Raw genomic sequence first — 72,089 nt, 5'->3', positions numbered from 1 at the left:
TGGTAGCTTAAAAGGTACCTTACAAATGATGCTGAGAGCACATTCATAATCTTGTCATGCATCCCCATAAACCAAAACGATTAAAATTAAATTTACTTGTTTGAAAAAAATATGGACAAACTTAATATAATCACATAATGCAATGAAACTGAAATATAATGATTATCTTTGAGCATTTTACCGTTATTCATGTTTGTTGCAACATCACCAACATATGCAAAGAACACATTATCACCATCCAATCAATGCTAGACATTGCATCAGTTTTTCTCGATAGAGAAAGTTTAGAACTTTTTTCATGGTGCCAGGTGTGAATATTAAGAGTATAATTGATGGAAATTTAGATCTTTTATGTTTTAGTTAGTCAGAACAGCATCAAATAGCTAGATTAAGTAATGCTAGTTAAAAAATTAAACTTGAATAATGTTGGAAAAAGTTTGGATAGTTTTATTGTACTAAGTCAAGTAAGTTATAAAATAAAAATTCTATAATTATAAAACAAAATTATAAAAATATAAAACAGCTTATTACAGCACTAAGGCAGCAGATAACGCTGATAGTAGACTATGGAAGATCTTCCTTGGCCTTTTCATATACTGACGGGGTTGTGGTGGTTACTCAGCATGATTTCAGTTATGTTTAATCTGGTGTTCTAAATGGTACACTGAGCTCTGAGGAAAGTAAATTTAAGAGTGAGAGAGAGAGTGAGTTGCCATGTCTAATCTGTAAGAGTCTTATTTTATCATCATGACATCATGATTTCAGTTTACAGCTGTAATGTTGTAGCTATCAGAGCTACATAGGATTGTCTAGCTTGAGCATTTGGTTATGAAAACCAGGAAGTGTCAGAAAGAGCCCTAAGGAGAGAAGTCCAGTGAGGCACCATAGCAAAACTATATAAGTGTCTGTTGATGTTTCTTAGCAGTTACAGAAAAGAACATTTTTTGCTATGAAGCAGTCATTCAGCTCAACATACAGTAGCTTGAGAATTCCATTTCACCTAGAGTTCCAAAAAATATTAGGCAAGACTTAAAGGAATACCCCACCCAAAAAATTATATTACCCCATGTAGTTTGTAGTAATGACTGAGAATGACAAGTCATCCAATTATATACTCACAAAAGGTTTCCTGATTGCAGTCTAGTTTATTTTCCAGAGGTATTTACAGCATTTCCTAATATTTTAGTAAAAAATTCTTGTGTTATGCATGTTGTGAGCAAATAACTAGATGACATAAGTTATCCAACATGAGTAATGTGACATTTTTTAATGTTTTTAAGTGTTTTTTTAGATTTTATGGAAATTGCGAGCAGTTTAATGTCTTAATACTTCCTGAAATCAAGGTGTAGAATAAATTAAAAACGGCAATTAAAAGATAAGTCAAGGAATCATTAAGCGTATAAAATTTAATTCAATTTTGTATTCATTGAAGTAGTCCCCAGCCAACCTGTGGTAACCCTTTTGACCCAGAATGCCAGTCACTCTGTGCCAAGTCACCAACTCTGCCTGCAGCAAAATAATTCCAGACAATCACACTTCCTTCACCATGTTTGATAGTTGGTGTCACACACTGAAGAACTATCCATTCACCAACTTAATGGTGTACAAACAATGCATGTTGAACTGAAGATTTCAAATTTTGATTAATTGGTCCATAAGACTTTCTTCCAGTCTAAAATAGTCCACAGCTGGTATTTCAAGGCCCTAATTTGTACTTTAAGGAATGTCTTTCTTACTGCCTCTTGCCCATGTCGAGCCTGCAGCACAGTCTCCTTTTCACAATAGAAACTAAGACTAACTTTATACAACCACTGTTAAGCTGTGGTTGAAGCCGTTGTGCTGTAAGGCACCTATTGTGCAAGCTGGCTCAGAAACTTGTCTTCTGATTGGGTTGTGACTTTGGGTCTGTCAGATGTTTTCCTGCTGTATTAGAGTTTCTTCCAGTTTCCAATTACTTTTGGATTGTGTAGGATACCATACTCTCTGGCACTTTCTCTAAATGAAAAACCTACACTTCTAAGGGAAATAATGCTCTATCTCATTTAATTTGTTTCTTGTCCAAGTAGTACTTCAGAGGGTGTAGTAAAAGAGTGTTCCAACTCCGCTTTTAGACAAGCAGTGGGTTTTTAAGTAATCAACAGAAGTTGGGACACCTCTGCAAATTGTTTGCTTCAATTTGCAAAGCTACTCTAATTGCTGTATATCATTTGTAGGTTAACCTATTAGTTGTTGCCTGAAGAAGACCCATTTGTAATATTGTGAAATGTCCTTTTTTCAGTTTTTCCTAATGTAAACTTCAAATTTAAACCTCTGGCAGTTTACTGCATACCTTTTCACAATTGCAATTTAGCTGATTAAATCTGAAGAAAAACTGGAAAAAACTGAGGTGTTCTAAAACTTATGATTGGTAGTGTATAAAAAAATATTTTTAATGGAGTATTCCTTTAAAATATTCCATAAACATTACATTACTTTTTCACAATCAAGTTCAAATTTGATCTTAGTGTGCTTATATAAGAACATGTTTTGAAACACATAATTGCTTTAGCTTCCTTGGTCTTTCCTCAAGTTCAACTTAACTCTCATTCTCTAAACAAGTCAGGTGGTTCTTCAATGAGTTTTTTGCAGCAATTTTAGAGTTCAAAGCTTCACAGAATATTCAAGTAAATCTATTTCAATTACATGGGATCCATCTATTCAATAATGAATCTACTTAATCCAATTCATGGTCACAGGATGGTGAACCAAGTCTCTACAGCATCTGGCACAAAACAAGAAATAACCATAAATGGAGCACCATTTCATTGTAAAGCACACCCATGCACACATACTCACTTCCAATATGCAAGATACCTTTATTGCCACTGTGCAATACGATTAAATATTGTTTGGAGCAAGCCTATACTTGCTTAGATAAAATTATATAAGAGTAGACAATAAACTAAACATTAAACTATGAGAAGCACACTTACTATTAACAGTTCCAAAAATACACAGAGTAAAAGTCAAGGTAAACATGTAAGCATAAATAGATAAATAATAAATGAAGTCATAGTGAAGATTACAGTCAATGTAATGGTCATGAGTTCTTCATAGGACAAGTATAAGTGGGTGATTATATGTGGTTAATGCAGATGTTCAGTTCAATCAGTGGTGGTTTCTGCTACAGAAAGGGGCAGTGATTGCTGTGCATTTAATAGGCTGATTGTTTTTGGTAAAAGCTGTTCTTCAGCCTGGTAATGCAGGCATGTAGGGCTCTGAAGCGCCTGCCAGAGGGCAGAGGAGTAAAAATGCTAAGGCCAGAGTGGGCTGGATCTTTACAGATGTTCTTTGCTTTTCTGCTGCAGTGGGTAGTGAAGATATCTTCCAGTGATGATAGCTGTGTGCCCGTAATTTTCTGAGCCATTTCGATGATATGCTGGAGGGTCTTCCTGTTCTCAGAGATGCAGCCAGAGTACCACTGTGTAATGCAGTATGTGATTCCAAGTGAATACTTAAATGTGCTAAATTAGCTCAACACACACGTTTTTGCAATATAGGTGGAAAAGTGGAGTACCTGTGGAGAATTCACAGAGACTCAAAGATAATGTACAAAATCTTCACAGATGGTTAACAAGCTTGAAGTGGATGAGATTATCAACAATATATTTGACATAGTACCTATGCTTCAATGTCAGAAAATGATTTATTCTCTACTGAAATTAAAAGTTAGTGACTTTGTCTTTTATGCAGCCTGAATACAGAGAGTGTCTTCATAACTTCAGAAGACATGTCTTGAATTACCATGATTCTTTCTAATTTTCGCAAATAGCCTATCTTATAATTAATCATTTGAAAAAAGCTCACTAACTTAGAAAAAAAGCCAATTCGAAACCTTTGCATGCAAAAAGAGGTACTGCAGCTTACTGGACCAAATTAACTCTCTTCATCTATTTCCTATTAATTAATCCATATTCCAGCTAAAAGGCTAATTTAAAAATGTCTCATTTAAATCTGGGTTTCAAACTTTTTAATCATGGCTCTTGTTTTTATCATATTTTCAGGATCCCCAAACCTTTTCATGCTTCATTATCTAACAAGAAGATTAAAGAATCACAGCTGGATTTAGTTTCGGACATTAGTAATTCAGTGTATATCACGAAGAGAGCAGAACAGAGGATGACATTGCACGACATTATAAAAAATGTGGCTGCAAACCAAAAAGTACAAGACATTTGATTAACTTCAGAACAGCAATCAAAACCTTTTATTAAAATAAAACAAAACCTAGACATATAAAATCTGCTTTGCTATAGTATTGTGCTGTGGTGCTGTGTGTTTCTTTGTAACATGTTCCTCAAATTAGAAAAGTGCAACACTAATGTTAATCTATATGAGTATTTTTATCATTTGAAAATTACAGTTTTTTTCTTTATGTCTCATTGAAATTATGTCCTATGGATTGTCCTACTGTAAATAATTTCAAATATAAAGTAGTGGTTTTCAAAATCAAATTAATGTGTACAAACAAGATCACTCTAATACTTCACAAGATGGTGCTGGAAGGAAGATTTTATACTCACAGTCACAGCTAATCTCCAAAGGTACATAAAATTTGCTACACAGGTATTAATTTCTGACATTTCCCCTCTGGGGAGTGTATGGACATATCAGGGACAGAGCAAGTAACAAGCAGTATACTATACTACTTTTGACAGAGAAACAACAGCATTCAGTTTGTGAACTCCATGCTTGGATTTCAATTAGGAAATCTATCTATTATATCTATTACATTTTACATTTTCTTTAATTAAGCATTTCTCTCACTATTTATTTTTTTCATAGCCTCCAGTTACCCAGGATGGGGCCATATTGTTTATAAGTTATTTCCCGGAATTTGGATTTGCAATCATAGTCTTTCACCACTATTGTAACTTGGCCCTACTTCTTTACCATATTTGCAGCTTTATATGTCAGGTTTTGACATCTAAATTTTGGTCTTATTCCCAGTCTTCCTATTGGAAGCTTTGGTTGGGGCCATAATCCCACAGCTGACTCAAATCTCATAACCAGTTGGGATCACAGTTCGCAAGGTATCCCAAACCAACTAAAGAATCCTGAAATTTGAGCTTCAGCAACAGTCTCGTTTTCTTGATTAGGCAGTGCAAAGGCCTCTGGCCACTTGGTAATATTGTCTACCGTGACTAAAACAAACCAATTCTCCATCTTAAAGCAGGAAAATGACCCAAGAATGTGAATTGCCACTCGTTCCATTGGGGCCCCACCTGATACTGCTGTAGACCTTCCCTGCGGTTCTTTGCTGGCTGTGCATAAATCACAGCTGTGGCAGTAGTCCCCTGAATCACACCTGTACTTTCCCCAATTAAATTCCTGCCTCACCCACCTTAAGGTCTTGGTGACTCCAAAATGACCAACACTGAGCACTCCATGCATGTTCCTCAGGATCTCTTCACGCATCTGTTGTGGTACATCAACCTGCCACCTTCCTTATCTAGTCGTGGGGTCCCACTGTCACTTCAATACCCCCTCTTCCACAATCAAGCTGTCACACTACAATCAAAGACCCTTAACTGCAGGTGACTCAAGTGCCACTTCCTCCCAGCAGTGATAACACTGTTCCCCTTTCCAGTGGAGGACCTTCTTGACCTTGGGGTCTCATTCCTGACTGACTTGCTACTCTTGAGCACAACCTTGCGCCGAAAGAGCTTGAATATGAACCTTATCAGGATCCTCACTGCTTTGATCTTGACGCTCCCGTCACTCATAATATGCATACCCCCGGTCTGTACAGGGTTGTTGAAACAGAGCATCTACGTTTTTGTGTTGTTCTCCAGGTCAGTGCTCTACATGGAAGTTGTAGACCTGAAGCTCCTCCTACCAGTGAGAAATCTGACCCTCTAGTTTTCGAAAAGACTGCAACCATTGGAGAGCAACATGATCACTGCGGGCCACCAAAGAAAGGATACACAGGTAGTGCTTGAAGTGTCGAACAGAATCCACCAGGGCGAGGAGCTCCCTCTGAGTCACGCAATAATTCCTCTCAGCTTTTCTGAGAGCACGGCTATAGTAATCCACCACACACTCTCCCTCTGGGCGTCACTGTGACAGCACAGTCCCTAAGCCCATGTCACTGGCATTGGTGTCAAGGAGGAATGGCAGGTCAGTATTGAGTGGAGCCAGGATCAGTGCACTTTTCAAAGGGCTTATTTCAATTTACAGAAGGCGGCTTGTTGGTCTTCAATGTACTGGAATGCTTCATCTGAGCTCAATAAACGGCGCAAAGGTGCAGCAATAGTTACATGTGTCAACATAAACCCCTAAATCATTTTCAGGAGTTGTTTCCTTTAGGACAGTGTATCTTATCGTGTATTTATAATTAATGTTCCTTTTGTCCGGGCCTAGCACTTTGCACTTTCAACGTTAGTGAGTCTGTAGAACTCACTATTATCACCATCTGCTGATAATTACCAACTTTATCAGTGTTCATGCTTTTACTTGAAAGTTTTGCTTCTTCTTGGTACACAATAACTCCATTTCCAGAAGTAATCATAGTTCACTCTCTTAACTAAATGGACAAAGTAAGTGCTGCTTTATAGCACAAACTATAAATATCCCCAAAAAAGTATGACCAGATTCCAATTAGACTTTTACTTATGGAATCAAGTGTACTGTAATGTGCAAAAGCTTGCTTGGCATATGGCTGATTATACAAAAGTATGTCTATGTTCCATAGCACTGTTATTTTAATATATTTTCTTATGTTATGTCCTGTATGTATGAAACATATCTATATACCGTTGTTCTTAATTACCTACCCCTGGCCTCTCCACATACACCACAGGCGCAATCCCACAATGAATTTGGTTTTGCTAAGAACTAGTTTGTTGTGCTCTAAGAAATCTGACATTAACATGGGAATCACTCAATTTTTATTTCAAAAACCACTTAATAATCACCATAATAGCATGGGAAATATTCAGTTCAAACTTTCATTAAAGCCATTTATTACTTTTGGAATCATGGTGGAAGGAATCAAATCCAGATTAGCCCTAGTCAATTGCACACTTTACAGTTGCAAATTCACCTAATGTACAGTGCATGTGTTGGGGGCGTGACACTCAGAACACCCAGAGAGTAAACTACACTGACACACAGAGAATGTGCAAGCCAAACAGAGTGAGACCTGGGTGGGATTTGAATCCAGAAGGACACTAGTGTTACAAGAAAGTTGTAACCACTTTGCCGAAATGCCATCAGTTCATACTTTAGTATTGCAAAATACCTTATGATGAATCAGAGCTTCTAAAATTACAAGTGTTATTATTCAATATTCTACAATACATAATATGTCTGATTATATAGTGATTTGAATAACATAGAAACAAACAAATACACTGCCAAAAATATTAGCCACACAACCACTGCTTTATTATGCTAAATGATGTTTAATTTTAGTACCTAAAAAAAGTCCTGTGAACTATAATGTGGAGAATAAGGCCCATTGTATGTTGAGGTACAAATCTAATAACTTGTGCTATCTTAACAGTCCGGATTTCTAAAAAGATAACTGAGCCACCCAGATTTAAGGAAGATTTTCATCAAAGAACTCATCACAAACACTGGATAACTGGACTTGACAGGTACAATTCCCACCTACGCAGAGAACCTGAAAAAGATCAGTTTGATTCAGAGACTCAAATTAAGTTTGTGTTTGATGCCAGATGTGTTCAGAAACAAGCAAGGTAATTATCCTTATCTAGACAAACATGTCACTAAGCCGGTAGGCAATATAGAGGAGGCAAAATGATTCTCTTTCATTTTTAGAAGAGAAAGTTTGAACTCTTCATTGTGTTCAGAATTTTTGCAGTTGGACATAAGCACTAATTAGTGTTTTGTATTCGTAAACAAACTAATTATAATAATAATCTAAATAGTCCATGTTATAGAATGCAAAAATCTTTTTAATTATGGTAATTTGTAATGTTAAACAGAATCAATTGGCTTAATATGACATATAATGTTGTCACTTTTCACACTCTGTTGTTTAGGACAACTCTAAAATACACAGTTTTAGCCAGCTATTTTAATACAGTATGTTGTTTTAGTAAAATGGAGGTTCAAGGAGATGCACACCCTTGTCATCATTCAGAAAAGGTTAAATATAGCCAATATTTTCATTGTTTAAGCTTCTTAAATTCTTTCTCCAACCTCAACATCTCTGATAACACCTGCCTAATGGACTCTTGAATGGGGAGTCTTGCTCCAAATCTGGATTTATCCTCCCTATCACGAAGGCATCTTTGGAACCAGAAGTAAAAATTGCGTCAAATTTCAGGTTGTAAGTAATTATTGAAATGTTACAGAAATGAAAGCTGATAATGTGTAGCTCACTGCATACATAGAGGGAAGCAAAGAGCATAAAACAAATAAAACAAGAAAACAAAATCTGCCAATTTGGAGCATCCTTGAAAATGAAGGCTTTCACTCAGCTACAGTAGGTAACTTGTCTACTAATGTGGATAGTTAGGATAATCTGATTTATTTTTGGTGACCTCTTTTTATTATTTTCTTTGGAGATTATGTGACTAATCCCAGATGTTTCGGGAATTTAATTCATTCAAATTATCAATTAACCTGGAACTCCTAGCACTTTTACACCCTAACCTCAAGCTAGATGGACTATATTATGGAGTATACTTCTGCCTGTCTTCTTCTAAAACCTCTCTGTCCTGTGTCTTGTGCTGATCTTACGCACCTTCTTTTTCTTTTTGGGTTCCACCAGCGAAAAACCTCTGTTTATGTCTCTTCTCAACTCTTGTTGCTTCCTTCATCCCCCTTTATTATCAATTTGTCTCTTCAGTCTAGTTCAATGCCTGATGCCATTCTGCTTTTAAGAGTTATCCTAGTATTTAAAAAAACTAAACTATAAACACAGTACTCCTACTGCTTTTGTTCAAATTTTGATCAACCTCCTTATTAATGCTGATGATGTTTCTACCTATGGTGTGTTACTACTTGATTTCACCTCTGTGTTTGTTATTGCTAAACACATCATCCTACAGAATCATCCATAGAATTATCTATCTATCTATCTATCTATCTATCTATCTATCTATCTATCTATCTATCTATCTATGTGTTCATTAAATAATTTCTGTTGGCTTTATAAATCCATTTACAATGAAAGGATTATATGTCATTCAGACATACAATGCTGCATCCTATTAAAATCAAATTCAGAATCCCCTTCCTTATCCATAATGTACATCATTCAGAATTGTGCTGGACTTACAGCCACTAACTACCTGAATGTGTAATCTTTTTTTTTTTTTTCCTCTGTAGTCAGACCTCTACAGCGGTGAATCCACCTCCCAGCAACCTCTCTACTGCGGTATCCCTCATGGTTCGTTTTAAATATCTACATGATGTCACATGGGAAGCTTGATTTGCCAGCATGACCTCTTGGTTCACCCATGTTGATGATGCAGAGCTCTACTTGATAATCTCCTGGGTGAACAGCTGTTGTGGTAAAGCTGGCTGACTCAGTAACTTCAGTGCCAGGATGCCTGTAAACTCAGAGTCCTGGGTTCTGTGAAGAGTTTTGAAATATATTGTTTTACAATAATCATCACTTTACAAGACACAATATTTCATGCAGAATATTATATAAGAAAGACATAAAAGCTTCATTCTGCTGCGGGACTTTTATTGTAAGGTTTTGGGATACTATGCCATGATGGCGTGTGTGTGGACAGTAAAACCTTGCAAAAAACATGAATATGTCAATCATATAGTAGATGTCACTAGAAAGCCTGTTGGTAAGTTGTTGTTTGGGGATACCAATTCTGCATATTAATTGATCTAAATTGGATAAAAGTCAATGTTAATACTACTGCAGCAGCTCTCCTGTCCATGTAACCCTGTATATTAATAAAGTGCTTTCTCAATTAAACTGCTAAATAGTTTCTTCCACAGTTCAAATCTAAGCCTAGGTACTGTGTCTGTGTGGAGTTTCCGTGTACTCCCATGTTGGCATGGATTTTTCTCTGGACAATATGGTTTTTCTTCCACAGCACAGAGTGATGGGTAACTTCATGACATTAATCTATCCTACTATGAGTGAGTGAATGTGTGTGCAAGAGTTTGCCCTGTCCTGAACTAACACACTGTTCAAAGTTGTTCTTATGGTGAACCCAGTGCTATCAGGAGTGGATTAATCATTACAGTAAAGAGGAGAATGAATGGATAGATGGACTTTCATTCAGGCACTTTGTGGTCTTCATGTACTTGGAAATACAACCTTCCCAATAAGAAATTTCATCTGAATGCCCTTCCAAGTGGTAAGTCTATGTGATAGAATTTGGGGATAACATTGTTAAGTGAGATCTGAAGCAACATTAACTACTCATGTCATTCCATAACATAAACTAAAAAATAATAATAATAATCCATTCGGCCAGAAATGTCATTTATTAATTGTATTGTAGCCACAAATGTACAGGAATGACCTTAGAACATGTGACATCTAAAATGGCAACTTCAAAAAATTACCATAGGACCTAGATGCAGTATTAACCTGGTGTCTTAAACTTAAGAGGATCCAATATAAGCAAATAAATGTTATATACCTTCTCAACATAGTTTTGCAAATCTGTTCATTTCTGCATACAATATAAATCAGATTCTGTTGGTGATGGCACAGATCTGAAATCATAATACCAATCTATACTTTTTCTTCAGAAATTAATGAAACCACTTATTACAAAATAATCAATTAATTTATAATTATGAATTATTGTCAAATTATTTTTTTATGAATGTCAAGATCAAAGGATTTTTTAAGTGAGCAGGAACAGTCAAGAATGTCATTCCAGTACTCCTAACATTTTATTGTAAGCATTCCCTCACTTCTCCTACAGTCCCTTTACATCTTGATGGTGTGCCAAGTGCTGGTCATTCATCTTGCAGTTTGAAGATTAGCAACTCTTCTATTTCTGTTTGTTAAATCCATGGAGGATATGTAAGGAAAGTCAAGTACTAGGACTGTGCAATGTGTTAAAAGTTCACATCATCATTTCAAAATATTGCCGATATATGACACAATTGCCTGTGTGTTATTGGAGAGATGCTTGGTTATTATTAATGAATAGCTACTCCATTGTCTCACTATAAAACTGCATGTGCAATTTTTATTTCTTGTACATAAAACAAGTATCTTAAAGTTGCAGAGCTCAATTATTACCACTGTAGTGAAGTAAGGAAATATTATTAAATTGGTATGTTGTTTAAGGATCCTTTACTTTGCTGATTCTGCATTTGTGTCTCCATGCATCAATGAAACTTTTAGCAAAACATGGAAGAATTACTTGTGAAGAAACACTGAACCTCACCAGTTTGGTAATACCTTGATTTTAATCTAAAGATCAACCCAAAGAATACATACGAAGCAATTTATAAACTATGTACAAAGGCTGTTAGTGCAAAGGGTCGCAGACAACAGCCAGTTGCCTGTGTATCATCAGTTTGAATATGAAGAGTTATTCCACTCAGAAAACATTGCTACTCCAAGCAACAGAGACCAGTAGTCAATGGAAGCTGCTTTTGGTAAAATATAAGTAAGAGTGGGAAAGCTGAAAGCTTTTTTCATACTGTAGAGAAGAACATTTTCAAAGTGATGCTTTATAACATGGGAGTCTGATTGTTCAGTTTAAGGTATAGGAAGTATTGATTGTTCACTGTATGGAACTTTTTAGTGCAAAATGTACGTATGTACCAGTGTCTATTGATTGCTTCTGCATATGGAAAGAAAGTTTTCATGGTTGAAAAAAATAAGCAATCTTTTATCACACCTTTTCTCTGTTCATTATGGAATTGACACAGAAAATTCTGGAAGTAACTCAAAGACAACATTGCACCTGAGCAGGATGATCATCAGAAATACTGGACAAAAGAGTAGCGTTAATATTTTAAAAGAAATATAACTGGCTATTACTCCACTATGGTAAACAGAAATGCAGCATATGTAAGTCACTGAATTGGCTCATCAATGACCTAAAAGTCAAATGAATGGAGTGAGTGTACTCTTTAATGTAGTGATGCAGACAGAGCTAGTCTAGTCCCCAGAGGGGACTGGGCGGTCTAATGGTCTGAAATCCCTACAGATTATATTTTTTTCTCCAGCCGTCTGGAGTTTTTTTTTTGTTTATCTGTCCACCCTGGCCATTGGACCTTATTCTTATTCTATGTTAATTAATGTTGACTTATTTTATTTTCTTACTGTGTCTTTTACTTTTCTATTCTTCATTATGTAAAGCACTTTGAGCTACTTTTTGTATGAAACTGTGCTATATAAATAAATGTTGTTGTTGTTGTAGTCAGCAAACCTCAATAAGAAATAATCTAAATATTCACAAAGCATTAAAAGCAAACCAAAGAAAATTAAAATTTTCCCAATTTCTTTTTTACCCACTTCAAACTTTGGTCACAATATCCCAACCAGATGATTTAATGAAAGTCATAAGTGTCTAACCTATAATTAAACAACATATTAATTTATTTAAGATTTCCTAAACACATTTTTGAGGAACATTTTAATTATTTTTGTCAGTGCTGTAAGTCAATAGGCCACTTGCCGATGTTCAATAGTCAACATCAAATATATAAAGCCATCAATCTCTACAATCAATGTTTATGTGTGTGAAAGAAAATAGCTTTAAAAAGCCTAGACATTGACTACTCTGCACTAAAGGCACTGAAATGGACTTTATTTTTATATATGATATTTAAAAAATTACCATTCCAAAAAAAGAACTGTAAAACTAGAAAGAATTGTGAATTGGTCGGGGTGTTTAATGCTATATGAACAGGTACATCAGTGTTGTCAATATCTGAATTTGTGGATCAATATGCGGGCAACAATATAGAGTTCCATGCCTGCTCAGTCGAGGCCTGGATTAACAATGGCCGCCATCAGTATTATTAGCCAACAGGGTGCGGGTGGAAATTGGTCTACTGTTGGCTGAAGAAGAGTGGGGAGACATGTCCTGGGGCAGGAGGAGAGGAGGAAGGCAATGAGAGTGGAATCAAGGCTTGGAACTTTGAATGTTGGCAGTATGACTGGTAAGGGGAGAGAGTTAGCTGATGTGAAGGAGAGAAAGAAGGTTAATATTTTGTGCCTGCAAGAGACTAAATGGAAGGGGAGTAAGGCCAGGTGGATCGGAGGTGGATTCATATTGTTTGGATGGGAGGAGAAATGGGGTAGAGGTCATCCTGAAGGAACATTATTTTAAGAGTGTTTTAGAAGTGAAAAGAGTGTCAGACAGAGTGATGATTTTGAAGCTGGAAAATGAAGGTGTGATGATGAATGTTGTTAGTGCATATGCCCCTAAAGTTGGGTGTGCCATGGATGAGAAAGATTTCCTGAGTGTTTTTTTGATGAAATGATGGACAGTGTGCCCAAGGGACAGAGACTGGTGATTGGAGTAGATTTCAGTTGGTGAGGGGAACAGAGGAGATGAGGAAGTGATGGGTAGGTATGGTGTCAAGGAGAGAAATGAAGAAGGTCAGATGATAGTGGATTTCGCGAAAAGGATGGATATAACTTGGTGAATACATATTTTAAGATCGAGAGGAACAAAGGGTGACATACAACAGTGGAGGAAGATGCACACAGGTAGATTAAATCCAATGCAGGAGGGTCAATCTGAAAGAGATTGAAGAATGCAAAGTGGTAGCAGGGGAAAGTGTAGTTTAGCAACATAGGGTGGTGGTCTGTAGTATGGAGCTGGAGATCAAGAAGAGGAGGAGAGTGAGGGCAGAGCCAAGGATCAAATCGTGGAAGCTTAAAAGGGAAGACTGCAAGGTTGAGTTCATGCAGGAGGTAAGACAGACACTGGTGGACAGTGAAGAGTTGCCAGATAGCTGGGCAACTACAGCAGAAGTAGTAAGGGTGACAGCAAGAAGGGTGCTTGAAATGACATCTGGACAGAGGAAGGAGGAAAAGGAAACCTGGTGGTGGAATGGGGAAGTACAGGAGAGTATACAGAGGAAGAAGTTGGTGAAGAAGAAGTGGTAGTCAGAAAGATGAAAAAAGTTGACAAAAGTACAAGGAGATTAGGCAAAAGGTGAAGAGGTGGCAAAGGCTAAAGAAAAGGCATATGATGAGTTGAATGAGAGGTTGTACACTAAGGAGGGAGAAAAGTTTCTATACTGATTGGCTAGACAGAGGGACTGAGCTAAGAAAGATATGCAACTGGTTAGGGTGATTAAGGATAAAGATGAAAACATACTTACAAGCAAGGAGAATGTGTTGACCAGATGGAAAGAGTACTTCGAAAGGCTGATTTATGAAGAGTATGAGAGAAAGAGAAGGTTAGAAGATTTGGCGATAGTGAATCAGGAAAGCAACAGATTAGCAAGGAGGAAAGAAGGACAGCTATGAAGAGGATGAATAATGGAAAGGCTGTTGGTCCAGATCACATACCTGTGGAAGCATGGAGGTGTTTAGGAGAGAAGGCAGTGGAGTTTTTAACCAGATTGTTTAATAGAATCTTAATAAGTGAGAGGATGCCTGGGGAGTGGAGAAGAAGTGTACTGGTACTGATTTTTAAGAATAAGGGGGATGTGCAGAGCTGTAGTAACTACAGTGGGATAAAATTGATGAGCCACAGCATGAAGTTATGGGAAAGAGTAGTGGAAGCTAGGTTAAGAAAGGAGGTAATGATTAGAGAGCATTAGTATGGTTTCATATCAGGAAAGAGCACCACAGATGCCATGTTTGCTCTGAGGGTGTTGATGGTGTGAAATAAAAAAATACAAATACCGAAGTATGAGATTGGAAAATAGGAATTAATGATCAGAACTGAAGTGCGTGCTAAGCAAAATGTCTAAGTGCAACTTCCTGTTTTTCCTAACAGACAAAAAACCACAAGTGACCAACTGATGAACTTTAAAACCAACTGATGAACTTTAAAAATGTTGATCCAAGCAAATTGTTGTAAAGATGTAATATCTCAAAATTTTTGTGCAACTAAAGTCATAAGACAAAGCTTTGCCCTATAAAAGATTTAGGACACCGACTTCTCGGAGCAGATGAAGGGCAGGTGTCCTAGGACTGTGCTTCTCTGTCATTTTTACCTTTGCCTGGTGTGTATTAATAAAAGATTTTTACTAACTTTAATTATATCTCTCTGTCTTCAGTCACAAGAAACGACACTAGAGAAAAAGTGCCCACAGTTTTCTGGCGCTCAACGTGGGGCAGGAGACGGCCGGCTGACTCCTTGAGCGGGAAGACCTCAGCGATCTGTCTTCTTGAAGCAGACTGCCGCTACAGTGTACACCAGCAGCAGTGTAAGCAGCTCCGATAAAAGTTAGGACTGCCCTGTCCTTAATTGGCTTCTGCGTGAGGAGTCCCCGGTCTCCTCCTGGTTCAACCACAGTGACTGAGAAGGATTTCCTGACAGAGCTAATTAACACCCAGGCTGGGGTAAGTACCATCGGGGGATTCCCGGGATATAAGGGAAGACGTAACAGGTTTGCTGGTATTGCCCTTGAAACTGGAAGTGACTGAAAGTATAAAATTACTGTAACTGGGAGTTAGGAGTAGGTATAAAATTATTTTAACCAGAAGTCACTGGCTGTTAGGGAAAGAAAAGAAAGTGGTGCTTGCTGAAAAAGTATAGAAGGGAATCAGGTTTTAGGACTAGGTGCGTGGCACACCTTAAAGAGAGCCTAAAAGATTCAGTCGATGAGCAAGGCTGAAGATAAGATATAAATGTTAACAGTTTAAATGGTTAAAGTAGGGGAAAGAAATTAAAAGTACGTACTGAATAAAAAATTGCTTCCTGGGCGCATAAGAAAAGAAATTATTGCGAGAGGGAAGCAGAAAATTAGTGATGGGGACACATAGCAGCAAACCTGTTAAACAAAATAGGGAGGGATCAAAATCATTAATGTTAGAAGGACTGTTTTCGGAGGATCACCAGACGTCTAGAAAAAATGGGTCTCCAAGAAAGTTAATTGAGAAAAAGACAGGTTTAGATTTTAAGAAAGCATGTAAAAAGTGGAATAGGCAGAGCGGAGGGCGGTGGCCGTTAGAAAGGACAGGAGACGCAAGTGAAATTCAGGAAATTAGAAAAATATTATGTAGAAATGCACAAGGGTGTTGTATGTAGAAGTGTACAAGAATGTTGTAATAGAGGTCCGTGTTATGTATGACAGATGGGAGTTGGTTATTAAAGATTGTAATTTAAAGGCAGTACAGAAATGAATTATTGGCTGCAGAAAGTTAGAACTAGAAGGAAAAAAAAAAAGTTATTTATAGCTTTACAGAAAGTGCAAGCAGATTCGGGACCGCAGTCGAATGAGAAGCGGAAGAAGAGCAAGAAAAAAAAAAAAAAGACCCGTTATATCCCACACTTGTTCCTCCACCTTTCCTACACCATCCACATCCACAACCCCCACCTTCTCCTCCGCCACCTCCAGCGCCCACCGCACCAGAATTAAAAGATGATCCCTTGGGGTCTGGTTTCTTTGAAGAATATCATTATGATCCCTCATTACACACTGATCCGGGGGATGACAAAAGTAACGTAATGGGTGCGGCGGGTGGGTTTCACGATCCTAGAACCTCCATTTCACAACGCACTAGAAGTCAAACCCTATTCCTTCAGCCCCCTAATCAAAACACCACCTTCGATCCCCTTAAAGTCCCCAAACCCACAGGCCCCTTATTCGAATGCCCCTGATTGAGATCCCAGAACCCCCCGACATGATTCAATGCAACCTGCAGGAGCTAATAACCCCACTACTGTAATGATACATCGTAACTGGGACATTCAAGAGCTGAAGGACGTTGTGTCCGAATCGCCTGATCCCAAAGTCATTGGTGTGTTTAAAAATTCATAGAACAATTACAGCAGCTGTATGATATGTATAAGCCTAATGCCACAGAATGGACTCAGGTGCTGTGGAGAAAGCTTGGCACCACATGGGACACTGTCAATCATGGACAGCATAACGGAAACCCGTGGCAGTGGAACGAGCGTTGCCTCGGGCCGGGATGAAGGTCCCTTTATTACGCAATGGGAACATGTTAAAATAATATTAAGGACAAGTATAAGAAAGGCAGAGACTGGTCTCTTATCTCGGCTGCCAAACAGAAAAAAGATGAGACAGTAGATGAATGGGCACACTGAATTTAAGAGTTAATGGCAACACACTCCGGCCTTGAAAATCCAGACAACCGAACTAAAACTGCAGTTCCTCTTTTGTTTCCGGACTTAGAAGCGACATTCAAAACAAGGTATCCTGTATTAGATGAGAGGCTGCCGCGTTTGAGGAAGTAAAACGTCACGCAGCGCATGCTGAACAACAGAGCAAGCAGAAAGAGTCAGACACCCAGACAAAGCTGATTGCAGCACAAATGAACTATTACACTGGTGGGGCCACTCCCGGCAGAAGTCGTGGACGTGGAGGATTTTCCGGGGACAAGGGTGTGGACGGGGACGAGGTAGCGGATATATGTTACCTAATCCAAGTGGATCATCCACTCAGCTGCCTCCCCCTCCAGATCCAAACGCTACACCGTATGCTTGTTACGGGTGTGGTGAAATGGGACACTTCTGCCGCAATTGCCCTCACAAGTGCCCACCCCCTCCTCCACCACCTGAACAATTTGATGTTTCATGGACATAGGAATCCGCAGGGATCCCCAGCCCTTCTCTTCAACTACCTTTGCTCACCCATAATTCAGAGACTGATCCATTATTGACTTTGCTGGCTGGTGAATGGCACTGAAACTGTTTTCCTCGTGGACACAGGAGCCACGCGCTCAACCCTTTCGCTGAAGGAGGTCCCTGCCTCAAGAGATTCTTCGAGTTCAGCTGCATTCCAGTGATTCCACTTTAACACACCGATTTCTTTTAAATCAGCTCTGTCCAGTTAACCTCTTAGGAAGGGATCTCATGACAAAACTTTTCTCTCCATTTCAATGAAATGTTTCCCCACACACCATCCTTCTTAAAGCCCTTCACTCATTTCCCTCCTGCTTGTTTCCCAATCTCCAAGCCCCTGACACCCTATTGCACTGCCCAATATTTCCCTATAGAAGTAGACACCCCTTGGCTAGAATCTTTTCTTTCTTCAGGCACCTGCCCCGAAACCCTTCACATCCCCTGCATTTTCATTTCCCCCACAAAAGCTGCTGCATTTGTACATCTTACATATTCACAGAATATTTTTTATCTTGGTGGGTCAGTACCTCATATTTCTTTAGCTAAATCGAGCACTGTACATTGGGCGGAAATCGGACCATGGGTAGAACAATGTCTTAATAGAACAGACTGGTTACATGTTGCTCCAGGTGTTTTGATACCTCAGACCATTTAATAACTAAAGTTGTGCTTCAAACTGATTTTTAGTGCACGTGCATTGTGCCGCACTTCCCTTTCTGCTTTTTCATTGCAAACTACTTCCCCTTCTTGGCTCTCAGCGCTTCCTGACTCTTTGTGGTCTCAGGGTAAAATGATTATGGAAGGATAGCCCATTGCGAGCCTCTGGTGATCCACCCAAAATCCTCCTTCCGCCCGCATCGTGCCCAGTATCCTCTGTCTCCTGAAGCAGAGGCTGGCATCTCCGCCGTACATTCCGATCTTGTGAAACGCGTGCGATTATTCCAATTAAATATTCTCCAGTTAATTCTCCCATTTTACCTGTAAAAAAGGCTGACGGTTCATGGCGTTTTGTTCAAGACTTACGACAAGTGAATGCTGCAATCTTTCCTAGAGCTCCTATTGTACCTAATCCTTCCACTATTCTTTCTGCAATCCCTCCCTCTGCTCGTTATTTTTCAGTAATTGATTTAGCCAATGCTTTTTTCTCTATCCCCGTACACCCTGACTCGCAATTCTGGTTTGCTTTTACTTTCCAAAGCCGCCGTTGGACATGGACTGTCATGCCTCAGGGATATACTGAAGCCCCTTGTGTGTATGGACAAGCGCTTGCTCAAAATTTAGAAGGGTTCTGGCCAGACCGAGGTAGTACATTAATACAGTATGTAGATGATATTATGTTATGCAGCGTTACAGAAGAAGATTGTGCACAGGATACTAAAAAACTACTGCTGTTTCTGGGGGACAATGGACATAAAGTTTCAAAGGCTAAATTGCAATTAATTCAAACAACTGTAAAATATCTAGGTCATGACATCACAAATGGAACAAGAGCTCTCTAGCGATCGCATTAACACCATTCAAAATCTTCCCAGACCTGTCACAAAACAGCAGGTCATGTCTGTATTGGGCATTTTAGGTTACTGCCGGCAATGGATTTTGAATTTCACTGAAAGAGCACAGCCGTTACAAAATTTAGCAAACACCCCTGGCCTTCCTCTTTCTGGTCAGGTGCAATGGACCGAGCAGGCTGAGAAGGCTCTCTGTGACTTGAAAAACGCACTGTCCTTGGCTCTGGCGTTGGGCTTACCGGACTATAATCGCCCATTCACTTTGTTCGTGGACGAAAAGGGGGATATATGAATGCAGTTCTAACACAATTACATGGGGATAAACAAAGGCCAATAGCATATTTTTCGAAAAAATTGGATCCAGTGGCTGCAGCACTTCCGCCTTGCCTTAGGGCTGTGGCTGCCACAACAGAAGCTGTGCTAGCCAGTACAGATATAGTGCTCATGAGCCCCCTAACAGTAAAGGTGCCTCACGCTGTACATTCCATTTTAGTACAGGCTAAGACCTCACATCTCACTACTGCTAGGGCAATACACTATCAGAATGTACTCTGTACTTTGTCAAATGTTATGATTGAAAGATGCTCCACCTTAAATCCAGCTACGTTACTCCCAAATAATAGCGATGGTGAACCGCATGATTGTCAGAAAAAAATTGCAGAAGTAGTGAAACCTGAGTAGATCTACAAGAAACACCTTTAGAAACCGGAGAAATTATTTTTGTGGATGGATGCTCTTTGCGATTAGAGAACGGTGCACCTTCAACTAGTTATGCGTGGTCCAAGGGGACCACCTGTTGGAAGCAAATCGAATTACATCAAGTTTAAGTGCACAAGCAGCTGAATTAATAGCGCTCACCGAGCATGCCAGCTGTCTGAAGGAAAAAACATAACAATTTATACAGATTCCAGATATGCTTTTGGAGTCTGCCATGATCATGGGGCATTATGGAAATTGAGGGGATTCAAGACCAGTACTGGCAAGCCCATCCAACATCAAAAGTTAATCGAATCCTTTTAGAAGCCATAACTAAACCATCAAAGTTAGCAATTGTTAAATGTCAAGCTCACACAGGAAAGCAGGATTTTGTCAGCAGAGGAAATGAACTGGCAGATTATTTTGCAAAAAAGGCTGCACACAGTAACACACCAATCTCTTTATTCCAACAGAGAAATGACCAGGACCCTGATAATCAAATTATTTCTCTACAGAGTGCAGCCACGGACATCGAAAAGAAAAAATGGTCCAAAGAAGGGTCCTCTCTGATGGAGTCTGGACTCACCAGCAAACTAACAAACCTTTTCTCCCAAAAGCTTCTTTTCCAGGTATGGCAAAAATAGCCCATAGCCTCGACCATGCCGGAAGAGACGCCATGGTTCAAGATGTTGAAAAGCATTGGGAAGCTGTAGGCTTCTCCACCTACGCAGAGCAATTCTGTAAGCGATGTGCCTTGTGTCAAAGGTTTAATGTGGGAAAAGGCACACAGGTAAGTCCCGCCGTTACTCCTAACCCAATGGGTCCGTTTGAGCACCTCCAAATGGATTTCATTGAGCTAACACCGTCTAGAGGTTACCGATATTGCCTTGTGATTGTCGATGTGTTCTCCCGATGGGTAGAAGCTTTCCCTTCTAAACACAATGATGCTAAAACGGTTGCTAAAGCACTAATTAAAGAAATTATTCCAAGATGGGGCATCCCGCAAAAATTACAGACAGACAATGGCACTCACTTTGTGAATTCCATTATAAATGAATTGACTACCTGGCTACAAATCAATGTGCATCACTACTGTAAATACCATCCGCAAAGTGGGGGTATTGTGGAACGATGCAATGGCACCCTAAAAACTAAGCTTGCAAAAATTTGTGAACAAACCAATTTATCCTGGCCAGATGCTTTACCCCTGGCTTTAATGGGATTGAGGGGGCGGACACATCGGCAATTGGGAGTATCGCCATTTGAAATTCTGACTGGACGACCCATGCCCGTTGGCATGGTTATAGGAAATGTGAATCTGCATACCGTGGACAATGATCTTCTCTCTAGTCTTACAGGTCTCAGAGCGTCCCTGAAGGAAGTCCACGAGCAGGTTAATCAGGCCTGGAGAACCAGCCCTCCATCTGAAGACTCGCCGATTCCCTTGGGTACCTGGATTCTGGTCCGAGACACCCGGAGGAAACATTGGCATCAGCCCAGGTGGAGAGGACCGTTTCAAGTTCTTCTATCCACACCTCACGCTGTCAAGGTTGAAGGACTGCCCGCCTGGATTCACACTTCCCATTGCAAAAAATGGCACTCCTCCTGCTGATCCTGACTGTATCCGTTTTTCCTTGTCTACAAAGCAAAGTGACCCTGACTTTCCACAAAGGACAAACTGCTTCACTGCAAGTCGATTTTTGTTCCTTTATAAACTGTGGCCCTACTAGACAGGAGCACTGGGCTTGGTCCGATAAATATGTTTGTGTTACAGCTTCCATGTTTCAGGGAAAGATAAAAACTCAAGTGTTTGGCAGTTATTTAGGAGGAGGATATGTGGACACCTCAGATGACTGGTGCAATCAATGGGCCCTTGTTTTTGCTAACACCAGCCCAAATGACTGAGGTAGTGACCCTTGGCAATCCACACAATATGGACTGAAGTCACGGTTTTCCATTATTAAGGGACATGCTAATTCTGAATGTATAGAGAACAATTGTAACCATCTGATTATGCTGCAAATTTCTCCTGGTCATACCCCATCCCCCTCTCTTCCTTCTTCGCCACCCTCTACCTCCCTTCTCTCTATCTCTTCGGTCTAAACACCTATTCAGGTAAATACTTCAGTTTGATCAAAAGGGTGGAGTGTGAAATAGAAAAATACAGATACCGAAGTATGAGATTGGAAAATAGGAATTAATGATCAGAACTGAAGTGCGTGCTAAGCAAAATGTCTAAGTGCAACTTCCTGTTTTTCCTAACAGACAAAAAACCACAAGTGACCAACTGATGAACTTTAAAACCAACTGATGAACTTTAAAAATGTTGATCCAAGCAAATTGTTGTAAAGATGTAATGTCTCAAAATTCTTGTGCAACTAAAGTCATAAGACAAAGCTTTGACCTATAAAAGATTTAGGACACCGACTTCTCGGAGCAGATGAAGGGCAGGTGTCCTACTGTGCTTCTCTGTCATTCTTACCTTTGCCTGGTGTGTATTAATAAAAGATTTTTTACTAACTTTAATTATATCTCTCTGTCTTCAGTCACAAGAAACGCCACTAGAGAAAAAGTGTCCACAATGGAAAGGTATAGAGAAGGCCAGAAGGAGTTGCATTGCATCTTTGTGGACCTGGAGAAAGCATATGACAGGGTGCATAGAGAGGAGTTGTGGTATTGTATAAGGTTGTTGGGAGTGCAAGAGAAGAATGTAAGAGTGGTACTGGATTTGTGCGAGGGAAGTGTGACAGTGGTGAGGTCTGCAGTGGGAGTGACAGATGCATTCAATGTGGAGGTGGGATTACATCAGGGATTGGCTCTGAGCCCTTTCTTATTTGCAATGTTGATGGACAGGTTGACCGTCAAGATCAGACAGGAGTCCCCGTGGACTATGTTGTGCTGATGACATTGTGATCTGTAGTGAGAGTTGGGAGCAGGTTGAGGAGACCCTGGGGAGGTGGAGATATGCTCTAGAGAGGAGAAGAGGGAAAGGGCAGTAGGACCAAGACAGAATACATGTGTGTGAATGAGAAGGAGGTCAGTGGAATGATGAGGATGCAGGGAGTAGAGTTGGTGAAGGTGGATGAGTTTAAATACTTGGGATTAACAGTACAGAGTAATGGGGATTGTGGAAGAAATGTGAAAAAGAGAGTTCAGGCAGGGTGGAATGGGTAGAGGACAGTGTCAGGAATGATTTGTGACAGAAAGATATCAGCAAGAGTGAAAGGGAAGGTCTATAGGATGGTAGTGAGATCTGCTATGTTATAAACAATACAATACAATACAATTTATTTTTTGAATAGCCCAAAATCACACAAGTGCCGCAATGGGCTTTAACAGGCCCTGCCTCTTGACAGCCCCCAGCCTTGACTCTCTAAGAAGACAAGAAAAAACTCCCAAAAAAACCTTGTAGGGAAAAAATGGAAGAAACCTTGGGAAAGGCAGTTCAAAGAGACCCCTTTCCAGGTAGGTTGGGCATGCAGTGGGTGTCAAAAGAAGGGGTCAATACAATACAATACACAGAACAGAGCAAATCCTCAGTACAGTATAAAAATAAAAATTTTAGAAATACGGAGTAGAATTTAACAGTAGATGATATCACATAACATGATTTGGATTTGTTTAGAGTCCTGGAGACCTCATCCATCAAGCTGCCTCCTCCACAACTGAAATAGCACTAATCCGATGAAAGGACTACTCTTTCCCACGATTCCTGCTATCCTCCATCAGGGATAACTTTACCATAGGCAGGCAAACAACTTGGCAGGTGGGCCGTGGCACCAAGTGCCACATTTGAGTACCGAGAAGAGAAACAGAATAGGTGAGGGTTAGTATTCAAATATAACTATCATGTTACTTATGTTTTAGTGCTAATGACTAACAACAGAGATGCTGTACAGTTAACCAGCAGCTCTAGTCAGGATATGCTAAACTGAAGTAGTGAGTCTTTAGCCAGGATTTAAAAGCTGAGACTGAAGGGGTCTCTTATAGAAGCAGGAAGACCATTCCACAGTTTAGGGGCCCTGTAAGTAAAAGCTCGACCTCCCACTGTTATTTTATTAATCCTTGGAATCCTAAGCAGACCGGCATCTTGAGATCTTAATGTGCTCAGGTTTGTAAGTCATGATAAGTTCAGACAAGTAAGCCGGACCTTGGCCATTTAATGCTTTATATGTTAAAAGGAGGATTTTGAAATCTGCCCTAAACTTAACTGGGAGCCAGTGTAAGATTTAAGAACTGGAGTTATGTGTTCATATTTTCTTGTTCTTGTAATAATTCTTGCAGCAGCATTTTGGATTAACTGGAGGCTGTATAAAGAACAGTTTGAACAGCCAGTGAACACCGCATTGCAGTAGTCAATCCTACTAGAGATAAATGCATGAATTAATTTCTCACAATCCTGTTTATTTAGAAAGCACCTTAATTTCCTAACATTTTTAAGATGGAAAAACATGTTTTGGACAACTTTGTAATATGCGCTTTAAATGACATGCTAGAGTCAAAGATAACTCCTAGATTGCGGGCTGATTCAGTAAAATTAATTGGGATTCCAACTGAGTTAAATGATGACAAAATATTGCTGTGATCAGCGTCATTCCCTCCAACAATTAACATCTCTGTTTTATCTGTATTTAAAGACAAGTAGTTCTCATCCATCCACTCCTTTAATTCACTAACACAACTAATCGAAGAAACTTCATTTGATCTAAATGAAAGGTATAACTGGGTGTCATCTGCATACGAGTGAAAATTAACATTATGTTTCCTAATGAGAGATCCCAGTGGAAGCATGTAAAGTGAAAACAGTAAAGGTCCCAGTACTGAGCCCTGGGACACCATATTGAACTTCTGTGTATAATGATGGAGTACTGTCAGCACATTTCTGTACATATTGGAATCGATTTGATAAATAAGAACTAAACCAAGCGAGCACGGGCCTGTAAGCCCAACATCATTTTCTAGCCTGTGCAGTAAAATAGAATGGTCAATGGTGTCAAATGCTGCACTTAAGTCCAACAACATAATTACAGTGGAGTTTCCTTCATCAGAGGATATCAGAATGTCATTTACAACCCGTTAGTGCCGTTTCTGTACTATGACCAGTGCAGAAACCAGACTGGAATTTCTCAAATAAATTGTAATGCTAAGGTGTGACTGAAGCTGACTGGACTACTTTTCTAGTATTTTAGAGAGAAATGGTAAATTTGAAATAGGCCTATAATTATTTAGTATGTGTGGGTCTAGGTCTGACTTTTTAAGTAATGGTTTAATGACTGACACTTTTAGTGCATCAGGTACTGTGCCATGCAATAATGAACTATTGATAATGTTAGAATAGGCTGCAAGAACATCCATTGCACTTTTACTAGTTTTGTTGGCACTGGATCTAGGGAACAAGTAGTGGGCTTCATTTTAGAAATTAAAGTTAAGACTTCCTGCTCAGTTACAGGATTAAAATTACTAAAGTGCTGAATGCAATGTGAGCAGGGTCTGCTAAGCTAGTATGTGGTTTGTACTGTGATGCTGAGATCTTATATTTTTAATTTTCTCATTGAAGAAGTTCATAAAGTCTGTACTGCTAATATCTGTTGGTATTTTGCACTGTTGATCTGAATTCCCATTTGTTAATTTAGCCACTGCTCTAAAATGTACCCTAGGATTTTTATTATTGCTATCTATTAATGTAGAATAGTATTCTGAGCGAGCTTTAAAGAGGGCTTTTTATATTTTTAACACTCTCTGTCCATGCAATTTGAAAGACATGTAGCTTTGTTGTTCTCCATCTGCTCCAGTTTTCGACACTCTAATTTAAGAGCTCGAGTATTTTCATTAAACCAGGGAGAGTTTCTATGTGCTTTGATCACTTTTGTTTTAGGGAGCCACTGTGTCCAGAGCATCTCTCAAGGTCACATTATAATGTGATGTTAGCTGATCTAAATTGTTTTCCACGTTTACATTTGATGTTAACTGATCTAAATGGTTTTCCACAATTACACTCGACTTACTCAAGGTATCTATAAATTTTGAAGCAGAATTACAATCTAGATGTCGCACTGGCTTTGTTTTAATCTGTGAGTGCTTGGCATGGGCAGAACTAAATCAAATGTAATTAAGAAGTGATCGGAAATAACTACATTTAATGGAGTAATATTTAAATTTTGAATTTCAACTTTGTAAGTTATAATTAAATCTAATGTGTGGTTATGATTATGAGTTGGACCTTTGACAATCTGACAAAATCCTACTGAATTTAACAAATAAGTAAAACATTTGCTAAAAGTGTCAGTTTCCACATCAATGTGTACATTAAAATCCCCATCAGAACTACGTGATCATAATTTATAGCCAAATCAGACAGAAGGTTGCTAAATTCAGTCATGAACAATGAATATGGCCCTGGTGGTCTGTAGACTAGCACTATAATTGTGTTGGAATCTGTTTTAATATTTAAAATGAATGCCTCAAAGGATGTAAAGTTGCCTAAATTTTTAGGAGTGATTTGCATTTTGTTACAATGAATTATTCCAAGGCCTCCTCCTCGACCAGAATCTCTAGACTTATGAAGGAACGAGTATCCATCTGGTGACGCTCAGCTAGGGAACAGTGTCACATTTACTAAGCCAGGTTTCAGTAAGAAGACACAGATCAGATTTTGTACTTAATATATATCATTTACCAAAACAGCTTTAGTGCCAAGAGAGCGAATGTTCAATAAACAGCATTTAAAACTGCATGGTTCTTTCTGAACTGCTGATATATTTTTGTTTTAATTTGAATTAAATTTCTATTACAGATGCCCCTGGTGGAGGTCTGGTTTTATCCCTTGGTCTAATTATACACCTTATTTTTTGGTTATCAATTAATTTAAGGTTTGTATCAAGACTAAATTTACTGGATGCCCCACAACAGGGATTATGGGTAACAGCTTCAGGAAAATAACAGGTGGGATAAACAACAGCCTGTGATTTAAGATCACATGACTGCGGCCTGGATGGTGCTCTAATCAGTCAACCAGGCAGTTTTGCTGCCATATTTCTGGGTAATACATAAGATCCCCTCCAGTTGATGGATGAAGACCATCTCTTATGAAAAATCCAGGCCTTTCCCAAAAATCATCCCAATTGTTCACAAACGCTATGCTTTTATTTGCATACCAAGTTTCTAGCCAGCAGTGAAGGGAATACAATCTGCTATAATCACATCCCCTCTATATAATCTTGGTAAGGGGCCAGATACAACTAAATTCCGACATTTTCTTTTAGCTTTGGTGCATAGAAAGATAAAGTTCCTCTTTAATACCTCAGATTGGGTTAGAGACGGTGGCACTGACCAAAAAAAAGGACACAGAGCTGGAGGTGGCAGAGTTAAAAATGCTAAGATTTGCATTGGGTGTGAAGAGGATGGATAGGATTATGATAGAATACATTAGAGGGTCAGCTCAGGTTGGATGGTTTGGAGACAAAGTCAGAGAGGTGAGATTGCGTTGGTTTGGACATATACAGAGGAGAGATGCTGGGTATATTGGGAAAAGGATGCTAAGGATAGAGCTTCCAAGCAAGAGGAAAGGAGGAAGGCCTAAGAGAAGGCTTATGGATGTGGTGAGAGAAGACCTTTTATTCTGGTGAAATCCAGGCACTTCCAGGCAGATGGCACAAGTGCATTGAGAAGGGTGGACACTACATTGTGAAATGACATTATTGTCCTTTTCATTTTCTAATTAATCCCATTTTGTAACTTTAGCTTGACTCCCCCATATATATATATATATATATATATATATATAGCAAGAAATGACAAACAATCATAAAGGTTTGGGGTTCTTGGCCCCATATACTGTAAAGCAAAATGTCAGTGTTCTTTTTCCCAAAATACAACAGACACACTTTGGTTGGCAAACGGACATTTTATAAGGGGGAACTGGAAGTGAAGTGATGAGATGCTGGGAAAGTTGTGGTGGTGGATGGGAAAATGATGTCATCAGGAAGGGACCAGATGGTAGAAAGGGACCTGGAAGTGGCTGGTTTCCTTAGGCGTCCGGGTAAAGTCACAACGGCGGTGCTTCATTTTTTCTGAGGAAATAAAGAAAGAGAGGTTAGTACCCCGCCGTTGTCCCCTGGCACAACTTGTCGCAGTGCGTGTTGGGTCCTTAGGCTGCTTCCTATGCACTCATGCATGACAATATATATATATATATATACAGTAGCTGTGTGTAGTCTTCGACACAAAAAACAACCCAAACACTTCCTAGCAGTTTTACTATACTATATTCATGAACATGGAGAAGCGTCAGCTAACTGTTAAGAATTACCCAGTGTAGAGGATGTTTACCCACCTGTGCTTGCTGCCCCACTGACTTTCATAAGAAGATACTTAGCCAAATTGCTATAATATGAGTGCTATTAATATTTGTCTTGAGAAAATACCTCCAGACAAACAATGGTTTTAGTGAAAATTTCAGGCCTGTTGCTGAGGTGTTTCACTTGCATGGTGCTGAGTCACTGCATTTGCTTTTTTTTTTTATGATGTGTCATTAGCACAGCATCATTCTTGCACGGCTGAGTTTGCTGAAACACAGGTCTTTTGTAGTGAGATGTGAGGTGCATGCAACCACCGAAAAAATGTAATACAGTATTGCATGCATGCTGTGACTGAGTGTGAGCAGAGTGGACTGCTCTATACACACTGAAGTGTTTCATTTATATATGTCTAAATATCTCTCTCAAGCTTCTGTAAAGTTTTCATCTACCCTGGGGGTAACAAATAAAGCATTTATCTATCTGTGTAATGTGCAAATTTAACACAGACAGAGACTGGTCTGGGATAGCATTGTCCATGAAGTAGACCATGCTGCTACACATATTGTCTGTGTAACTAAGCAGTCAGTACTCCCTTCTCACCTGCATATCTCAGATGTATTCAACCTGAACATTTCTTTCTTATGGCATGCTCTGGCAGCAAACGCCTCAGGTCATTCATCTACCACTGTTTATAGAATACGAGTGTTGTTGTGATCTTTCTGTTGGGTGGATGTGTCTGCTCCTGAGTTTTCTTTAATGGTAAGTATAGTGCCATTTACTTTCATGTTTTGATATTGGAAAGAGTTTGATTACTTCAAGGGAAATTAACATCTGCCAGACCACATTAGCTACATGTGACATGTGTCATTCACTATTACATTCTAAACAAAAAGGATAGTGAAGTGACCTAATTTTCTGCACTTCACCCCTGTCTGTATTTGTTTAATTGGACATGACTCAATTCACACCCCTACTGTATGTTTTATAGTACATAACTTATTAGTGTTTGGGCCATATGGACAGCTCCACCATTTGCTTCATCTTTTCTTTTTATTTTAATCATTCTTCCTGCTTTTTATAGTGATTGACAAGTTAAAATGTAAAACACTTTTTCCACGTTTTTTCTTGCAGCTTTTCTTATCATCAGTCAGATACTCCTCTGGACTGACATGACAAAAGTTTCCCCTTATGCCTTTGCTTTAGTTTTTAATTTTTCTTTCATTTTATTTCTGCAGTGAATTCCTCTCAGAAACATGATTCAAATATACTTCATGTTTTAGAATTTACTGTCAGTAAAATGTATCTAAGAGTTTCAGTTTAGGCTAGCTAACAAATGCAGTCATTTCGGCATGTCTGCTAGGCTCGCTTGACTGCTCTATGATGCAACATTTCCACAAAGGAGCCAAGCAGATTTTCAATATGAATTCCACAGCTCCGTATTTTCACTGTGATGGGTTTCAGCTGCTAACATTAATGACAACTGCCTATCACACCCGATGTGATATTTTACAAATTTGTTAATAGAGGCTCCTGACAAAATGGCATAAATGTGTTTAAAGTGTTTAAAGATTTATAAGAAGATCCACTTGTGCTAATTAGCACAACATTTTCTATATAGCCCCAATTAATGCAATATATATTTTAAATGTAGGCCATTTATACTGAAACTTTTGTTAATATGCTAATTGGAAGAATGTAAACTGATTGGAGTGTTTATAATGGGCTACTCCTAATGATTTTACCATATTATTGCAGGTATTTGGAGTCCTGTGAGAATGTAAAGCTGATCTAAATGACATCTTTAAGGTATAATGCTTTATTTCCTTTATTCATTTTAAAATCCATTGCTGATAATTAATCTCTCAATTTTAAGAACTCATTAAAATTAAATAGTATAAATTATCCACTCAATTAAATCCACTGAATTACCGGATAGTTTGTGGTTCAACTTGAACATATTTACCTGGTGTTGCATTTCCCTAAGCTACTTTTTGACAAAAATAAAATGGTAATTCAAAATAGAGCATTAAGTACAGGAAGTGAATTTGTTCCTTTTTTAAGCAAGTAGAAGAATAAACATTTTGTTTAATAACGTCAGTGTTTTATTCTTGTTATATTCTTCCTTCTCTACTCTGTTCCTGCAATTGGGATCTGTTTATTTCACAGGTTATAAATAAAAACACATTTTTATTCCTTAGTAACTTTTCTTAGAACACTGTGATGCATTTCCATACCCAGATCTGATAAAAATTGAAGGTAGTGAAGTGTAGGTGATGATGAGTGCATTTTTGGTCACAGTAAAGTGAAAATACAGCCTCGATTAACTTTGTAGTTTTAAAGATGAAATCAAGTGATGATGAAGTTCCCACTTGTAAAATTAGATGAAGCTAATTTCAGGTGCTAAACAACACATATCAGATTTTACATTACTAGTTTTCATTCAGCACAAACATAAAAACAACATGCACAAACCATGCATAAAAATATAAGTACACCATTACTGCTTCTGTTGTAGATAAGATAAACTGAGGTTGGAACTTTTGCATTTGTGGTAAGAGCAATACTAAGGACACACAACATATTTCAACATCAATAATTATTATTTAAAAAACTGCACATTATTTATGGCATTGAAGGGATTTTTCTAATATTATCAGGAGTGAGTGTCCAATTAATTCACTCAGTAAATTTATGATGGTTTGCAAAATTACAAAGCACCCAAAATATACATCCAGTGATCTTCGGGCCTCTGTCATAATGATAAATGTTATGGACTCAATCATCAAAAAAGACTAAATAAGAATGACTTTTGTGGAAGAGGTCACCTCAAAAACCTCATGCTAGTAGTCAAATACAGTGATTATTTTGGGATGTCATGAAGCCATGACACCTGCCTACAAGGGCTTCAGTTACTCAGTCCGCCATGAATGCTGATTCATAACAGAATGTGTTACATATAAATAAAAGGTAATCTTTCTGAAATATAAAAGCTGGACAAAACTGGATTATGCCATTAAAAGTATCCTAAATTCACTAGGATCCCTTCAACTGAATGGCTAAAAAAGAAAGAATAAATTTTTTTTACAAGTGTAAGTCTAGACCTCAACTCCATTGAGATGCTTTGCATACACATGTGTCTTGAAATATCAGTAGCTTTGTAAAGAGAAGTGACCCACAATTCCTAAAGTGCAATGTAAGAGACTGGTAGATTCAGACTGAATATAATTAACTTCTATTGTGGCTGCTGAAAGTTCTGCCAGCAAGTTGGAAAGAATGGCAGAATGCAAGGGCTTGTAAAAAATGGACTGGTAGATAAAAGTTAACCCATTAAACAAACAAAAGTAGTAATCTTGAAGGCTGAAGATTGATCATCAAAACCAAAATTTGAATCAAAAATCAAAATTTTAAAATTCCAAAACTGGAGAAATTCTAGAAATTCCCCAAGCAAAAACAAATTGTTAAAGTCTTAGAAGACGTTTCTACTATCTTGGATGTCACAAATCATGTGGTGTCGGCTTTTAAACGATCACACCGATGACGCCATACAACATGACTTCCAGAGCTGTGCCTCTAGCAACTGACTGTAACATCATAGCATCTAAACCACAGGATAACACGAAGGTGATGCGGTAATGTAGAAAACAGAATAATAATAAAATTTAACAAAGCTCCAGACAAAATATACAATCCTAATGATATTACTGTATATTTAAATTTGTTGATGTTGAAAACCTAAATACGTATAATGGCTTTTATGAACAATACTACACATTCTTTCTTTAACACACTACCTTTGAATACTTTTACCCAAAACAGAACCGTGTCAAGAAACTCTTCTAAGGCTCCTTCATACCTATAGAAAGATGCCTTTATAGTGACTTGTGGTGACTGTGACTGCTCTTTTTCATCTTTACGCAATTCAAATGTTTTATTTGTTTTTGTATTTCTTGTACATATTTGAGGATGGCTGCTGTTTTTCATGTTTTTTATAATATTTCTTTATCTTCTGTAAAAAGTTTAATTTACCCCTTGGGACAAATAACATGTTTTCTATCTATCTACAAAACTTAGAAAAAAAAACATTGAAAACAAGAAAAAATTAACTTAGTAGCACTAATGATGGTTCAACAAGGGATAGCATATGGTGCTGTGAACTTGAACCCGGACACTGATAGACACGGACTCAGAATGTCCCACAAACACACACGTTTTATTACCGTTCTGCACAACACAATGAGCACAACCAATAAAGCTCAGTCCTTATCTCCCCACTGTTCTGTCTGTTTTCTTCAGCCACCTCCACTCCTCACTCACAAGCTCTGTCTTCTTCCACCCGTCTCCGGCTCCCTGAGTGAAGTGAGGCGGCCTTCTTTATACTGCACCCGGAAGTGCTCCAGCTGCTTCCTGATTAACATCTGGCCAAGGTTCAGGAGCTGTCCAGGTGCCCCCAGGTGGTGGCCATGGACCCCCACAGGGTTGAACTTCTAAGCTCCAGTTCTGTGGCCCCGATGAAAACCAGGGGGGCTGCCCTCTCATGTCCCGTGGGAAGTGCTGTTGGTGAAATGTCCATTCCCCCGGTCATCTCCTCAAATGGACGTCCCAACCAGGCAAGATCCCTGGTCATCCATCACAGCACCCTTAATTTTAATAAATAAATTATTCAAAATGCTTATTTTTTCTAAATAAATAATAACACACTTAGAATGATTATTGTTACTTATACCCTTGTATATGGTATAAAACTATATGACTGTATACAGCTACGTATGATATATGCAATATAATCCAAGAACTCCAAGCCAGATACTCAGAAACATTTCTATGATGTGACTTTAATTTTAACATGAAATGAGATTAGATGCATTCTGTCTTTCAGAATTTTTAGGGTCATCTTTTTCTATCCAAAAGAATACATTGAGTGCTGGAAACACGTGAAAGGCAGATGTTAAGTACCCTTGTAACCCTTGCTTTGTATTCTTCCCTAAATACAGATATTGTCAATCAGTTTGAAAATATAATTGTATAATTTTATATTTAATTGCATGTTCTATCACTTTTTAGCTTGGAAATAAGTGAAATTTCTGATCATTCAAAAAGCCATGTGGCCCATAGCCCAGCAGCTTGCAATGGGGATGCTGAAAGCCACCACAAGATACAATGACATAGTAGCTTGTCAGTTGATTGTAGGGTTTGGTGTACAGTTGCAGGCTTAGTTCAGTTTATGTGATTTGTTTTTGTTTTGCTTCGTGGACGTTTGCCATTGTTTCCAAGGATCCAAGATTAATTTATCCAATAGTCATGTGTCTTAGTGGGCATTTTTGTGTGTGGACATGTGGTGTAACTAGGCATAATCATGTGGTCTTGTAAGTCATGCTGAGATAATATGATAGGAGATCCAGAAACAAGGTGAGGTATTTTTTTCTATTTTTTTTTTTTATTTTCAACCTTTTCTGCTGTTGTTTTTGATTAAATTTTGCAACACTCATCTCTTGCCCCATTTTAAATAACAGCTTAGTGGTTCCTCAGTAAAAGTTGTGCCAGTGTACAAAATTAAGGGGTAGTCCTAAGCCAGTGAAATGAGCCAAGGCTGCAGTACAGTCAAGCTGCTTTTGATCTCCTGTTACTAGCAAAACACCATTCACGTCTATGGATATTTTAAGAAAATACTCAACTCAGTCTTCAGACAGCATTTGCGGTAGAGATGTTATTTTGATCATTTTGACTTTGACTTGTGTTCCAGCCTTTCAACCTTAGATTCTTTTCATTTATTTTCATTCCTGACTCACAAATCTTTCCTCCTTCAAGGCCAAGTTCAGCATGCTCTTTTCCCTATCCTTTTTCACCTTTAATAAAAAGTACACATCTTGTAACCATCTCAAAGGTGTTCATTAAACGATCAGGTTCCACAACCATTTAATACTTGTTGTATTTTTCTTATATGCATTTGTTTTGTTTGCTTTCAGTTTCTTATGACTTCAGAGGTTCCAAAATGGCTTTTGCATTGTAATGACATATTTTGGTAGACTTTTGCTGAATTAATCAACTTGCATATATGAGATTTCCAGTGGGAGATTTAATCTGAATGCCTTTCAAAGTGAACAATTTGGAGAAAACATGCTACACTAAAGTAGACACAATCAGATGTAAAGATGACTTCTCAACCCATTCAATAATATAAAATAAAAATCATAACCAGATGAGACAAAATATTTTGAGAATAGTGGCTTACTGCATTTAGTTTAGAACATTAGAACATAAGAAATTTGACAAATGAGAAGAGACCATTCAGTCCATCAGGCTTGTTTGTTTAGCTAATACATGAGCTGTCCCAATATCTCTCAATCTGTCTTAAAGGTTATCAAGGGTTCTGCTTCAACTGCAAAAATCTTTGTGTAAAGAAGTGCTTCCTGACTTCAGCCCTAAATGCCCTCCCTTTAATTTCCACTGGTGTCCTTGAGTATGTGCTTCATTGTTAAGGTAAAAGAATTCTGCTAAGAATTTTGAAGACCTGGGCTAAGTCCCCACGCAGTATCCTCTGCTCAGGACTAAACATGTTTAAATCTCTGAGTCTTTCAGAGTACATGTCTTTAATTGGCTGATCTCCTCTGCACAGCCCCAAGTGCTGCTATGTCTTTCTTGTAGCGTGGTGACAGGACCTGTACACAACACTCCAGATCTGGTCTCACTAAATAGTAAAGTGGTAAATAAAACGTGTGTTGGGTGAACTATGATGTCTGTCTGTCTGTGTCTGGGTCCCGTACCACAGTGGCGTAGCTCGGCAGGATGCTCTGCCTGGTACAAGGCAGGGACCTGCTTTAAGATATTGTTCTGTGGATGGCCCGGCACATCAGCGGACCCCACACTCGCCACGGGAGCAGTGGAAGCACAACCCTGCGGGAGTCCGTGGCTCCCATGGACGCTGTCGGTCCAGGAGTGACCGAGTTTCCTGGGTGCAGAGGTAGGAAGGGCCATTGCTGGAGTGCAGCGGCTGGAAGAAGGACAGAGCTGGAGGGAAGGACGGCCAAGGAAGGTGTTAAAACGACAAAGGCCACACCGAGGCAGGGGCCTCGAAGCGACTGGGATCAGGAGATATTGTAAATATTGTAAATAAGTCGGCCCTTCAGGGTGAACTTACCTCTGTTTTCTTCAGGCAGTGGCGATCCGGATTGGCTCTGCCTGGTACAAGGCAGGGACCTGAAGATATTGCATGGCGGTCCACAGGCAGTGCGTGCAGCGATGGGTGCCAGCATAGGAGGCGCATTGCTGAAATCAGGCCACTGCAGCTCGAGGCAGGGGCCTCGGAGCGATGGGATCAGGGAGATGTGCCCTGCCCCGCGGTAGTCGGCAGGGCAGCTGCAAGTCCACAGGCGTGGCAGCGAGGGTGCCAGCATAGGACGCTGCGAAATCGGAGCCACTGCAGCTCAAGAAATCGCAGCAGCTGCAAGGCTGCCAGGAGGCACGCCACTGCACCTGGAAGGGGAGATAAGATGGCTGCGGACCGGAAGTCCCACCCGCTGACAGGCACGGGATTGGCCGGTGTGTCTTGTGTGCCCGCCAATGACTGTATAGAGGCGGGACCAAGGAATGTCCGTCTCGTGCCGGAGAGAGACCCGATTGGGCCAGAGGGAGTGGCCCACAGGAGGCAGACAATGTGTGCGGCTGACGGACAGGTAGTCCCACCAACGCCTGTCTCACTATTCTGAGCGAGCTGGAGGAGTCCCTTCGGCCCGTAGAGTCGCCTTTATTACAGGTGCTACGTGCTCTCTCCGTGGAGCTGGAGAAGCTGAGGGGGATGGCAATCGCGTCATCTGAGACACCGCAGGCTGTGGAGAAACGGCGCAACGCTGGAGCCTTTGGCCGGAGGAGTATGGCAAGGAAGGTGAGTGTTGCCCTCCCTGTACAGCATAAGGGAGAAGTTGCCAAAAACGGCCGTGAGAATAATGACCGGCAACAAGTGCAAGCTGCCCGCAGAGCGAGGAGAGCTAGATCGCAGGGGCTGGCAGGACAAGGGCTGATGAGTGCCCTGGGTCCTAGCGCCCTGCTCTCCAAGCCTGCGGCTGTCTCCTGTCGGTCTGCATGGATGCAGACGGGGCTGGATTTCAGCTTTCACTGTGATCAGACCCAGACCGTCAGAGCGTCCAAGAGAGGAAGGAGATGCCGAGGGGTGTATGCCGGTTCCTCCGACAGGAATGGACGTGTCGCTGGGTGCACATGTCCGGTGAAGGGCCGTCCTCTGCGGAAGCAGAGTGAGAATCCTGGGCAGGTGGAGGAGCCGCCTGCGAGAGCAGTCCAGACAACGAAGAACGGACGGGCATGGAACCCACGGCGCAGGCACCGAACAGGCAAGTCGGGGGCTACCTATAGGGGGGGGAGAGCGCTGCAGGGGTAGAGATCAGAGGGACGCCCGGTTTGGGTGTCCAGGCAGCACTTCTGGCCCTCCCTTTTGTTACTTCACAGGACTGAAGCCCCGATGAGCCGTTGGACCTACCTGCCCTCCAGGAACGGGCTGCTTCGTGGGAGGACTCTCCACTGGCGACCGGATGGTGCCCCAGCTGGCGGGGACTGTAGAGGCGAAAATGGTGCAAACCAGAGGGGCGAGAAGGCCTCGGAAGGGGTGCCGAAGCGGTGCGTCCCAGCGTGCCGTGGTGGGCCCTGGGTATGGAGTAGGACCCACTCCGGGGACATGCTGCCCTCTCGGGATGTATCGCTCCGACTGACGGGTCTTCGCTGGCAGTGGGGCACTGTCACATGTGGCTGGGGGTGGAGCCCAGCCAGGACACCCGAGGGGACAGGAGGAGGGCTGGTGCCTCCTCCCGACCACGAGGGGGCGACCGCCCTGGTTTTGTTGATGGTCTCGGGTAGGGGGCTTGGAAGCCCAACCCTGTAGGGGCCCGTGGCTACTGCCAGGCGGCGCCCCGGTGCCTGAAGAACCCTGGAGCCCAGCACTTCAGTGGTCATTTCGAAATAAAAAAGATACTTGGGAGTATGATGAGATCATCAGCTTTGTTTTTTTTTGTAGACAAAATGTTGCTGTTCTTTTGATTAATGGTTTGTAACACCATTTCTGTCTAGGCCTCTGCTTTTGCACTTTTATTGTTCTTAATATTTTTAAAAACATTTTTATTATTTATATTGTTGCCACTCAGGGGGAATCGCTGAGCTCCAAACCCCAGGAACAACTACACACAGACAATCCTGGATTCAAGTGATTTTATTATTAATTGAACAAAGTACCGCTCCACAGGCCTTATTTCTCAAACACAGCACAAGACTTTGCAATCCATTTCTTTTCTATTATTTTTTTCCTTCTTTCACTCCTTCCCTCATTCCTCCAGACGTGCATTGTCCTCCACCTCCCAACTCCAACTCCCCAAAAGAATGGAGGATGTCCCTTTTAGTTCCAGTGTTAGGGAATTGCAAACGGAAGCACTGTTAGCACCCAGAGAACCCAGCAGGGGTGCCTTATGGGACTGTAAATCCCAGCATGCTCTACGGGCACATGAATGGGTCCAGGGATGCTGCCACCCAGTATGTCAGGGGAGCATGCACTCTTGAGACGCTGTTTCCCTCTGTCCATCCACTACCATGACCTCTCTGCCAAGTAAGGGGAATGGGGTTCATCTCAGCAGGGAGGCCAGCCTGTCCTCATCATTCATCTCAATGTGTTCCTGTTTCCTTAAAAAGGAAACAATCTTAAAACCCTTTTAATTTCAACACTGTGGTTCTTTTAACACTCATTTAAGACCTAATATCTATGATGACAGAGTTGGAGTCAGGAGGGAGAATCAAGCTTTGACGAACTGTGCATAGTTCTGCTGTTAGCTTCCTCTATTCCTTTGACTTCCATTAGGGTCTGTTAGGGATTTGCATCATGTGCTGCTCCTCCATCTGTTTTGGTTTTGTTTTTTTGACAAACTATAACTGTGAAAACACAGTTGACTCAACAGCACATTTCTAAATATATTTATTTTGTATGTGCCAATTGCTTGTAACATTTGGAAAGGATGGGATTTTAATAGCTATGAATATTCTATAATTTACAGCTTTGGTACTGGTGCTTTGTGAAGGTCAGGTTGCTTAATTTTGTAAGAAAGACGTCTTTTCAGTTTTGATTGAACGTAACCAAAAGGCTCATCAATTCTTCATTTCCCATGACTTCAGATAAGGGTTCAGTTTACATCTTATATTTCGCATTGGTTCTGTTTACTGCTTTAGACAACTAGTGGATAGTGGATAGACAGCTCCTGCCATTTAATGCCCGTCGTTTGATCTTTACAATTATAAAAGCAAGAAGAATTCTGCTGTGAGTGCTTTCTATAGAATAGTTATTAAATTTGTCATTAGCTTTGTCTGTTGGTTATAATCCCCTTCTTTCATATAAAATATGTGTGGATTTATTAGTGTGTTCCTTGGATTTGGCAGTTAGATGACTGTTGGCTTTGCATATTTTATTCCCTGGTTTGATAAAATATATCCAGTATGCATAGCATGTACTGTTGCTGCCTGTATTTGTGTTCCATGAATCTATCTTTGACGCACTATAATTTTCATCATTACTTACATATCTTGATGCATATCTTGGGGTTGCCTTTACATTTTCTCATTTTTGCAACAGAGAGCAAATATGTTTGGATGTGAATTCTTTTTTTTTTTTTGCTGTTAAGATACAGTGACCTGTGTGAATTCCCTACAGGAATGAAGTAACAATGCTCATTTTTTATAAGAATTCTTTTTCATGAATCTGAAGACAATTACTCAATCCTCCCTCCACCCTTAAGTAAAATAGAAACGTGATATGCTGCAGGTGAAGGGGCAGAAAGACATCAACAGAATTAATGCACATAAGTGAACTGAACGGAATGTTTACTGATCCGGTGAAACTCAAAGAACAGCAAAACAAAGACACTCATACATTTTAGATGCCTTCAGGTATATTTAGAATCATGTGCAAAATAAAAAGATTGCAAAAAAGTGAATTAAAATAAAATATTCTAAATGAATTTGCAGAGTGATTCATTTGTTAACACTTCTGTCTGTAGCTTCTGCCAGGAGCCTGGGTCTAGATGCTAGCATTTCCATTGTCTATGTGGACAGTGTCCATATCACAAAAAAAAGTACATGTTTCATTACTTCAGAACTGACTTGATGTAAGCTACTCTAGGTGTGATCTAGGTGTACTATATGGATCTGCATGTTATCCAAGTACTCAGAATCAAGCAGCTACTGAACATTGTCTCAAATGTATATAAAGAAACATCTGCGGTCCAACAAATGTATTTATTTATTTTTAATTTCAGTGAAAGAGAAGGTCTACAGGACGGTAGTGAGATCTGCTATGTTTTATGGGTTGGAGATGGTGGCACTGACCAGAAAGCAGGAGGCAGAGCTGGAGGTGGCAGAGTTAAAGATGCTAAGATTTACACTGGGTGTGACTAGGATGGACAGGATTAGAAACGAGTAAATTAAAGGGTCAGCTCACGTTGGACGGTTAGGAGACAAAGTCAGAGAGGCGAGATTGCGTTGGTTTCGACATGTGCAGAGGAGAGATTCTGGGTATATTGGGAGAAGGATGCTAAGGATAGAGCTGTCAGGGAAGAGGAAAAGAAGAAGGCCTAAGCGAAGGTTTATGGATGTGGTGAGACAGGACATGGAGGTGATGGATGTACCAGAACAAAATGCAGAGGACAGAAAGATATGGAAGAAGGTGATCCGCTGTGGAAACCCCTAACGGAAGCAACCGAAAAAAGAATAATAAGAGTAGAATTCAAAGAAAAGCAAATGACAGCAAAATCAGGAAAAGAGATATCACACACACACACAAAAAAAACGTTTCTTTTCTAGTCATTGCAATCATGTTAAGTTTCAGTTATAGGGTTAAAATGACTTTATTTCCATACTATATTTTAGAGAACTTTCAGGAATTGGATACAGGTTTAAAACATGTTTACTGTACATGACTTGATAATTACAAGACATAAGAAATATTAAATATGTCTTTACTCAGACTGGCAAGTAAATAAGTCAGAAGATGTCATTTATAAGTTACCTTGATAACTTCCATTAGTTATTATAGCTATAGAAAACCAAATATTTTAACATAACTAGGTAAATGATTATATCAATTTAACATAACATTAATTTACTAAAATTGCTTTTACACTTTTGCTCCCTAATTTTTTATGCTGAGGACAGAGAAAATTAATGCATTGTTACACATGCAAATGTTAGCAGCCTCTCACAGGTACTAGACAAAGGATGGTGGGGTGCAGGGTGACAAATGAAGGTGTTACATAGCTACCAACCACATGGCCATCACTTTATTTAGAACAGAGGAGAAGCCACGTCCACCCCAACACTGCAGACTCCACTTCTTTTGTTTCTGTGTATAACACAGTATTCCAGTGTATAAATTGATACCCCACTGGAAGTCAACGTTCAGTCTCGAACCAGCTTGCCTAACCTCTTACCTAATTTGAGCCTTACTTGTGTTTGTAACTGGCACTGTGCACCTATTTAAAGATTGTTTCTTTTTTTCTTTGTCTTCTGGACAGCTGGGACACTAAAAGGGGCATCCCTAGGGACCTCAACACTTCATCTGCGTTTCTTGATTTATTTTACAATATTTGCTTAAGTGAGAGTCATAAACTACTAATACACACTAAAATGTTGCTTGAATTATTTGATGTTTCTTGTAGATGACAAAGCCTATTCACAGGTATGTCTAGTATATTAATTTTAATCTACACACACTCTTCAAATGACACCTTTGGTATCTGTCATTATTTTGATTACTCAGTCTATAATCTAACAGTTGTAAGGAAAAGCTTCATGTACTATCAAGACAATATCTCTTGGAATAAAACGTCTTAATCTTAACCATTTTTGAAGCTCCTAAACTATTATAAAGTTTTCCAAAGTCCATCTTGTCCAAAATAGATCAGCAATATATTTGTGGCCAGCATCTTTATGCATACTATTCATTTTTGGGAAATTAATGCTAAGCTGTGTCTTCAATAAATTAGTAAATGATTGCGGGTTAGTGCTTCTAGGTCATTGGGATCATCTGTTATCTTTGTGATGGGTCTGTTGTTCATGTTGTGTTAATGATAATAATACATTTTATTTATATAGTGCCTTCCCATGCTCAAGTTTCACCTCTCAGCCTTTTATTGTATGGTGTTTTGTTGGTTAAGTGCTGATTTTAGGACCATTCTTATACTTCTGATTTGTCTTTCTCATATGCTGATGCTGAGCACATTATGGTGAGATGAAAATCCATTTTATTTCTTTTTTGAGCATCATACTGCTTATTTTAGATTAATTGGATTAGATATCTTTATTAATCCCATGGGAAAATTCAAATGCATACAAAAAAAATAAAAATGTCAATATTTCAATTGTTTTTGACTGCTCAAGTAGCTCTTTCTTTCAGCTCAAAGTTTCCCTTTAACTGAGCACATAAATGTAACTTGTCCTCTTCTTCAGATGAAACTTTGTATGGCAGGGATACAAGAATTAGTGTCTGTACTTAATTATTGTTAAACAAGTAAACTGTATTCCTTTTCTCTTGACTAGACTTCACACATTTTAGGTTGGAAAGTCAAAAGCAATCAACCACAACCTTTGGTCATATGTGGCTGTTCAAGTAATAAAAGGTTTCCTGCTGTTCTGTCATTTTTAGCTCTTCTGCTTTAATGCTGTATCTTTTGTAAATTGTGCATTTTGAAATGATCCATCTGATATCTGAGTTAGCTTTTGGATTTCAACAATATAAACAGAACTTTGAAAGCATGTATTTGCATCCACAATGTCCAGTTTCCTTGTGGATTTGCTGCACATTAAGAGTACCAACATGTGAGTCCTTGCGGACAATTGCAGGATGTTGAACTTTATCTGGCATAACTGCTTTGTTAAACGTGTCTCCTACTCTCATTATTCCATCTTGCATCACATGAGCATTTTTCTGTAAAGCTTTAATCTCATCTGGATACGTGCGTAATTGACAAGGGCCAAATAAGCTCTGCTTCTGCTTTAGTCAAATCTTCTGAAGAAAGTGGGTGTAACTTTATTGGCGACATTTCTTCATATGCTCTGTGACAAGTATTTTTTATCTTTCTGGGTCACTTTCAGATAGGATACCTTCATGTCAGAAAGATGTTCTTTATAATTTCAAGTGTAACAGTATTTCTTTTAATCTGAGAAATCGTGACACTGTTTTCTTCAAATGTACTCATTTTGAGTAGTAGCTTATGAGTTTTTTTATTGGTTTAGCTTTCTACTCAATACTTGTCAAGTTTACTACATAGGTCTTAATTTCTGGGTCATCTTTAATAAGTAAGCCCGTTTGATCAGGTCTCTTTTGCTATTCATGTTCTGGTTTTAGTAGGAAATCAGGGCCTTGAATTTATGTTTTGCCTTTTTATATTTAGTCCACGTGATCTTGATTGGCAGATCATTACGGTTATGGAATACAGTTATTGTCTGAAACTGTTTGTCTTCCATGTCTGGCCAACTAAAAAGCAGAAAAAAGGCTTAATAAGTCTATTCTCAGAATGTCATGAAAATAAGTTAGATCATCTACAATATTTACATATTACTTTTTTCATTATCTACTCAAAAATACTTTACATAGCTATATAAAGCCAAATATATTAACATAACTACTGTATGTGCTTATATCAGTTTAACATAACATTAACTTACTAGAATTTCTGTGCACTAACCTGGCTTCCTGTCCAGAGTATGGCTCCTGCTAGGTTATTGTCTGAGTCCAAGTTAAACTCTAATTGGATAAAGATGTACAAAAATAATAAAATATCAAAAAATAAAAAACAGATAAATTAAAAATAACTGAAATGGAAGGCAAACGATACAACATTTATTGTTATTACTTAAACACAAAAAACAACAAATAGTACTCTAAAAAGTGAAAGAAAAATAGTAGAACTTCTGCATTATGGACAAGTAGGGCATTGCTTTCTCTTAGCAGATAGCAACGTTATAAAAAAACAGGCAAGCTGTAAATTCACCCTAATAATTTAAAGTATTGTTAAAATGTTTACAGCAAACTCAGCTCTCCAATCTTCCATGATGTGCTCAATGCAATTTCTTAATGTGGAAAAAATATTTTTTTCACCTAGTGCTGCTTGTCGCATATGAAGCCTAAACTTTTCACTTCCACCTTGTGACTTGAAGTGAACACTGTGACTTGAATGCTTAAAGTGAACCATTAATGCAGTTTTAATGACACAACTTAAAGGGTGAGTGGTCTTGTATATCTCACTATTTTGGAATAGTCTTTAACATTGTCTTGAAATACAGTATATTGATTGCATGCATGTACAAAACAATATAGCACTTTGCCCATTGAACAAAAATTGGCATAGATCTTCATTTTTCTGTTATTTTATAAATATTACTAGGAGGCTTTGCCCCCTGCTCTTGCTCACCTTTTATTATATCTAACCTGCTCTGCATGTGTATCGCGCCAATGCTATTGAATTCTTAACGACGTTCTACTTTGTCATCTACTCTTTGTTTTTTATTTCTGGCCCCTGGTGTTGTTAAATCTCTTTGCACAAAGTCTCATCCCATGGGACGTGAAAGTGTCTCTCTGAGAAGGTCACTTCTCGCCTCTCTGAAAAAGTCTTGTCTTGTCCCAAGATTTTTTTTTATATAGTAGAGAGATTTGGCTGCCATTTTACCATCACTGGGGCAGGTAGCTTAATACATTGTTAAACACTGTGAGTTTTTCAATGCTGTTTTCACTCTAATCTCCCACAGCTCCTTCCATGCAGTTCCAATGATATTTTCTCTGACACATTCACTAATTATACATTTATGCCTCTGGTTCCACCACACACTACTCAGAGTAAACACCATTTTCACTCAGTTTCCTCAACATTGAGAAAAGATCAAAGCCAGAATCCTGTCAGAAACACACAACAGACCACATACACAGGCCAATGTATTAAAGCAGAACAGCGGGTCTCATAGGTGCTGCAGTTTAAGGGCTTAATCATCTCTCTCTCTCTCTCTCTCTCAATTATACACACATCCTGTGCATGGCTCTCAGGGTCTCTCTACTCCTTCTGAGAGCATCTGTCTCTCTGTGTCTCCAAGGTCCATGTTGGCCAAATAGAATTTTCATTTCAAAAGCTATTTTAGAGCACACCAGAAAAATATATTTATATAAGTTGTTTTTGTTTGCACCAAAAATGATTAGATAGATAGATAGATAGATAGATAGATAGATAGATAGATAGATAGATAGATAGATAGATAGATAGAGCTTTTTTCTTGAAAAAGTAAAATGTAACTCCCTGATCTTGAAGAAATGGCTTATAATGATTTCAATATATATTTTAACTTTTGAAAAGACTATTTAATTTAGGCTGCAAATTAGAAATTAAGTATTAAGTGGAATGCTCTTAGTTGGTAAATGAGGGTGCTGCTTGTAATGTGCTGCCATCATGTACAAGTTTCCTACAAGCCTGTAATAAAATACATAGGTTCGGAACAAGTAAGGATATGAATCACTTTTTTGCCAACCCGGTTGTTTAGAGTTATATATCCAGCATCTATACGGAAACTGAATATAACTGATTGCTGGCCTGCATGTTCTTCTGTGGACCTCTTGATTGCATGCCACTTATCTTTTTCTGATCATTGCATAACCAAGTTGTTTTCTGTCTTCATTACTTTGAATGAGGTCCTAAATGTGAATGATATGCGTAGAGATGGTAAGGGTTTTATGAACTGCACTGGTGCGTTCTGACCCTGCCCATAATAGCATGAGCCGATTGACATTTTGCTTTTTTTTACTGAGGAGTGTTGACTGAGTATATATACTTTACCCCACCAACCACTTCTTTCTTGTATAAGATTTCTTATTTTAATATGGTGTAGGACATGCACAACTAAAATGGGTACACATGCCAAGATTTTAAAATACATGAGCCTTGCATATGGACTTAGCTATAGGAAGAGTGTATAATGACTGAGGCAAATTCTAAATCATCTCTATTTGTGATAGAGAGAAAAAAAACTTACTAGGTTGAGTGCTTATGAAATGAAAGATAAAATTTAATTATAATTGGCCTTGGGCAAGAAGAAGAAATCAGAAATTAATTATTTCCTTTTCTTTATTATAATAAGAGTGCATCCTAGTTGCACTTTGAGTTTGCATATTATAATAAACAAAAGGAATGTCTATTGGGGCGCTCACTAGAAAGGTTAATGTATTAACATAATCTAAAGACAAGTATGTTCAACTAACAAGCATCTGTAAACTCGCCCAATGTCAGTGGGTCTGTGTATGAATGCTATTTCTGACTCAGTGGGCATGACTCCAGTTTCCACTAAACCTACTAATATAAAACATGTCTTTAGAAAAAAGATAGAATAATACAATTGAAAGTATAGTGATAATCAACACACAGATAAATAAAATGTTTCCTTTGAAAATGTGTCTGTGAGGACTACCTTATTCTTTTTGTTCTTATAGACCAATCACTGTGCCTTTCGAGTACCTCAGCAATATTTATATTTGGAACATGGAAGAAAGGTAAAGCCACAATATTACTTAAATGAAGTTAATTTATTATTACTTGCAGGAAGGGAATAGTACATTTCTTGATGCAACTACTCAGCAGTATTTAAAAAACAAATCACTTACATCCAAAATCGGTGAGGGAGCCTATGCAACTATATGTATACCTCTATAAAGAGCATAATTCCTAATTGCAATATAAAACTTGCATCCTGTTTTCCAGATTCCTAAACAATAGAGTCTTTTCAAGCCTTATTAGCAGAACCATAAGATAGAATGGTTTTCACACACACAAAAAAAAATGTTTTTAAAAATAGATATGCTGTGGAGTTGAATTATTACAAAGTAATAATAATACAAAGTACAAATTATTATATTACTATTAGAAATTTGTATTTCCTTTCCACAAACCTATCACACAACACAACATAACATTCTAAAACCTGTTCAATCCAGTGCAAGCCTGTCCTTCTAGCATAAAGGGCAACTGTCTTTTAGAAGACCCACTCATATATATATATATATATATATATATATATATATATATATATATATATATATATATATATATATATATTGCCGTTAAATACTTATGATGACTTGTACTGTTACTTTGTAAATTGTTCATTATGCCAAAAAACCCTCTCTTTCTGTTTTCTAATTTTCTACATTGGTGTTGTACAGGACTTTAATTTGAGACAATGTCCAAACCGACAGACTTTGCAGCCCTAATCCAGGGCACAGAGGAACAGCTTCAGCAGCTTCAGTAACTCCAGCTATAGGTGGTGGCACAACAAACTAATTTTGCCAAAGTAGAAGCACAAAGAAATGCACAAAAGGCTTTTGAGGTGTAGGAACCCTTAGCCAGTCTAAGGTATTTATGTCTTTACGTCGTCATGACAATATAGAAACCTATTGATCTTTGAAAGAACAATGACAAGACACCACTGGCTAAAACAGGACTGTGCTTTTACATTGACTCCCTCCTTGATCGATGAGGCTCAAAGGAAATATTATGACCTAACCATGTGGGCTGCCAAGGGAAAAAGAAGTGTTAGCCCATTGTGGTTTAACTCCTGAATCACAAGCCTAGAGGTGTCACAACTGGCACTTTGATTCCTGCTACCTCAATTTCTCACAAGCATTTGATTAATAGGGTGAGATGGTTTGATGGCTTAACCTTGGAGAAAATGTCATTAATCAGGTAGTCAAGATTGTTGCTTGAGATTTTCTAATCCATGCCCTCCTAGACAATCTTGCATGGCAGGTACAGAGGCAATCATGAAACATATAGAAAGTCTGGTAGAGACAACTGAACAGCACATAGTACCAAGAAAATGGAAATTTCGCCATGAATGAATGAAATGATCCCCCACATAAGGAGCTGGATCCTGAAGGAAGGACAGATCACCACCACTTCCCTTCTGCTATAAATGTAGAGAACTGATAAATATGGTTTGAAATTGTGTGACATTAGGTGAACCTATGGACTATGGTGTGGCTAGAGGAGACAGGTATTGTTCACCAGCTGTGTCTAATATGCTTATGCTTCCCTCAACAGGTGCAACTATAATAAACATTGTGGTCAGAAGTAGGTATAGCAGCACCCCAAATTCCAGACACAACTGCACAGACAAAAGTCAGGTTCAATTAAAAGGTTTATTTTATCTAATACCTTACATAAGGCTTCTCAATAAGGTTTACACAAACACAATTCTCCTTTCTCCTTTTCTGCTCCATGACAAGCTTAGTCCTTCCTCCACACCCGGCTCCAACTTCCATGAGTGATGTTCAGTAGTCTCCTTTATACCAGACCCAAGAATACTTCCAAGGCCTCCATGTTCCATCCAGAAAGCACAGGTCATTTGTACCCTCTCTAAACTAGGGACAGTGTCTCCTGCCAACACACAACATAGCTAGGCTACAGCTCCCATGCAGGCCTGTGGGTGGGCAAATGGAAGACCCGCCAGTGTTTTGTTGCCACCTAAGACAAAATCCATAAGGTTCTAGCCATGATAAATACCGGCAGTAACATCACCACTGTTGCTAATTGTTACATTTCCCCATGACAGTATACAGTGTATTCTACAAATGGCCAATCTTACCTGTGTCGACCAGGAAACTTTTTGGTATGAATCTAACCTCTACTAGATCATTTTTCAGGGCAATTTGAATACCTTACTTGTAAGGTTTCTGATTTCTGTATCCAGTTATTCTTTTTTGGGACTGGTCAGACAGTAAAGGCAGGGGAAAAATACTCCCTATAATACTAGCTCAACAGCGCAGTATATTTATATAAACACAGTATTTACAGTGGTGTGAAAAACTATTTGCCCCCTTCCTGATTTCTTATTCTTTTGCATGTTTGTCACAAAAAATGTTTCTGATCATCAAACACATTTAACCCTTAGTCAAATATAACACAAGTAAACACAAAATGCAGTTTTTAAATGATGGTTTTTATTATTTAGGGAGAAAAAACATCCAAACCTACATGGCCCTGTGTGAAAAAGTAATTGCCCCCTTGTTAAAAAATAACCTAACTGTGGTGTATCATACCTGAGTTCAATTTCCGTAGCCACCCCCAGGCCTGATTACTGCCACACCTGTTTCAATCAAGAAATCACTTAAATAGGAGCTGCCTGACACAGAGAAGTAGACCAAAAACACCTCAAAAGCTAGACATCATGCCAAGATCCAAAGAAATTCAGGAACAAATGAGAACAGAAGTAATTGAGATCTATCAGTATGGTAAAGGTTATAAAGCCATTTCTAAAGCTTTGGGACTCCAGCGAACCACAGTGAGAGCCATTATCCACAAAGGGCAAAAACATGGAACAGTGGTGAACCTTCCCAGGAGTGGCCGGCCGACCAAAATTACCCCAAGAGCGCAGAGACGACTCATCCGAGAGGTCACAAAAGACCCCAGGACAACGTCTAAAGAAATGCAGGCCTCACTTGCCTCAAGTAAGGTCAGTGTTCACGACTCCACCATAAGAAAGAGACTGGGCAAAAACGGCCTGCATAGCAGATTTCAAGACGCAAACCACTGTTAAGCAAAAGAACATTAGGGCTCGTCTCAATTTTGCTAAGAAACATCTCAATGATTGCCAAGACTTTTGGGAAAATACCTTGTGGACTGATAAGACAAAAGTTGAACTTTTGGAAGGCAAATGTCCCGTTACATCTGGCGTAAAAGGAACACAGCATTTCAGAAAAGAACATCATACCAACAGTAAAATATGGTGGTGGTAGTGTGATGGTCTGGGGTTGTTTTGCTGCTTCAGGACCTGGAAGGCTTGCTGTGATAGATGGAACCATGAATTCTGCTGTCTACCAAAAATCCTGAAGGAGAATGTCCGGCCATCTGTTCGTCAACTCAAGCTGAAGCGATCTTGGGTGCTGCAACAGGACAATGACCCAAAACATACCAGCAAATCCACCTCTGAATGGCTGAAGAAAAACAAAATGAAGACTTTGGAGTGGCCTAGTCAAAGTCCTGACCTGAATCCAATTGAGATGCTATGGCATGACCTTAAAAATGGCGGTTCATGCTAGATAATCCTCAAATAAAGCTGAATTACAACAATTCTGCAAAGCTGAGTGGGCCAAAATTCCTCCAGAGCGCTGTAAAAGACTCATTGCAAGTTATCGCAAACGGTTGATTGCAGTTATTGCTGCTAAAGGTGGCCCAACCAGTTATTAGGTTCGGGGGCAATTACTTTTTCACATAGGGCCATGTAGGTTTGGATTTTTTCTCCCTAAATAATAAAAACCATCATTTAAAAACTGCATTTTGTGTTTACTTGTGTTATATTTGACTAATGGTTAAATGTGTTTGATGATCAGAAACATTTTGTGTGACAAACATGCAAAAGAATAAGAAATCAGGAAGGGGGCAAATAGTTTTTCACACCACTGTATATATACTGTAACTTAATATATATTATAAACTCTCTATATTGTATATACCATATATGTACTGTATACACTGTGTATACTGTATATATAAAACTATATATACTATATATATATATATATATATATATATATATATATATACACACACATCCACACACAGTATAGATATATTCTTTAAAATTTAAAGCAACTCAGTGGAATTACTGTATTAACATCACAGGGTATTTTTATTACAGAAGACATTTACCTGCTATATAACTGATTAAAAAATACCAAAAATTTACTAAAAAATCAAATAATCCTTTCTTATTTTTGCTGAAATAAGACACAATATTTTTTGGCTTCCTGCAGTTCTAACTCCCGTTTCAGGAAAATACATCCTCAGGCCCAATCTCACTTACATCTTGCAGAATTGGCAGAGGTTAAGGTTTCTTGAGAATGCAATTACTGGTCTGTCAAAGAATGGGGCACACATTTTACACTAGAAAGCAATTACTACTTTGTCATATAATAAGCCACACATTTTAGACTATTATCACTTTCTCACACTGGTGCCGCAGGAGAATGTAGTGATGTCCATCCCTCGAAGAAAGTGTATTTGAGTCATGCAGCATTGTTGAATACAATAATTTTCTTTCTATTAAAAATGTTTTCATCATTTGCGTAGCTAATCTAACTATTTCTCCCATGGCAGATTTATTGGTTCAGTATATCCAGTCATATCAGCATTACCTGCAGATGGCTATGTCATTATGCAATGCCACTGAACTTCCATTCTAGAATATTTTAGAAAAGATCATTAAAAAATGCATTGGATAAGAATATTAAAGATCAGAATTAGTCTGGGTCACTCTCCATTCTCCTCAGGAAGTAGAATTCAACAGTAAATATAATGTAAGATTCAACTGTAAATGAAACTTTCAGGAAGGTTGCATGAACCAGAAAGCCTTAATCAGTGTCCCAGGTGCAAGATGGATTTTCTAGTTAGAAGATTAAAAGAGTCAAACAGTTTTATTTGCTATTATGTAATAGTTAAGGCTTAGCTTTTAGTTTTGAGCATGACTGCTAACTCTTTGTGTGTAAAACCTTACGGAAAAACTGGTTCTGTATTCTTTAAGTTTTGGCTGAGGATTAAGCTATGTTGGTTAATTAGTATCTTCTGTCTACCATTTTTTTCCCACATAATTGGCAATAAAAATGTTCTAATATTAAATTTGTTTAATCTCATAAAGAGAACTTAGCACTTCAAATAGTTTTCATCAACTAACGGGTGCCAAAATTTATTGTGCAAATGTTGAGCAAACTAATATCAAGACTTTCGAGCCTTGTCTAAATCTGATGGTACTTTGCTTTAACAAATTTAAGAAGGGTATGTTAATGCACACTGAGTGCCACTTCATGTTTCTCTATTGATTTATTTACACTGTGCGTTTTTTCATTTTTAATTTAAAATATATAATTTTTAAAATTTACGAGTGAATTAAAAATGTGTACCAAATAATCAGTTCTACTATTAACTGTTTGGTTGCTGAATTAACATCCAATTTATTCCCAAGTATAAAGTTATTTAACTAGTGTCTCAGAATTACTCCCAGGAATTGCACTAAAAGTTTGAACAGGATAAGAATTTGTCATATCCAAGGATAAGACATACAATAAGTAGTAGTTATCATTTGTCTCCTCATAGCGAGGAGTACAAGTTCACATTTCAGGATAACTGAATCATGTGTTTATGGCACTAAAAGCCCAAAATTGCACTCATGAACGTGTTTTGTAGCTTTCTTAGAAATCTTCATGTTTCTTCCTAGTTTTCTGATATGAATGTTAAGGATTCTCCATAAAGATAATAATTATAATAATAATATTCAAAGTAGTAGAAGAAGAAGATGAAGGTAAAAAAAAAATGTAGGACATTACTCTAAAATGCAGGTAATCATCGCTACTTCACAACAACATCAAGAGTAATACTGAATTGAGTACCGAGATGGAAAAACTGAGATAAACACACCCAAAGAGAGTAAAACCCGATAATGAGCATGTTTATTTAACAATGAATGATCCATGGCTGCACTTTAAGAAGAATCAATTTCCTGCTGTTATGGCCATGGGAAATGCCTCATTAAGTAAGAGTTACTGAAAGTAGTCATGGATATTCCTGTGCTGTTTCTGAAATTCAGTCTCCCAGCATTCCTAATCTTCTTCCGCAAATTAGCTGTTAGGTGTTGAAGGGGGGAGAGACAGCCAATTAGAAATAGTCTTCTGCCTGGTTTTTTGAGCCTTCCTAGACTTGTAAAGTATAACATAAATATTCCAGGGATTTGTGGAATTCAGAGCTCAGCGTACCTGTGCAACATTTTAGTGTCAGTCACCCATCCAACTGCCTATATTCAGAGTAAAATGCTGGCTACTACAGTACAGTTTGCATTCATGACCAACCACCCATGTCTTGATACTATGACATAACTTGTGATTCACATATGCATGCTTATCTGCACTTGGGGCAATAATCTTTATGTGCATGCTGTCAATCACACCAACAATTCCTTGAAAACCAGTGATATGCATGAATGCACCTTACTTTAATTTGACCTCATTTGGAGTGGTGGGGAAATGTATAAATCTGCCTGTTACCTAATGCACTGTATGGGCATTTAAAGTTTGGTGTAAAATTCAAGAAATCATTGGTTGTGACATACCCAGATCATCCTTACTGCAAAGCAACATTTTCCCTATGGCCAAAACACCTAACGCTACCAACACTTCCATTTCATAGATCATAAGAACAGAACCAATTCTGAGATTTTTGAAACAGTTAGGAACGTCTTCCTGCTCATAGATGCTTGATAAATATGGGCACAGGTCTCTGTATTGTCTTTGTGCTGATGTAATGAAGCAAGTCTTTGCTGGTTACATTGCAGGTCACTCATTAGCTTTTCTTGTGTATCATGTTAGGTATTAGGACCTTCAGTACATTCAATCACTCCCCCCCCATCAATAAAGCTTAAATCAGCACCACAAGTCTCTACTCTTTATTTGTGTCCGCAGTGTTGTAACAGATCTGCTTTCTTCTCATTTTATCTACCTGTATATTAATAAAAGGCAAAGCCCTCACTGACACACTCATCACTAATTCTCCAACTTCCCGTTTTGGTAGAAGGCTGATATTTGGCATGCTCATTCCTTACATCTTACTTACAAAAGTTAAGCAGGTTTCATTTAGAAATTCTACGTGTAACGGTCATAATGGTTGACAACGTCCGCCATGTTAAACTTTCTTATTGATGGCCCCATCTTCGCGAACTTTGGTAGGCGGCTTCCCTGTGCTAACCGAAACCAATATACGTACTGTGGAGCCGACCCGGACACAGACAGGCGGACATGTTGTTACTCAACCACCACACGTTTATTTTACAATTATTATTTACAATAATGGTCACACAGACCCAGTCAAATGTGCACAATACCCCAACAACCTCAGTCCTGGCCACAATGCCTTCTTCTCGGCCCGCCTCCACTCTCCTCTCTTGCTTCGTCCTTCCTCTTCCCGACTCCAGCCCTGAATGAATGGAGACGGCCCCTTTTATATGGTTCCCGGATGAGCACCAGGTGTTCCCGGCATTCCTCATCTGGCCACGCCCCAGCGTGGCGGAAGTGCCGGCTGTCCTCCCGGCTGCCCTCCGGGCGCCGTCCAAAGTCTTCCCCCCAGCAGTTCCTGGTGTGGCAGAAGTGCTGGGGCAACAGGTCCCCAAGGCATTGGGGCGCCTCCTGGCGGTGACCACGGGCCCCTACAGGGTAGGGCTTCCATGCCCTCGACCCGTGGCCCCCAGAACATCCCGGAAGGCAGCTCCCACATGATCCAGGGTGGGCTCAGACCCACATCCGGTCCCTCATGGCGTCCCGGCTGGGTCATGGCCCCTGGCATCCCTGACAGTACTTATTTCGGTGGTATGAAGCCACTGTCGGCTGCCATATTGAACTATCCAATGGTGTTTGTTACTTATGGGCCCATCTTCAAGAAATTTGGTATGTGGGTTCCCAACGCTAACTGAATCCTACTTACGTACATATATACGTTCATAGCCTGCAGCTCAGTCGCCGTGTGAGGCGGCATTGGGTCCCCCATCTCCACGCCTCCCACGTTGTTGGTTGCCTGCCTATATAAGGCTGCTCTTCCTTGCTTCGCCATGGGAGTCACGTTTCCCTGCTGATAACTGCAGCCTTTTTATTTAATCCACGGCTTATCCACTGTTTTATTGTTCATTTATTACGATTATAGTTATTGTGTAGGTATTTTAGACTTACTTTACATTGTTCAGGTACTCATTTCCTTTATCGTTCCAACCGTACCCCCATTAACATGTCTATTGAGGTGATCACCATCGATCAAAGAACTGTCACTTACCGAGTGGTTTCCATGCCCGGAGATGGAGCCTGCCTTTTCCATTCTCTGTGTTACATATTGCACGGCCATATCAGGCTCATTCTTGATATCCAGAGGAACATTGTGTCTTATGTATTGAATGACTGGGACAGGTTCTTAAGGTGTGGATTAATGACGGTACAGGAGATAATTATACTACACAGGAGCACTATAAGAGTGAAATGCTTAAGTCCTTCACCTATGGTTCTGCATATGAGTTGATGGCTGCCGCTGAATTGTTCGGTTGTCGCTTTTAAGGCAGTACTTCGCCGCTGCGAAGCGCGGGTATTTTGCTAGTATTTAATATATGCCAAATGACATAAAAATGGTACAGTTAGTGTATTTGTATATATAGAGCAAAAGGGGGTTAAGTGAATTTCTCAGTGTCACATAGTGACTTGCAAATAAAGTTTCAATTAGCAGCCTTGCGGTTTCAATTTCATAATTGAATACCAAAAGTGCTTAATACAATAATTCACTTGTATACTAAGAGAGTCATTTATTTCTTTATTTTTATGTGAAGTACAGACAGTTAACTGCCACAACTTGTCACTCTTAATTAACAAAGGGACTGACACGTCATCATTTCATGCTTCCATAGCAAATACTCTATAATGGCGACATATTCAGGAAATAAAATGAAAAAGAATACAGTGAAATTACTAACAAAAGGATGAAAACAATAATAAGATACATTTCAAAGAATTAAATAACATACGTATTTATCAATACGAACAAAGTAAATTTAAACTGAGGTTAATCTTTCCATACACTGCCAGAATTATACTTCACATGGTGCTTGGAAATGGCATGTATGTAACAGAATTATTATATTATTTCAGAAATTATGACGTTTGGTAGATGAACGCATACCCCAGTTAAATTGCAAAAGTGACACACATAGCATGCTTGTTCTTATTCAATCTGTGAAAAGAAGTGCAGATCCTAAACTAATATTATTATTAATTCTGTTTTTCTATCCATTTGCTTATCATGGTGAGATTCACAGTGGCAACATACTGATTTGAACTATCCCGGCCATCTGTCACTAGTAACGGTCTTTGGGAGAATTTCCTGGCACCTCAGACCAGTAGGTGGACGATTGTTGAATAATTTAAATGTATTGGTAAACACTGTATGATGACATACATCCTCTTTGTAAGATGCCATATGTATTCATCTGAAAGTGAACACACTTTTCCTGTTGCTACTAAATAATGTCATGGTCCTTCTAGGGTGGTGTCACTATCTTCAGCTCTAAATTTGTGCAGCCATCCAGACCTTTCACATGAAAGCCAGAATCATTCTTCCAGAACGTTACTGAAACAACATGCTGGTTGGTTGCGTTCTTTTATTATTTTGTACATCATGTATGTTTTTTCTTTTAACACCAAACAAAATAAAAGTTAAATGCTTTGAAAGTTGGAAAATGTTTAGCTTTTTGTTTGGTTGCTTCATTGAAGAGTCAGTGTAGACATTTCTTGGGTATTATTATTATTTGTTTTTGAGTTAGTCCTTCTAAACGTACAGTGGAGTCTTGCAAGATTACTTTAAATGCAGGTGCATTTGGGGGTTGCTTGAACTTGTATGAGTGTCTTTGCATGTGTTTGAAACAGAAGGAATTGGGGAAGGAATTCTCCCCCCTTTGTGATCTACAGTCAGTTGTCACATTTTTGTTTATAACATACCAGTAACGGCTCATAATACACTTGACCCGAGCATTCATAGTTTTCATACTCTTGCTCTGTATGTTTAGCATTCGTTTGCTCAGATGTTGATACGCTTGCTTCTTCCTGAGCAGCTCTTCTTTTCTCCACACTTGCAGCCTGCTTCTTCTCTTCTTTCGTCTGCATCTTTTCACGTTAAAACTGATTAAGTCAGTGTTTGTGTTGCAATTACTTAGTACGTTTTCCTTAATTTTTCACTTAAGCCTTCATTCTGCCTCAAGAATGATTTAAGAAATGAAGAGGCAGGGGCGAAGGTGGTACAGAGTGAGAACGGCGCCAGTATGCATGCGGTGCACTGCCACCCTGCTGGTGGCTGCTGAGAGTTGATTCTACAATAAAATAAAATAAAAATAAAAAGAGGAATAACCTTGGTGGTCAATCATCACCCCGAAAGCGGATAGTAGATGTCATGTAGTATATGTGTGCCAAATTTCAGGTCAATAGTTCAAACGGATTGTGAACTACAGGTGATTTAAAATCCTGGACAGACAAACGGACAGCCACGGTAGCGTGTTGTATAAGAAGATTTTTGTAACAAAGAGTCATATTCAAAAATATCAGTGGTCAATAAATGTTAATACATGTTTTAATAAAGTACATATAATTTTTTATTTTTTAAATAGCACTTTACAATATTATTTAAGTAAAATGGAGTCCACATATGTCTGTAGTGGCTTAAATGACTTTCATAGGTGGTAGATTCCTACTCAAGTGATGTAAAATTCAATGCATTCATAGTTGAGGGTCTGTGGCACATTCAGGTTCATGTAGAAGTACACTAACAGAGAGTTAAAATTAGCGTTAAAATGTGACACTGAAGTTGCTCACTGCAATGGACCATGATGGATAACAGGTCATTGTGGCACTTTGCTGATAACTTGTAGTGTGTGAGAAATATTGCATCATGATGTGCAGCAAAGAGGTTGTTTTTTGTGTAACGTAAATCCACAGCCATGCTTAGGTCATTTGTTTTTCCATTGATATCTAGGTAAGTTGATTGCATTCTTTTAACTTCTGCAGTCACAATCATGTAACTCACCTAGTGAGATTTTAAGAAGCAAAAAACAAGCTTGTGTGCCAGAAGTTTGATCAATGCACTGGTTTTGTTTCTACAGGCAGCATCAGTTGTGTGTGCATGAGACTCTACTGGGGTTTCAATAATTTACATTTGTTTTATTGTCAAGAGTGTTTACTGGATGAGTAAAATGCGATACTATACAACATGAATTCAAAATTACAATACAAAAAATTAGCTCTCAAGGAAATTTTGAAACAGAAAATGAATCCATATTTGAAGTCGCACAACATACTGAATTTCTCAGTTTTCAGAATGACAGATTTAAAAATTCTACAATTCTTTTTTAATGGTAGATTGTGAAATTACATCAAATTTCTGCAGTGTACTCTACTCAAGATATTTAAAGAAATATGACTTTATTGACAAATTTTCATGAAGAATAAGTGTGCACATGAATGTTTGCTTAAATTAATTTAGAATGTTTCTTATTGCTACATAGATAATGGACGATTCTGTTTAACCCCTAAAGCTAACTTGTAATGGGACTTCCTTATTACTCTGCTTCATTTGAACTGCAATAACAGAATTTTAGCCAGCTTTTAGTCAGCTAGAAAAATAACTGTTTGATTTGCTTTGTTTTCAATGGGGCAATGGCAGCATAGTCTTCTGACCATTCATGTTTCACGTCTGCATGTTTGACTAAAGAACATGAGGCTGTATGTTACATAGAGAAACTCATGTATAGAGAAACTCAAAGAAACATACCAAGATATGTAAGCCTTGAACAGAAACATCTTGTATAAGAAATTTTCTTTTGAAGATATCATTTTTTTTTCTTTATTTTTGTGTAAACTGTTTTGCTTTGAATTTGTACTAAAATGTTTTAAACAAAGATATTTTAACTGTAGAACTATTTTCCTGTGTATGCGTCAATGAGTCACTACCTGAATCCCATGAGAAAACGGAATCTGTGGAATTAGTGGAAACTAGACGAATGCGCATACAAATGTGGGGACATGGTCACATGAGAGGTGCGTTAATGTGAATAAGCATGTGATGTCATTGCATCCATACCATTGCCATAAAAGGAGATGCAGAATGATGGTAAGATTATCTTCTCTCCTGATCTTCTTGACACTTAGCTTTACAAATAAAATCCTACATTTCCTTTTGTATATGGCATTTAGAACTTGTGCTTTTGTAAATTCTTTTGTCATAATACCCTTTTGTTTTGTTGCTTATGTGGGTGAGGCAAACTTATCTATCTCTCAATTTTCTTTAAACCACATACTATTTTGCAACCCCAGATCTCTCAGTTACTGAATTAATTAAGATGATTTAATAGCAAAAAGTACAAAAAGTTATTAATTTATGTATTTTCATGTTAGCTGTGTTGTGGGACATACTATAATTAAACCTGTTTTCTTATATGTTTTTTCCTTTGTCAGTTACTCTACTGTATAAAATAAATATTTCAAAAAGTACACAGACTAGTGTTAAATTTTAAAAATCTGAATTTCATAAGATGTGTCACAGTATGTTGAACATTAGAAATTCTTTTAAACCTCCTGTTTCACTGGTAAATGAATCTCATTATAATAGAACATCTTGACTGCCGTGTAGTCCTTTTCCTAATCATTTTTCTTTGTCTGATAGGTTTGGTTTTGTTTGTGTGTGCCAGTAGTCTCAATTCTAAAAAGTTAGAATAGTACGAAAAATGCTGATAAAAATAAAATAAATTAAAAAGCTGTCATTTTTGAATCTTCTTTGACATGCATTAAATTGAAAACAGTAAAATGATAAAAATTGAATATTTACAACATAAAAGCTTTTATCTTTTATTTGTACATATACATTCTTAAATTTGATGCATGTGAAACAGTCTAAAACAGCTGAGACAGATGAAATATAACACTACAAAGGCTGTGGAATGTTTGAAAGACAACAGATGATGCTGTTGTACTTGGATATAAAAGCAGAATTCATGAAAGGCTCAGTCATTGGTGATCAAGGAGGGGTTGAGGGTCTCCACTTTTTGAAAAACTGCATGATTGATAAGAAGGACTTTCTCCATGCTCAGTAACAGGGAACTGAGCTATTTCATCCTCTCGACTATATAAAATTATTAACAGATACAGGGAATGTAGAAAAATCTATGTAAGGGGCTAAGTTAATAACTAATAGTGAATACGTTAAGAATATTTTTCCTTAACATTCCATTTCCTTGATGAAATTTTAATGTAACCACATGGTTCAGTAATACTTCAGATAACTGAGCTTAATAAACATTGTTTTGTCACTAATATACATACAGAAATGTAAGTTAGGACTACAACCTGGTGATCCTTTTCTTCCATAGCATTTAAGAGGATGACTTGTTAGACCACAGCACAAATTTCATCTGTGTGACAATTTAGCTCAGATGAGCTCGAGCCTTTCTGCACAGCATTTTTGGAAGGTGTTGCCATGTGTTCCACTTAAGTCTTAACCTGCATTTCCAAATTTTGATTTTATTAACATCACACACACACCTTCCCAACTTTTTTAGGATTAAGCTTTGAACATTGCACTCATCATTGTTAGTTTTATTTTTAACCAGTGCGATATATTTTTTCAACCATGACATTTATGACCATTAATGAAAAAAAATCTATATGCACACACAGAAATTTTATTTCATAATGTACTTAGTGCACGTTATTCTTATTAACTTGTTTGGCTGACCAATGTGAAGGTGAAGTGATGTGCTCATGTTCACACATTGTCTGTAGCCAGATTTGAGCCCACAAACCAACGTTTTAACCAATATGCCACACAGCCTATTCTTTGGTTTTTTTGTTTCATTACTTGGTGTTTTGGGTTTTAATTAAATGTTATGTTCCATTTTACATGCATTGCATGCCATGCAATTAAATTAAACAGAACAATCCATCCAGCTATATCCTAGCTAAAGGGTCACAGGGACCTACTGGAGCAATCTCAGCCAACATAGGGTGCAAGGCAGGAAACAAACCCCAGGCAGTGCACCAGCCCAGCGCAGGGCACACATGCACCAAGCACAATTTATAATCGCCACTAACCTGCATGTCTTTGGACTGTGGGAGGAAACCGGAGTACCCAGAGGAAACCCACACAGACATGGGGAAAACATGCAAACTCCATGCAGGGAGGACCCAGGAAGCAAACCCAGGTCACCTAACTGCGAGGCAGCAGCGCTACCCACTGCGCCACCATGCCACCTAAACAGAACTAGTAACATGGAAATATAGTTTTAAAATGGAGGAAGAAATAAAAATAGAAAAAAGGAAAACTTGCTGATAATGAAATAAAAAAGATGAACAGAATGCTTGCAACACAGAAACAAAAATGTAACATACGACAGTAAAAAGATGATAAATGTCAAAACAGTTTTACAAGGACTTATTTAAAAGTAAGTCAGTGAAAGAGTAAAGATTAAAAGATTAAATACTGTAATAAGCAACTGTGAAGGCAGAGAGAGATTAAAAGTAAGAACTGGAAGTAGCATTAAAATGTAGGAAAATTAAAGCCTTAAGATGCTATTGATTCCTGGTGGAATTTTATCCAACCTCTTCAGAGCTTATAAAAGAACACTTAATCAAGGTTTACAAGGAAATATTAAATGACTACCTCAATGATTTTGAGCTTAACAGCTTTGTTGTCAGAAAAGAAAACAAAGCAGGGAATTAAACACTGGTGTCCAATAGCCTTGTTATATCAAGATTATAAAACCTTTGTGAGATATGTAAAGGAGCCTCATGATGCAAAGAAACAAAAGCAGACAACAAAATGAAGGATAACATATATTACAAACATCTACATTAAGAAAACAGCTGTACTAATCAAGCAAATTAACAAAAGAAGTTAGTCAACCAGTCAGTTATTAAATTAAAAAATGTAATAATATCCTCTCCATCTTCATATTAAAGAATTCACTTAAATAAACCTCTAGGAAAACACCACTTTACAATCAGCCCTATCAGTACTCACATTAAATAAAAGTTTAAAGAAACGTTGGCCATTAAATTCAATCCAGAAAAGTGAAGAGGTAAAGAATGTCTACAGCACAGATTGTTTTGAATAGGCAAAGTCTACATGTTTTAATGTACAGTAGTTAAATGTGCACTTGAAAGTTTGCCCTCAGTTTGTGTTCTCAGCATAGGATTGATCATAGGTGTGTCTCGTCTTCACTAAAGTCAGATAAACAGCAAGTAGAAAATTTGATTTGCACATATGCTTATTAATTGTTGGTACTCCACTGTCCACCAGTCAATAGGGCATGTTCAACCATGTCTTTCATGAATCTCCATTTTTGATGTGTTTCTATCCTCCTTCTCTGTGTCACATCTAAGTGCAACAATGACAGTTCTGATACAGCAAGAAAGTCTGGGATAACAACCAGGTCATCGCCTTTATTGTCTGAGGGCATGTAGTCGAGTGCAGCTGTTGCACAAATTGAGCTGGAACCTGTCCGAGACAAATGTATGGTATCTCATTGTGTGAACATACAATTTGCATGTACCACAAAGCTCAGTTTGTATGCTTAGGTTGAATGAGAAGTGAGGTGCATGCAAGCCGTGAAAAACTGTATAAGTGCATGCATGCACCAACTCACCAAGTCCAAGTCACATTTCTATAAGCTTCTACCTATTCCGTAGAACTCCCATGGCTGTGGTTGAGCGTGAGCAGATTGGACTGCTTCATACACACACAGACTCGCCTTTTGTAGTGAGAACTGAGGTACATGCAAGCAGCGAAAAAATTTAAAAGTACTTGCATGCGACATATAGTGGCTGTGTTTGAGCGTGAGCAGAGTGGACTGCTACATGTGCATGCGCACACACACACACAAACACAGAAGTATTTTGATTATATACAGTGCATCCGGAAAGTATTCACAGCGCATCACTTTTTCCACATTTTGTTACGTTACAGCCTTATTCCAAAATGGATTAAATTCATTTTTTTCCTCCGAATTCTACACACAACACCCCATAATGACAACCTGAAAAAAGTTTACTTGAGGTTTTTGCAGATTTATTAAAAATTAAAAAACTGAGAAACCACATGTACATAAGTATTCACAGCCTTTGCTCAACACTTTGTCGATGCACCTTTGGCAGCAATTTCAAGTCTTTTTGAATATGATGCCACAAGCTTGGCACACCTATCCTTGGCCAGTTCCGCCCATTCCTCTTAGCAGCACCTCTCAAGCTCCATCAGGTTGGATGGGAAGTGTCGGTGTACAGCCATTTTAAGATCTCTCTAGAGATGTTCAATCAGATTCAAGTCTGGGCTCTGGCTGGGCCACTCAAGGACATTCACAGAGTTGTCCTGAAGCCACTCCTTTAATATCTTGGCTGTGTGCTTAGGGTCGTTGTCCTGCTGAAAGATGAACCGTCACCCCAGTCTGAGGTCAAGAGCGCTCTGGAGCAGGTTTTCATTCATGTCTCTGTACATTGCTGCAGTCATCTTTCCCTTTATCCTGACTAGTCTCCCAGTTCCTGCTACTGAAAAACATCCCCACAGCATGATGCTGCCACCACCATGCGTCACTGTAGGGATGGTATTGGCCTGGTGATGAGTGGTGCCTGGTTTCCTCCAAACGCGACGTCTGGCTTTCATACCAAAGAGTTCAATCTTTGTCTCATCAGACCAGAGAATTTTTTTCTCATGGTCTGGGAGTCCTTCAGGTGACTTTTGGCAAACTCCAGGTGGGCTGCCATGTGCCTTTTACTAAGGAGTGGCTTCCGTCTTACCACTGTACCATACAAGCCTGATTGGTGGATTGCTGCAGAGATGGTTGTCCTTCTGGAAGGTTCTCTTCTCTCCACAGAGGACCTCTGGAGCTTTGACAGAGAGACCATCGGGTTCTTGGTCACCTCTCTGACTAAGGCCCTTCTCCCCCAATCGCTCAGTTTAGATGGCCAGCCAGCTCTAGGAAGAGTCCTGGTGGTTTCGAACTTCTACTTACGGATGATGGAGGCCTCTGTGCTCATTGAGACCTTCAAAGCAGCAGAAATTTTTCTGTAACCTTCCTCAGATTTGTGCCTCGAGACAATCCTGTCTTGGAGGTCTACAGGCAATTCTTTTGACTTCATGCTTGTTTTGTGCTCTGACATGAACTGTCAACTGTGGGACCTTATATAGACAGGTGTGTGCCTTTCCAAATCATGTCCAATCAACTGAATTTACCACAGGTGGACTCCAATTAAGCTGCAGAAGCATCTCAAGGATGATCAGGGGAAACAGGATGCACCTGAGCTCAATTTTGAGCTTCATGGCAAAGGCTGTGAATACTTATGTACATGTGCTTTCTCAATTTTTTATTTTTAATAAATTTGCAAAACCTCAAGTAAACTTTTTCACATGGTCATTATGGGGTGTTGTGTGTAGAATTCTGAGGAAAAAAATTAATTTAATCAATTTTGGAATAAGGCTGTAACATAACAAAATGTGGAAAAAGTGATGCGCTGTGAATACTTTCCGGATGCACTGTATGTCTAATGTCATGTGTAAAAGGGAGAAGAAAATTGTATATCAACTTTTTTTTATATTTTGTTTTCTATTTTTGCATGCAGTACATAACTTTACATCAAAAGTAAAGAAATATTTTAGCATAATGGTTATCATGTTTTAAAATAATAAACAGCAGTTATGATTATACTGACTTGGTTAAGGTCTGAGCAGTGACGCTGCCTATCAGTGTCAGGAATTTCCATTGAATTCTTAGGTAGACCACTGTCCGTGTGGAACTAATATATTTTCCTTTATTTTTATGGATTTTTTTCCACATCTGAAAAGAATTTTAGGTTGACTGATGATTTTTAATTTGTTTTCAGGGCTGAAAGCTGCTTATACAAGCACTAGCTAGCCAAAAAAAAACATAAATTGGTTGCAATTAGTTTATAATGCAGCAGCAAAAATCATAACTAGGAAAAGTAAATCTGAGCAAATCTCACAATTTTTAGCATCATTACATTAGTTACCTGTGTATAATTGACTTTAAAATACTACTAATGGTATGTAACGCTTCAATAATCTTGCTCCTCCCTATATTTTGAAGTGCCTGTCCCCTTACATTCCCAGTCATAATCTTTGATACTCTATTGGTTGTCTGCTCATTGTTCCAAGAACTACGCATAAAAGAAATGGTGAGGAGGTTTTTTGAAATTATGGACCAAAAATCTGGAATACTTTACCAACAGAGATATGCAAGGCTAACACCTTGGAACATTTTTAAAAACTTGCAAAAACTCACTATTATGTTATTATTGTTATGTTTTGCTTTTAATATTTACATTTTTGTTCTATTCCTAATATACTATAAATATATATCATTATCATATTTTTCATATATTTGTATTCATTATTAATCTATACTTCTCTCTGATTTCTTTTCCGTTTTTTTCAGTGCCCCACCACCTAACCTGAGGCACTATGCAGCTGTCTGTGATGCTGGAATACATGTGGGTGCCCCAACTATCCATGAGCCCCACTGCATCAAATCCTCTGTGATAATGCCTGGAAAAAATAAGGAATAATTTAAATACATTTATATTAGATAGAAAACCTATTGGGGGCTGGGTGGAACCCCTGCAGATTTAGTTTTTTTTCTCCTGCTTATCTGGAGTTTTTTTTTCCATTCTCCCAGCCATCTGACCTTATCATCAGACACATCTGTAGAGATATAAAAGACAATATGATATACTGTATAAGGACTCTACTGATTTTATATGAATGTTTTGTAAACCCATATCCATTTATTTTTTGATACACATTCTTTATTTTTCTTAAATAATTTAGTATTTTTTTTCTTTTTTTTAGCACTTTGAGCTACATCATGTGTATGAAAATGTGCTGTATTGTTGTTGTAGCTCCCTGTTACTCTAGAAATTCTGGAAATGAGTTTGATCAGTGGATTGATGGCTAGAAAGTAATTTGCTAACAGACAAATCAGGTGTATTCCAGCACAACAGTGGTTGTTTCCAGCCATTGTTCCCCACGCTGCTTTTTGTTGCACATACATTACCTGGTGTCTCCCACTTAAATAAAATTCATTAATGTATTTTAATATTCTCTTGTAACAACATGTTACATGTTGGTCAGACATGCAAGCATGGCTTTTTCTGTCAGCAACTGTGCAAAGTTCTGAATAAGCATTAAGCGCCTGAATGGTGTAGGTTTGCCTTCAGTGATGAAGTTCCAACTTAGTTAAGTTCAGAAAAACCACACTGAAAAAGCTCACAATTTGTATAATTGCTAATATAATTAAAAAGTTATATGCAAACTGTTTGTAGCATAGCAATTATTTTTATCATTATATATTGCTTCTTCTAGTTAACAATTATACTGACTTAGAAGTGTTTTCCTTTATGTCTGTTACATCTGAGAAAGCATTTCTTCCTGTGTAAGAACTCACACATTTTTGACCTCAATTAAACATGGATAAGGAAAAAAAAAATGTGTTAAGGCATTTGAGATGTGACAGACTGGAGAGATGAACGGAATCAGACAAGTGTTGATACTGCATAGTAGTAACCTAGTAGGACTGTCAAGGAGAAGAGGGGTGACAAATTAATACCACTTTGATGATGTTGAGGTGGTGATATCTGGGCTACTTTCACAGTTTTGGCTTTGTCATAGGCTGAAGAAGTTGCTTGTTTGTTTATGCATTCAGATTTAAAAAGCAGGTGACAAAATTTTGTAAAACTGGCAAATGGTTATCATTTTGTTGTGCAAATGGTGATATTAAGTTTTCTAAAAATAGTTTTCTTAAAAACACTTTTACTGTTGTTCCCTGTTGCTTTACTTTATCTTTGATGTATACTGTACTGTACTTTTGTATACTTCTACATACAAGTAAGTAGCAATTACTTTTATATACATAAGTGCTAATTAGTTTTCTAAACGTAATTGTTGAGAAAGATCAGCTTTTGTGCTTCATGTTTTTCAGAGTAACCACTTTATGACATTGCATTGAATTATTATTTACAGAAAGACATAAAAATAAATGTAGACTTTAAGGGAAGGCAACACTGAGAATCTTTCTAAATTTCTTTAAATAATAAGCCATATCCATTTTTGTGTTTTTTTTACTCTATGCAGCAAAGTATACAGCTATGAAATAACGAAAGAAGTGAAAGTAAAACTTCTTCCCTTGTGTTTAGAATGATAATCCACAGCACTTGGGGCTCTTGCAACTCTACATTGTTTTCAATGTACTGTAGTACTTTACTTAACATATCATTCTTATCCCAATCTTCTTATCCCAATCTGGGGCCTATCAAATGAACACTGAATAGAAGGCTGGACAAGGAACCAGACCATTGTAGGGCTCAGTGAAACACACACACCAGCCTTCATGTCTTTTGGGGATAGTGGGGTAACCAGAGTACTCAGAGAGAAACCCACACAGGCACAGATTGCAATCTATGACACTGGGTCTAAAAGGCAGCAGCGCAGCCTCTTGATAACTGAGCCACATTGCGTATAATTTTTAATAGTGAATGATAAAATAAATAGTCTCCTATCTACAGTGCCTTCTATCTGCTTAATATTTTGTTTATAGCACACCATTGTCTAAAATGTCTTTGTATGCTGTAACATTAACAAGGGGCCTAGCCCAAACCCTGAAAAACCTCCTCAGAGAATTACCTCTCCTCCACCAAACACAACAGTAGGAACTTTGCAGTCCAGAAGATAGAATTTTCTTAGTGTTCACCAAAGCCAGATACTGAAATGTGATTCATCACTCCATATGTTTCCACTGTTCCAGAGTCTAATAGCAATCTGCTTTATACTACTAATTATTCTTGACACTGCACATAGTGATCTTGGGCTTGCGTACAGCTAATTATTCAAGGAAACACACATCACAAAGCTCTCAAATACACTTCTATGGTGATATTGCTAATGGTGAGGCAACAATGGATAGGTAATTTTGTTGCACTCTGCACTTCAGCAATCAGCTCTGTGAATCTGGATGGCCTACCATTTCATTGCAGAGCTGCTGTTATTCCTAGACACTTCTAGTAGATCAGAAATTTCACATGCTGAATTGTGGAGGCCTCCTATGGCAGTGCCACGTTTAAAGTCACTGAGCTCTTCAACTGCCAGGGTTTATCAACAGAGATTACATTGCTATGTGCATGATTTTATGCACCTGTTAACAATGGGAGTCAGCTGAGACACAGGAACTCAATAATTTGGAGGGTTGTACACATACTTTTGGCCATCATCAGTGAGATTCTTTATAGAAACACACATTTAATCCAGTCACCCATCAATTTTCTTGTCTGCTAAATCAAAGTCAGAAACCAACTGGGAATGGGATCCAAGCCCATTGAAATGCACATTTTCTTATAATAAGTTAGTTTAACCTAATGTGCATTTTAATATGTGAGGAAATATGGCATACCTTCAGAATAACTCACAAATAAAAGTACTTTCTAATATGAAGTACATACATTGTGAGCCCTGTAATTGGATTATGAGTCAATGTTTGAATATGTATGGATGGAAACTGACAAAAGAGGGTAATTGTCTTCCATTATGTGCAATCTTTGGACACAAATTTGCACACTAGTGCTAAAGGAAAACATCAAATTTAAAAAAGAGGACTTCTGTGTAAAGGTAGTAAGAGGTTTTCTTGTCTTAAAAGTGAGGTATCTAAAACAGAAGGAGGCTGTAATTGTGGCATTGGTTGAAATTAAATGTATATGTATAAGAGGACTTTGTTGTGACCATGAAGAATGACTCTCAAGCTGCCATAAAAAAATTTTGGCAAACTATATGACGACTCAGGAAAGTTGAGTTTAACATAACTCAAGCTATTTGGGGTAAAATGTTGGTCTTACCTGGTGAAATTGTCAAGAGGAAGACTTTAAGGAATTCTTTAAAACTAGTGTAGTACAAGGACATTAACTTGCAACATGAGGCAGCTGCACTCATAGGCAAGAAAGACTATGGATTCCATTGTGCCTCTCATAAGGAGTTTACAAGATATGAAACACTGGCAAAATTTGCAAATTGCAGGGATTATAGTTCTTAGGAATACCCTGGACTTGCTGGAGACAGTATGGCATGACCAGCACTCTCTGTTGTCATTTAAATATCACAAGGGAAAATGAATAAAAAATGACACACAATGCCTTTTCCAAAGTTGAATGGAAATTCAAAATGGATTGGAGATTCTAAATTGGCCCTAGTGTGTGCTTGGTGAGTGGGTTTGTGTGTGTTCTGTGGTGGGTTGGCACCCTGCCCGGGATTGGTTCCTGCCTTTGTGCCCTGTGTTGGCTGGGATTGGCTCCAGCAGATCCCCGTTGACCCTGTGTTCGGATTCAGTGGGTTGGAAAATGGATGGGATTGATGGATGATCTTGAGAAATATCTACGTACCGGATGTGGATGATAGGGACTTCATCCAAAACGTATTTGCATCCATTCCCAATATGAACACTCATAAAATTATAATGGCTGGAGACTTTAAAAGTATTTTAAATCCAGACCTAGATGGGACTCCTGTGTCAGGGGTGATGACATCTAACACTGCAAAGACAATTACACAGTTTGTAACTGACCACGACTTATGAGACCCTTAGGGATTTCAAAACCCAAAGAGGATATTCATTCTACTCACCAGTGCATCACTGCTACTCAAGAATTGATTATTTTTTATAGATAACAATTTCTTGCCTATGATTAAATCTTGTAAGTATGATGCTATTGTTATCTCCGACCACGCCCCTTTGATCATGGAGCTAAAATCATTTTGCTCCACATACTCATCTCACAGCTGGCATCTTAACCCACTTTTATTATAGGATGAGAACTGTACAGAATTTATATCCAAGCAAATTGATTCTTTAGAGACAAATACATCCTCAGGTTTCTGTAGGAATACTTTGGGAAACTATGAGGGCTTTCTTAAGTGGGCAGATTATTTCATATCTTTCCCACATAAATAAATTGGAAACCAGGAAGATATCAGAGCTATTCAGTGAAATTACCAGGATAGATCAAGAACATGCCAGGTGTCCAAATGAAGCACTTCATAGGAAAAGACAGACAACTCAGCCTCTTGAAACTAAAGAGACAGAACAACTCATTTTTAAATCAAGACATCATTATTATGAACATGGAGAGAAAGCTAATAGGATATTAGCTCAACAAATCCACAAGCAGGAAGTTTGCAATGCACTCCCAGCAACTACCAACACAGACAGAGACAAATTCATTGCCTATAAAAATATAATGCACACATTTAGAGACTACTGTAAGTCCTTAGAATCTACTGAATTTAAAGAAGACATAACACAACGTAATGCATTTCTGGATGCATTACAGATACCACAACTAGATACTCTCAGTGAAGAGGAATTGGATAAACCTTTGACACTATCAGAATTTCTACATGCTATAAACTCACTTCAGAGTGGGAAGGCAGCAGGCCTTGATGGCTACCCTGCCGAATTTTATAAAAAATTCTCAATTAAGTTAGCTCCCCTTTTATTAGCAACATTTACAAAAGCGGGAGACAATACAATTCTACCTCAAACTTTCAATCAAGCTTTAATTACCATCTTTCATAAGCAAAATAAGGACTTATTACAATGTGCATTATATATAAGACCAATCTCACTTTTGAATAATGATGTTAAGATATTCTTCAAAGTCTTAGCTAGAAGGATTGAGAAAGTGCTTCCTTCAGTAATATCACAAGACCAAACAGGATTTATTAAAGGCAGACCCTTTACATCTTATCTTCAATGCCTGTTTAAGGTAATATACTTAACCACAAAGTCTAACACCCCGGAGATAGTTATTATTGTTGAATACAGAAACAGAAAAAGAATTGTGCTTCACTCACTCAGAATATGGAACCAATGTAGGAAGTGTTTTAAGACAGAGAAGTTTTTATCCGAAAACCACCTTTTTCCACCTTCTGAAACGTATGCATTTTTTAATGTCTGGAAAACAATCAGGACTGTTTCTGTAGGGGGCGGTAGCTCCCTAGTTGGAATAAGTTCTTTTGTAATTGCGGCATTTTAAGTAACCAAAAACTACACAGATATGATATTAAAAGGTGATACCTCTCCCATCGGGATACGGCAGTAAAAATCACATACGAGAAAATAACAGCTTTCTTTAATGATGATTTCCGCGACATTACAGATGGGAAGCCAATAGCAAGACATTACCAAGGTGGGATCTTGATCTATACAGTCTGCCATTTTACGTCACTGCGATGGAAGGATTTTCAGGACAGATGACATTATCACCCATCCGTCCGTCAGCTTCAAAATGTTTGACTGCTGTCCAAGCCTTTTATACTGGTTCCTCCAAGTGCAGACCCCCATGTCGGCAAATAGTCCATTTCCAAACAAGGAAAGAAGATTTTGTGCTTACTTTTAACAGAGGACAAAATAGTATACACCTGTCTTTAGGGTGACTATACATTTCTTCAGCTGTCTTTGTCTATCTTGTCCTATGCTTGACTAAGCACTTCTTGCTGAGAGCCCCTGTGTGCTAACTTTGGCCTGGCCTGTACATGTGAATAGATTTATAAAATAATTTTTTGACATTAAACTTATATTCTTATTACAGGGACTAAATCACTGGAGATCTGTACATAGACAACATCTTTGCATCCTACAAACGATTACACTCCAAATGTAACTGTCCAGCAACACATATCTTTCACTATCTTCAAATTAGAAACTTTGTTAAAAAAGCCTGCCCAATTTCCATCACGTCCCAGCTACACCTCTATTCTGGAAAAAATATTGATCAGTCTTGAGGACTCAGACAGCATTTCCATAATATAAAAAACATTTTAAAGTCCCTCCCTTTCAAAGATCCCAGAGTACAGTGGGAAAAGGATTTCTCACTTAACATTTCGGAGAAGGAGTGGAAGGTAGCAATGCACAGAATTCACTCAAGCTCCTTATGTGCAAAGCATACAATCATTCAACTTAAAATCATTTATCGAATACATCTATCTCATTTAAAATTATCCAAAATGTTTCCAAGGCAAGATCCAACCTGTGAACGCTGCAATCAAGTTCCAGCCTCATTGGACCAAATATTTAGGGTGTGCACCAAATTAACATCATTTTGGACCAAAATCTTTAAAAGCTTTTCAGACAGCCTTAGTACCACAATCCCCCCTAATCCACTATCCGCTGTGTTTGGTGTACTCCCGGATGGGCTTAAAGTGGAGAAGGACAAACAAACTGTAATTGCCTTTACTTCACTAATGGCACATAGACTTATTTTGCTCAACTGGAAGAATCCTAACCAACATCTTTTAAGTCAGTGGGTAACTGGTGTTATATATTATCTAAAATTCGAAAAAATCAAATTGTCATTTAGATGATCTGTACAAAACTTTTTCAAAACTTGGCAGGATCTAATCAATAAAATTTTAGAAGAACCATTCTCCCCCCTTTTTTATTCTATGTATTTTTATTCATTTATTTATTTACATATTTTTACTATTATTAAAGTTTTACTCTGATGACCTAGCTCTCTTTCTCATGGATGGGGGTTGATTTGTTTCAAACCTAGTTTCGTTAAACTTGACTTGTTTCTGTGGAATGTTATTTGATTTTAATAAAATCAATAAAATATTATAAAAAAATGAATCACAATAATAAATGTGCAATGACTGAATAAGCACATTATTATTTGTTTTACTAAAAACAAATTAAAATGAATCAGAGCGCTAAATACTCATGCATATTCCAGCCCTTTTTAAAGAAATCTTTTTTTATATGATTTTTTTTTTGTTGTTGTTTTGAGTATGTGAGTTTGCAATAAAACCAATCAAATATGTAAGTACCATTGGCATTCCAACAATATTAGAAAATGCTTAAAGGGCCTGAATTACTTTTGTAAGGCACTAAATACTTACTGCAGCCAATTGGGGCAACTGTAGATCTATCCCCAAACCTAGAATAAAACCAGGAAAGTCCATAGTTTTAAAATATGGGATATTTATTCAGAAACCAAATGCTGACAGAAAGACATAACAAAAACGGACATTAGCATCAATAAATTTCATACAATAACAAACAGTATGAATCCCTGGGCCCAACTGAATAAAAGAGTATATCCTCTTAGCCATCCATGTAGTGACTAGATCACTGTCCACTACAAATAAACGCATGATGAAGTTTATTCCTACCTACTACCCTTT

This window comes from Polypterus senegalus, chromosome 4, assembly GCF_016835505.1.
Source record: "Polypterus senegalus isolate Bchr_013 chromosome 4, ASM1683550v1, whole genome shotgun sequence".
Taxonomy (NCBI): domain Eukaryota; kingdom Metazoa; phylum Chordata; class Cladistia; order Polypteriformes; family Polypteridae; genus Polypterus; species Polypterus senegalus.
This window is presented reverse-complemented; position numbering follows the sequence as displayed.